Genomic DNA, 72,089 nt, shown 5'->3' on the forward strand with positions numbered 1-72,089 from the left:
AAGCTGCAAAAAGAAGAAAAAAATAAATAATAATTTAGATTATCTTGAACTGTCTGCAGACACACATTGAACAGCAAAATTAAAGCTTTTGTGAGAACGCACCTTGCTCATGGGTGCAATATCCATCTTCCCCTTTAATAATGCATTTAGTTGGAGGAATGGCTTCAAAAAAACCACGAATCACACACTCCCTGTTGTGGAGTGGCTGTTTTTTGTGATGCAGTACATCACAGTCCCCACAGAACCACTCCTCTGGAAGACACTCTCTGCACCTAAGGAGAAAATAAAACAACATTATAATAAAATAAATTATTTCAGGTGAATAACTCATATAAAGTACTGTACACTCAATTTAAGCTATTTCACTTTTTCTAGGTTTGATTTTATTGTATAGGATTGCATAGTGCCTCAGTGTTGAGCACTTCACAGCAAGAAGGTCCTGGATTTACTTTTCTCATTTATGTGTTTTTCATCTGGGTTTCTAAAGGGCGATTTATAGTTGTGCGTAGGTCCTACGGCGTAGCAGCGACGGCATAGGTTCCGCGTCGGTTTTCATTTATACTTGTGCGTCGCTGTCCGCGTCGACGTGCAAACACACGCAAAACCGCTGGTTGGCAGTAATCACGCGTGTAACCACAGTAACAGCAGAAGTCGCCACAGAAGAAAAAGCTAAGCAAGTTAACCCACAAACGAAGAAGAAATAGCAACTTGTTGTGTATAATTTGAGAAGACCAGCAATGATGGAAGTAAATAAACGCTTAGGTTACTCACGTAACCCCGGTTCCCTGAAATAACGGGAACGAAGCATTGCGTCAGTTTGCTGACGCTATGGGGGAAACTCCTGTTTACTCCGTGATTGAAGCCTATTGGTTAACGTCTGTAGAAAATACAGACCAATGACGTTTGAGCCCGCGCGGGGGTGTGGCACACGTCCCTATATAAGCCGGTGAAATACGTCAAGAGCTCATTATTATTCGACTGAAGCGCGCAGCCGAATAACACTCGCTGCGTAGACGTTTGTAGCACGGCCAGCGACGCAATGCTTCGTTCCCGTTATTTCAGGGAACCGGGGTTACGTGAGTAACCTAAGCGTTCCCTTTCAATATGGTTCACTTCGCATTGCGTCAGTTTGCTGACGCTATGGGGGAACGTAATCCCATCCCGCCGTGCATACACAACGGACTGAGGTGCCCTTACCGGAGAGACACTGCATGTGGCCCTAACCCAGCATATACATAGCTCTAGCGAGCGCAAGTGTAAGCACCATATATGAGACAGTAATACGCATACAGTGAAGTTTCAAAAACGCACCATGATGCACATACGATAGAGCACGAGACGGCGGGTTCCCTGAGCGCGCCGTGAGCTGTGCATGATTTATTAATAGGTAGCCATGACGGTGAGCTAGCAACGCACCGTGAAGGCATACAGAAACGCGGTCGCGTGAATCATTAAGCCGATAAGACCTGTGCTTGTAAGGCAGGGACATCCAGGCTATAAAATCTGACAAACGTAGACGGCGAGGACCAGCCGGCCGCATTACAAATGTCAAAGATAGAAATCCCCGTAGACCAAGCCCAAGATGAAGCCATACTCCTTGTGGAGTGAGCTTTTAAACCAACTGGACAATGTTCATTCAGGGAGGCGTAAGCCAAAGCAACGGCTTCGACGATCCATTTAGATAGCCTCTGTTTAGTGAGCGGCATACCTAAAGAATGTTGTGCGAAGCTTACGAACAGCTGATCTGACTTGCGGTATGAGGCAGAACGGTCCGTGTATATTCTTAACGCTCTGACGGGGCAGAGCGTGTTCGGGGTTTGTTCGCCGTCCGCCGGCGGGAGGGCGAGAAGTGAAACCACCTGAACTCTAAATGGCGTGGTCAAAACTTTAGGAATGTATCCCGCTCTCGGTCTAAGGATCACTTTGCTATCGTTAGGACCGAATTCCAGACACGACGGGTCAATTGAAAACGCGTGTAAATCGCCCACTCGTTTAACCGATGCCAACGCCAGGAGGAGAGCGGTTTTAAACGAGAGAGCGCGCAGGTCAGCCTGCTCGAGGGGCTCGAAAGGGGGACCGCGCAGCGCTTTCAGAACCATGGACAGATCCCAAGACGGGACCGTGTTAGGTCGCGGTGGGTGTAGTCTGCGAGCGCCTCTGAGGAATTTAATGATGAGATCATGTTTTCCCACGGTGCGGCCGGCGATAAGGGCGTGATTCGCCGTTATCGCCGCCACATACACTTTAAGCGTCGAGGGCGCACGACCGCTGTCCAGCATTTCCTGTAGAAAGGAGAGAATATGCTCCACTTCACAGGTGTTTGGGTTTAAGTTTTTCGTCGTGCACCAGTCAGAAAAAATAGACCACTTTTGAGCGTAAAGGCGCCTGGTAGATGGGGCCCTAGCTTCAGTTAGAGTATTTAACACTCGTCCTGAAAGGCGTGATGGTTGCCGTTCAGAGACCAAACGTGTAGATTCCATAGCTCCGGCTGTGGATGCCATATCGTCCCTCTCGCCTGAGATAGGAGGTCTTTCCTCAGCGGTACTGGCCATGGTGCTGATGTTTTCAGCTGCCATAGGTCGGGGAGCCACGGTTGATTGTGCCAAAACGGGGCGACCAGAATTATCGCGCATTTCGTCTCTCTTATCCTCTGAAGGACCTGTGGTAACAGAGCCACCGGAGGAAAAGCATACAGAAGACACGCCGGCCATGCTTGCGACAGGGCATCGTGATGTCTCGAGAAGAAGATCGGGCAATGCGCGTTCTCGTCTGATGCAAACAGATCGATCTCCGCCCGGCCGAAGACGGTCCAATTCTCTCGACCGTCTGAGGATGCAGTCTCCATTCTCCCGGCGGCGGACCATTGCGCGAGTTATGTCTGCACCCGTATTGGCTACACCCGGTACGTGAGTCGCTTTTAACGAACGTACGTTCGCGTGAGCCCATAATAAAAGCTGTTTCGCCAGCCTGGATAGGGAGCGAGATCTTAGCCCTCCTTGGTGGTTTATGAACGAAACCACCGTCATACTGTCCGACCGCACTAGAACGTGTTGATGTTGGAGTTTCGGTCGAAAGTGTCGTAGCGCTAAGATAACCGCCCACATCTCGAGGTGGTTGATATGTAGCTGAGACAACTGGTTGTTCCACGCACCGAAGGCGAGCTCGCCGTCGCAGTGAGCGCCCCAACCCGTCGCAGACGCATCCGTAGTCACCACTTTCCTCCTGCTCACGGAGCCGAGCTCCGTGCCCGAGAGGAAAAGGTGAGGGGATGTCCATATCGAAAGCGCTTTCACGCAGCTGTACGTGATTTTGATTAATAAGCGGCCCGACAACCAAGCACGGGGCGGAACTTTCGCTTTCAACCAAAACTGAAGCGGCCTCATGAACAGCATTCCCAACGGTATTAGTGGGGATGCTGCTGCCATCAGACCCAGCATTTTTTGGAATCGTTTGAGAGGGAGATGTGAACCCGCTTTGAACGATGCCGCCTCGCGTCTGACCGTGAGCGCGCGTTCCTGTGTAAGCCATGCCCGCATCTTTAATGAGTCGAGCGTCGTGCCTAAGAACGCGATTCGCTGCGTGGGGGTGAGCAAACTCTTCTGGAGGTTGATTTTGAACCCCAAATTCTCCAAATGCTGGAGTACAACGGTCTTGTGCGCAGTAATTTCCCTCTCTGACTGTGCTAAAATAAGCCAATCGTCGAGGTAATTCAATATGCGGATGCCGCTCTGTCTGAGAGGGGCGAGAGCCGCATCCGCACATTTGGTAAATGTGCGTGGTGCCAGAGATAATCCGAAGGGCAGAGTGCCAGAGATAATCCGAAGGGCAGAACTTTGTACTGGTATGCTGTCCCGTCGAGCGCGAATCTTAGGAACGGCCTGTGACGTGGCGCTATCGGAATGTGAAAGTAAGCGTCTTTCAGATCCACTGATATGAACCAATCGCCCGGTCGAATTAACGTCATGATTCGTCTGGCTGCAAGCATTTTGAACGGCCGTTTGGCAAGAGCGCGATTCAAAACGCGTAGATCCAATATCGGTCTGAGGCCGCCGTCTTTCTTTGGAACGAGAAAATAACGACTGTAAAAGCCTGATTCGCTTTGATCCGCCGGGACCGTCTCTATCACGTCTTTTAGTAATAAAGAACGCACCTCTTCCCTGAGGATCTGCATACGATCGTCTGGGACAGTGGTGTAGAGAACGCCGCGAAACCGGGGTGGTCTCCGAGCGAATTGAAGTGAATAACCGTGTTGGATTACGTTTAAAATCCAGCCCGGCATACCGGGGGTGGATTGCCAAACGTGAAATTTGACGGCGAGCGTCGATATGCTTATGGACGTTAAGCCGTGTGTGTGTGTTTGTGTGTACAGAGGAGGAAATTTGCTCTTTTTGTGAAAAGGTAAAAATTTGTGTTTCGCTGTTACAGCGAGGGTGTGTCCAGCGCCCGAGGGGACTGAAACACGCAGAACTTTCGAGGGCGGGCCGGCCGAGGCGGGACCAGAGCCTCTTTTCCTCCTCAGACTCTCTTCAGGGAGGCGGCGCCGGCGTCGGGTCCAGCGTAATCCGAGGACGGGGACCGCGGCGTCGAGGCGGGCCAGCCGGTCGTGCAGGACGCTGGCGCTTGACCTCCGGTTCAGCTCTCTGCTGGGGCTGAGCTGGTGCTGGCTTAGGGCGTTGAGCTGGCGGCGGTTTTGGGCGGCCGGTCTCAGACGCTGAGGCAGATCGTTTTGGTAGAAAATGCCGCATAGCCTGCGACGATTTCTGTGCCTCAGTGAAGCGCTGGGTGAACCCCTCCACAGCGGAGCCGAAGAGCCCCGACGGTGACACGGGCGAGTCAAGAAGGGCAACCCGATCCGTGTCCTTGATCTCCGTCAAGTTCAGCCAGAGATGTCTCTCCAGAACAACCAGGCTGGCCATGGCTCTTCCTACAGCCTGAGTGGCGACTTTAGTGGCGCGAAGGGCCAGATCAGTCGCGCTGCGCAGGTTTTGAAAGGTCGACGGGTCCGGACCTGTCTCGTCCATGTCACGGAGGAGTTTTGCCTGGTATACCTGTAGCACCGCCATCGTATGGAGAGCGGATGCAGCGTGGACGTCGGCGGCGTAAGATTTCGACGCCAGGGTTGATGTCAGGCGACAGGGCTTTGACGGATGGTTCAACTTCGCCCTCCATCCGCCGGCTGAAGACGGGCAGAGATGGGCGGCGACAGTTTCCTCGAGCGGCGGCATTTTGGAGTAGCCGTGTTCGTCGGCGCCGTCCACTACGGAGAGGACGTGGGAGAGGGCGCTCTGAGCTCGGGTGGAGTGGGGAGCACGCCAAGATTTGGTGAGCTCTTGGTGAACCTCAGGGAAAAACGGCGCCTGCCGTTGGCGGGATGATTGACGGCGCCCGGGCTGCAGAAATCACTCGTCCAACCGGCTGAGTTGAGGCTCTGACGGCGGCGACCACTTGATGTTGAGCTCCGCCGTAGCTTGCGTCAAGATGCGGATGAGCTCAGAGTCGTGAGGACGCGACTCGGTAGGTTCATCAGCGGCGGCTGCGTGGGCGTCGTCATCCGAAGCCGCCCAATCCTCTAACTCCTCAGAGGATGACATCATTTCCAAGTTGTCACCGGACCCAAAGGAAACCATGCCGCTAGCACTCGGCAGGGGGCGTAGGTCCTCATGGGCGAAGGTGACAGGATGACGGCGGGGAGACAGAGCACGCGGGGGATGAGCCGGCGTGGACTCGGTCTCAGGGCGTCTTCCAGCTTCACGGCTCCGCTGCTGTTTAGGCAGGAGAGCACGGGAAGCCTTCCGTTTAAAGATCTCGAGGCGGGAGCGCAGCACCGCGATAGGAAGGAGCTCGCAGTGGGCGCAGCCCGCCTCGGCGAGTACGGCCTCGGCGTGGGCAGGACCCAGACAGATGACGCACTCCTTGTGGAAATCCTCCACAGGCAAAGGGGCTCGGCAGGAGCCGCAATGCCGAAGCGACATTATCTCAACGCGCTTCTGCTCTTTTAGATAACTCTCTTTTAGGCTCACCGGAAAGCGGCAGGGGAACACGCTGGTGTGTTGTAGTCCGCTGCAGTGCTTGGATCGATGGCGAGTAAGGGCTTCTTCTTCGGAGCAGCGAGAAGGTTCGCGCTGAAGGAGAAAAGTAATGAGCTCTTGACGTATTTCACCGGCTTATATAGGGACATGTGCCACGCCCCCGCGCGGGCTCAAACGTCATTGGTCTGTATTTTCTACAGACGTTAACCAATAGGCTTCAATCACGGAGTAAACAGGAGTTTCCCCCATAGCGTCAGCAAACTGACGCAATGCGAAGTGAACCGTATTGAAAGGGAACAGCGACTTATGTTGCAGTTTGAGTTAAATCACTCCTCAACTTGGCTCATCTTTGTTTTCACCGTCTCAACCGGAAATACCTATGACGCGTTTTTTTTACCTGACGGGAGGGGTTCTGGTGGACCAATCACAGAGCTTGCGGTCCGCGTAGAGCCGACGCACTGTTAGAAATTTTGTGAGGTGCGCGTCAGGCTACGCAGAGCTACGCATAGGCTACGGATACGGCGTAGGACCTACGCACGACTATAAATCGCCCTTAAGTCTTCTCTCATCCCAAAATACATGCATGTTAGCCTATAAAGCAGGGCACTCTGAGGTAATTGAAGTTTGGTATTAATGAAAACCAACCTAATAACAGCAGGCTCGTTGCAAAGGCAACACAGAGAATGACCAACAGCCTCTTTTGAAATAAGGCATTTTAGGTGGTGTGGTCTTGCTTCTTTCCAGCGCTCTGAGGCTTTCTGCTGCCGAAAAGACCATGAAGATGCAGAGCTACTTTGAGGCTGAGCAGCAGCGGGACATGATGACAAAATATCAGAGAGCCTCTCCATATTTTTTTCTGTAAAGAAAATACAAAAAGAAAGCGATAAGGGATCATTTAGATAAGGAACAATTAAAAGTCAACTGATCAGTATTAGAATGAAAAAAAATTTTCATACTGTACATGCATAAATTCATCACTGTGAATTACCAAATTCCTCCTGAGGATTTAGTTTTGTTGAGGTTGCAGTAAGTGGAACCTCAACACTGGATGACAGGGAGCACTCAAACATGGGGTATGTGGCTGAAAAACATAGAAGAATAAGAAAAAGTTAGGCTATCACACTCCATTCTTGTACTTCTTTTCAACCTATATACTAAACAATTTATAAAATAAGACATATTTTTGTACTTGGTAGTGTCTTCTACAATAGTGTCACTGATAGGTTTATCTACTTTTTTATGTCTTTTTAGATATTTGAATACTTTAAAATCTCATTATACAAGTAGATTGTTCTAATTTGAGCTGGTCTAACATTGTCATAGTAAATTCCTATGAATGTCAAATAATTCAGATATAACCTGTAGCAGAGGCATTGCGTCGCCCTCCTCGCCTCCCCCTCGGCTTTCCACGTCCTACAGAGTCCCTTTTAGAGGTTTGTGGAGGGTCTCGTACACGTTTCCTTTTATCAGCTGCTCTCTGTGTATTGGAGTAAATATTTATTGTAAGACTGATAATGTTAAAAGTACTGTAACTAGTGAAAGGAAAACACAACATAGTGTCTTAGTAAGGTGTTGAACAGCTTAAATGAGCCTTGGAATAGATTTTCCAAATCTCTGTAACTCAGAGGAATGGAACTGCATATACTATTATTATTATTATATTCCCTCATTAACACATCACAGAGCATAGTAGGATGCATCATGCTATATACCTGTATTAAATCTTCTGCACTCATCATTCTTACACATTCCTCATAACGTTTTACTTTAATTTGTTATATTCAAGTATAAAATGATTGAGGTGTACAAAAACTCTAACCTTGGCTTCAGCTAGAATATGATCATGTTTCAGCTCCAGAGCCATGCGTCTCCCCTCTTGGTAGTGGGGATCCTTTGAATCGAGTTTATGCTTGGTGGCCATTGCAATGCAGCCAGATAAAGACAGACTGACAAAGATGAGTAAGACAGACAAGTAGACAAAGACAGACAGAGAGAAAAGTAAGAGCAATAGATAAAGACTGGGATAGATAAAGATATAGATTGAAGAGTATGGACAGAAATATAGATATTGAGAACAGAGAAGATGTAAGATAAGAAAATAATGAAGAGATAGAGGTTGGCTCTTAAAAGTGCCTTTGGGTTTTAAAAATCAGGTGTAGCTATACAGTAGGTTCGGACAGGTGATGTGTTTGACAGGATCTGCAGGGAGAACGACAGAAATGTTAATTATATAGTGTTATGTTGATATAAGATTTAAAAAGTGTACCCTAATAGTGAGTGATTTGCATTTTATTATAAATACTTAAGATACATAAATACAGATTCACGTGGTTCCTATTTCCTGTGCAACTGTTAAAAGGCGAGTAATTATACATGTGTCTGGGGTTAGTCATCGCAGATTTACAGGCAGCGTTATGTGCTGTATAACCTTAAGTTAGATCAAGTGATAATATTGTTATTACTGACACGTCACCGTGACGTTGTGTGTGAACCACGATAATCGAAATAAAACTACATCATCTAGATAACTGGAGTTGTTAGCTTATGTTAAAGCTGACTAGCCATTTAACAAGCCTAATTTCACAGGTTTCTTTTCTGATGATGAGAAAACCTTGGACGGACTTTAATTTGTTACCCTACGTGTGTGAATCTATAATGGCAAAGAAATACATTATTTTTATAGCATTTAAGCAAAACGTGATCTTATTACTCTACAAGCCTCGTAATTTATCTGGAAAGTGGTTTGAGCGCGTAATGAAAATAATACAGAATTACATCAATACGGAAAAAAACGTGGTTTCTACCGTTACACTTTTATCACAAAAACATGGTTGATTTTCGTAGGGGTATGGCAATGTCAGTTTAATGGCAAATAAAGGCGTCAATTATAACATTTAAATAAAACGTGAACTTTACTTGTAAGCATCGTGCCTTACCTGGACAGTGATTTGCGCGCAATGAGGGAATCCCTGTCAATTACGAGTACCGAAGAAGAAATCACCCAATCGCAAAGAGGACTGGCTCAGACTCCATAGCAACGGAGGCAGAGGATTCTGGGAAATGCAGGCGTCCAAAACTGACTTTATTTCTTTTTTACAATCAAAGTAGAAACAATCATAATCAATGGCCATAACATCGTATTGTTGAATGATCAAACACACGTTAGTGTTGATGTGTTGAGAAAATATTTTGAATCTCCCGCGGGCCCACATGTAGTTTTAGCTGGTGCCTTCACCATAGTAGCGGTCGATGAGGCTCATGGGTACTGTAGTATTTACTGCTGTATTTGACACACGAAACCGATCAAAAAATTGTAATTCTTAGAAAAGAAACGGCAACATTTTGAAGCGATTGCCATCGGTTTACAATGGTGGTCATCCTGCAAAATATTAAGCAAATAAAAAAGGATAACTATCTCCGTATTAAATGTTGAGTAAAGTAGCGCTTAAAGTGTAATAAATGAATGACAAATAAAGTAAAACAATACAGCTCTCGGGTGCCAGAAAAAAAAACGCAATAGGCTATAAGCACGAAATATACTATAGCAATACATTAGATTAAAGTCGTGCTGAATGACACGAAAAAAGGACAAAAAAAAAAACGTGGTGCACGCACGAAAAATACTTCCTATTGAAATACATTAGATTGAAATTCGTTCTGACTAGCACGAAAAAAAGGGGACATTCGTGTCCATGGACACGAATCAATAGATTAAATAACGTGACTATGTCACGAACTGCCGTGAGACTGGGTTGAAAATAAAGGAAAAGGAAAATCTCATCATCTAATCTGTTGCGTTTCTATTTGGCCACATGTTCTCATTCACATCACACCTGATATCTTCTCTGGCAAGGCATCTTGTGAGGAATCTTTGACATCTGTGAATGCACCATCTATTGCATCCAGGTGGGACTGGATGAAAACATTCCCCTTGTCCTGGTGGTCTTCTATTGACTTGTGCAGACATATATCTGATATTTTGTGTTGCTCATATTGTTCCTTTTCCACAAAAGATCGACCTAAAGAGGTCCTCTTTTACTCTATTGTATACCATATGGTCATGCAATTGAAAGAACCTGAGTGTGTTTCCTAGGTGGGAATCAGCTGTGATTTATATATTTGCATTGGTACAATAAGTTGTTTTTCAATCCCAATGGAATAAAATACAGGGGATATATTTATGTTTCAATTCATCACATAAACAGCTGTTTACTTTGACTATAAGTGAGGTTTAGCACATGATGTTATCTGGTTTGACATACTGTGTGAAAGCATTTGTAAATTTGACATTAAAAATCTATTGTTTTTGGTCTTGTTTAAGCTTGTATGTAAAATAAGTTAAAGCATTTTAAATTTGTGTTAATTATATGCATTTTGTGTTAAAACCAACAAGAAATGTGTTAATAGTATAGCTTACATAGGTGGATGTAGTGCTAACTGTGTTAAGAGTTTTGGAAACTTGTTAAAAGCGTTGAAAAATCTGTCATAGCAATCGTAAAAAACTGTAATAAAAATCATCCATGGTGAAGTTGTGTGTTCAAAACAAATGAATACAGACAGACAATAAATTAATGATACGATTTACAATTTTCATCATATAAATAAATAATCAATTAAATGAATTATTATCTATAAAGTTGTCATTTAATAAACTATAGTAGAAAATAAATGAGGTGTAAGTGAAATAAACTATCAGCATCATCATCTGCAGTATCTGTCAGGTGTATGAGTTCAGTCACTGTGAGTCTGACTGACAGAGGTTTTTGTATCACTCTTTATCACTGTGTCAACACTCTTGTGCTACTTGGATAGTGAAAACTCTGACAGTAATAAACTCCTGAATCTTCAGTCCGAACTCCACTGATGGTCAAAGTGAAATCTGTGTTTGATCCGCTGCCACTGAATCTTGATGGAGTTCCTGACTGGAGGGTTGTTGCCCAATATATGGAGGAGTTTAGGAGCTTCTCCACGTTTCTGTAAGTACCAGTGTAAGTAATTACTACTATACACTGCACTGCTGACTTTACAGTTTATTTTAACTTGTTGTCCTGGTTGAACTGCTGTTATTGATGGACTCTGAGTAACAGTGTACTGTCCTCTACACACTGAGAGAAACAACAAGAATGAAATATAAGACAACACTGAAACAAATCAATATTTCACTCTTCAATGAATTAATGATCATGATAAAAATGTTACAACACAAACCTTGAGTAAAGACTGTGAGTGTCCAGATGAAGATGATGATGAAAGTCATTGTTGTTCTTTTGGTTTGTGTGATGATGAAGATTCTGTTCTGTTCTGATCTCAGTCATGAAGTGTTAAACTCACAGCACTATAAACACTCACACATCACTGAAGCATGACAACACAATGCAAAGAAGACGACAGGAAACTTCTGCTCATACAGACTACTACACTATCATTATTCAATGTGGACTTGCATTCTGAAAATATTAATAATAATAAAATCTTATAAATATCAAATAAATATAAAGTTTTAAATTAAAGTAAAAACAAATGTCCAAAATATTCAACATTTATCTGTCTAAAGCTGTGTATGCAGTGTTCACACAACACAAGTAAATAAATGAGAAGTAAATGATACAGAGAGAAAACTGGAGAAAATACATAAAAAAATGTTATATTAGTGTTGTGCTTAGCATTCTTAACCTTAAATCATTCAGAGATTTTCACAATATTTGTATATTGTGAATATTATAGTTATAGTAGTTGTGGTATATTCTGCTTTAGTTTGTGTTCAGTCAAGTGTGTAGAGGTTTTTGTACAGTCGTTCTATTAGTTTGTATCACTGTGGTGGACTTTCGGCAGCGGCACCAGACTGGATGTTGGTAGTAAGTAAATAATTCAATAATACTTTTAAGAAAGTAGATCATTGTTTTTGAGAATATATATCAGGTATCAAACACAAAAAGTGATGCATGTTTTACAATATTTATTTGTATTAGAAAGATATTGCGTACAGCTTAAGATTTTTGGTGTAATATTGTGAGTAATATTTGTTTGTGTTTAATTGTACATATAGATAGTTGAAAAAGTTTTTGGATTTTTTTAAACTCAACTTATTTATGTATTTACATTTATTTGAACTCAACACTTTTTTATGTGATATTTGCTTTAGGCTCACATTATGATTTGTTAACAAAGTGCAGCTGCATTATTTGATGTGTTAAAAATAACTGGGTTACAAAATATTTTGAATTTGGTAAACAGTAAGTTACACTTTTCAAACTGCAGTGGCTTTGTTTAAAACAGATTTTTATTGAGGTGTTTGTTTGTAATGTGATTGATTTCATGTTCACTTGAATTTAATTTAGACTAAAAATCAAGTTAGAAAGCATTATCAGGTGCAAGACCTAATGGCATAAATGATTTTTAAGTGTATACTAAACTTGTAAAAAATTATTTGAATATTAGTATTAATATTATTTATAAATGTTATACAATTCAATACAGTTTGACACAACTATAAAGACTTCAACTGTCTGTCCTTTCCAACATTTCTTAATATTTTCTTTCATAATCATGAATATGGCTCAGTTTCCCAACAGAGTTTAAGTTTTGTCCCACGCTAAAATGTAAAGCTGTCTCAACTGAAAACAGTTTGCACTGAAATATCTTAACATATCAGTGCCATTGTTTTGTCTCAAGGTGCACGCCAGTAATGTTTATTGCAAGATATGTTTGTTAAAAGTAATTTAATAACCATAATACAATTAAGCCCTAGTCTTTAATTTATATAAACCCTATCCAGGAAACTGCCTTTCTAAATTTTTTCATTGATATTTTCATTAAAGTACAAATAGTATTTCTGTGATTCAAAGTCTTGAGATAACCATGACAAAAGTGATATTAGCCATTTAATGCAGCTATATGATTAAAAAACCTAAAACTTCTTCAGGAGACCTAAACTTTCTTAATTTTAAACATGAAAAGAGTTTTTTTCTTTCTTGTGTGAGTTATTATGTTGGCTTGAGAAAGCCAACATACTGTTGTTGCACTTAAACTTATTATTATTATTATTATTATTATTATTAGTGGTGCTTGCATTTATGCAAGGCATCACTATTATTATTGCTCATACTTATTATTTATTTATTTATTCTTATATCTGGACACTTTTTCGGCGCGTAACTCGTCCCGCACGGTTTGTCGTAGACCAATGAAACAGTGCTCAAAACGACCGGCTAATTGAGGACACGTCTGCTATGACTTTTATAAGCGATCGGGTGCAAGGTTTTCGAAAGGGGGGCGAAAAACCACCCAAAAAATCCCATTGACTTAACATTACGCCCAACTTTGATGGGTCATAGCTCCGCTCAAGGATTTTGTAGAAACATGTGGGTTACAACATTTGAAGAGGGTGGTAGACTCTGTAAGAACATGGATCACAATGGGGTGTAAGTTGTACCCCTGGGGTGTAAGCGACACCCGAAAATTCCCATTGACTTATAATGGGGCAGGAAACATGCCCATATAAGGGAATAAAAAAGTTCCAGATGGGATATCTTCGCTTTACAATGTCGTAGAGACACGGGGGTTGGACCGTTTTACTCATGACTCAGAGTGTAATCATTATGGGATGCCAATTTTTTCCCTAGCAACCAAATACAGGACCCTAGCAACAGAGTAAACAAAGCCTTATATCTCCGCACCAGAACATCGTAGAGACACGGGGGTTGGACCGTTTGACTAGTGACTCAGAGTGTAATCATTATGGGATGCCAATTTTTTCCCTAGCAACCAAATACAGTACCCTAGCAACAGAGTAAACAAAGCCTTATATCTCCGCATCAGAACATCGTAGAGACACGGGGGTTGGACCGTTTGACTCGTGACTCAGAGTGTAATCAGTATGGGATGCCAATTTTTTTCCCTAGCAACCAAATACAGTACCCTAGCAACAGAGTAAACAAAGCCTTATATCTCCGCATCAGAACATCGTAGAGACACGGGGGTTGGACCGTTTGACTCGTGACTCAGAGTGTAATCATTATGGGATGCCAATTTTTTCCCTAGCAACCAAATACAGTACCCTAGCAACAGAGTAAACAAAGCCTTATATCTCCGCATCAGAACATCGTAGAGACACGGGGGTTGGACCGTTTGACTCGTGACTCAGAGTGTAATCATTATGGGATGCCATTTTTTTCCCTAGCAACCAAATACAGTACCCTAGCAACAGAGTAAACAAAGCCTTATATCTCCGCATCAGAACATCGTAGAGACATGGGGTTTGGACCGTTTGACTCGTGACTCGGAGGGTAATCACTAGTGGATGCCATTTTTTCCCCTAGCAACCAAATACAGTACCCTAGCAACAGAGTAAACAAAGCCTTATATCTCCGCATCAGAACATCGTAGAGACACGGGGGTTGGACCGTTTGACTCGTGACTCGGAGGGTAATCACTAGTGGATGCAATTTTTTTCCCTAGCAACCAAATACAGTACCCTAGCAACAGAGTAAACAAAGCCTTATATCTCCGCATCAGAACATCGTAGAGACACGGGGGTTGGACCGTTTGACTCGTGACTCGGAGGGTAATCACTAGTGGATGCCATTTTTTTCCCTAGCAACCAAATACAGTACCCTAGCAACAGAGTAAACAAAGCCTTATATCTCCGCATCAGAACATCGTAGAGACACGGGGGTTGGACCGTTTGACTTGTGACTCAGAGTGTAATCATTATGGGATGCCATTTTTTTCCCTAGCAACCAAATACAGTACCCTAGCAACAGAGTAAACAAAGCCTTATATCTCCGCATCAGAACATCGTAGAGACATGGGGTTTGGACCGTTTGACTCGTGACTCGGAGGGTAATCACTAGTGGATGCCATTTTTTCCCCTAGCAACCAAATACAGTACCCTAGCAACAGAGTAAACAAAGCCTTATATCTCCGCATCAGAACATCGTAGAGACACGGGGGTTGGACCGTTTGACTCGTGACTCGGAGGGTAATCACTAGTGGATGCAATTTTTTTCCCTAGCAACCAAATACAGTACCCTAGCAACAGAGTAAACAAAGCCTTATATCTCCGCATCAGAACATCGTAGAGACACGGGGGTTGGACCGTTTGACTCGTGACTCGGAGGGTAATCACTAGTGGATGCCATTTTTTTCCCTAGCAACCAAATACAGTACCCTAGCAACAGAGTAAACAAAGCCTTATATCTCCGCATCAGAACATCGTAGAGACACGGGGGTTGGACCGTTTGACTCGTGACTCGGAGGGTAATCACTAGTGGATGCCATTTTTTCCCCTAGCAACCAAATACAGTACCCTAGCAACAGAGTAAACAAAGCCTTATATCTCCGCATCAGAACATCGTAGAGACACGGGGGTTTGACCGTTTGACTCGTGACTCGGAGTGTAATCACTAGTGGATGCCAATTTTCTCCCTAGCAACCAAATACAGTACCCTAGCAACCGAATAAACAAAGCCTTATATCTTCGCATCAGAATATCGTAGAGACATGTGGGTTGAATTGTTTTACTTTTGGCTTGGAGTATAATCATATATTGTCCCCCGAAATTTGCCACGGCAAGCACCACTTCACATTTTCTTCAGGAAATGTACCTATCTAGTTATTATGTTGGCTTGAGAAAGCCAACATACTGTTGTTGCACTTAAACTTATTATTATTATTATTAGTGGTGCTTGCATTTATGCAAGGCATCACTATTACTATTGCTCATACTTATTATTAGTGGTGCTTGCATTTATGCAAGGCATCACTATTACTATTGCTCATACTTATTATTAGTGGTGCTTGCATTTATGCAAAGCATCACTATTACTATTCCTCAGGGATATTATTATATTTTATTCTTACATCTGCACGTTTTTTCGGCACCTAACTCGTCCCGCACGGTTTGTCGTAGACCCATGAAAGAGGGCTCAAATCGACCGGCTTATTGAGGAGAGGTGTGCTATGACTTTTATAAGCGATCGGGTGCAGGATTTCCGAAAGGGGGGCGAAAAACCACCCGAAAAATCCCATTGACTTAACATTGCGCCCAACTTTGACGAGTCATAGCTCCGCTCGAGGATTTTGTAGAAACATGTGGGTTACAACATTTGAAGAGGGTGGTAGGCTCTGTAAGAACATGGATCGCAATGGGGTGTAAGTTGTACCCCTGGGGTGTAAGAGGTGCCCAAAAGTGCCCCAATGAAAAGTCAATGGGGCAAAATCCCATAGACTTACCATTGCAAAAATTTTGACGGGTCATAGGTCCGAGCCAGGATTTCATAGAAACATGTGGGTTACTAAATTTGAAGAGGGTGCTAGACTCTGTCAGGACGTCCCCCACAATGGGGTGTAAGGTTACCATAGCAACCATTTTGGGCACCCTAGCAACCTATACCATAGACTGCCATTATAAAATTCCCAGATGGATATCTTTGCACCACAGTGTCATAGAGACATGGGGGTGGGCTCATTTTACTCAGGCATCCAATCAGTCTCTCAGGATCCTTACAGACTTACTAAGCCACGCCCCTAGCAACCACTTTTGAGCACCCTAGCAACATAAAATACAAACAGTTATATCTCCGCATCAGAACATCGTAGAGACACGGGGGTTGGACCGTTTTACTTGTGACTAGGGGTGTAACAATTGGGCACATCATTGGCCACTCCCAAGCCACGCCCCTAGCAACCAAATTTGAGCACCCTAGCAACCGAATAAACAAAGCCTTATATCTCCGCATCAGAACATCGTAGAGACACGGGGTTTTGACCGTTTTACTTGTGACTCGGAGTGTAATCACTGGGCACATCATTGGCCACTCCCAAGCCACGCCCCTAGCAACCAAATACAGTACCCTAGCAACAGAGTAAACAAAGCCTTATATCTCCGCATCAGAACATCGTAGAGACACGGGGGTTGGACCGTTTTACTTGTGACTCGGAGTGTAATCACAGAGCACATAATTGGCCACTCCCAAGCCACGCCCCTAGCAACCAAATACAGTACCCTAGCAACAGAGTAAACAAAGCCTTATATCTCCGCATCAGAACATCGTAGAGACACGGGGGTTGGACCGTTTTACTTGTGACTCGGAGTGTAATCACTGGGCACATCATTGGCCACTCCCAAGCCACGCCCCTAGCAACCAAATACAGTACCCTAGCAACAGAGTAAACAAATCCTTATATCTCCGCATCAGAACATCGTAGAGACACGGGGGTTGGACCGTTTGACTCATGACTCAGAGGGTAATCACTAGTGGATGCAATTTTTTTCCCTAGCAACCAAATACAGTACCCTAGCAACAGAGTAAACAAAGCCTTATATCTCCGCATCAGAACATCGTAGAGACACGGGGGTTGGACCGTTTGACTCATGACTCAGAGGGTAATCACTAGTGGATGCAATTTTTTTCCCTAGCAACCAAATACAGTACCCTAGCAACAGAGTAAACAAAGCCTTATATCTCCGCATCAGAACATCGTAGAGACATGGGGTTTGGACCTTTTGACTCGTGACTCGGAGGGTAATCACTAGTGGATGCCATTTTTTTTCCCTAGCAACCAAATACAGTACCCTAGCAACAGAGTAAACAAAGCCTTATATCTCCGCATCAGAACATCATAGAGACACGGGGTTTGGACCGTTTGACTCGTGACTGGGAGGGTAATCACTAGTGGATGCAATTTTTTTCCCTAGCAACCAAATACAGTACCCTAGCAACAGAGTAAACAAAGCCTTATATCTCCGCATCAGAACATCGTAGAGACACGGGGGTTGGACCGTTTGACTCGTGACTCGGAGGGTAATCACTAGTGGATGCCATTTTTTTCCCTAGCAACCAAATACAGTACCCTAGCAACAGAGTAAACAAAGCCTTATATCTCCGCATCAGAACATCGTAGAGACACGGGGTTTGGACCGTTTGACTCGTGACTCGGAGGGTAATCACTAGTGGATGCCATTTTTTTCCCTAGCAACCAAATACAGTACCCTAGCAACAGAGTAAACAAAGCCTTATATCTCCGCATCAGAACATCGTAGAGACACGGGGTTTGGACCGTTTGACTCGTGACTCGGAGGGTAATCACTAGTGGATGCCATTTTTTTCCCTAGCAACCAAATACAGTACCCTAGCAACAGAGTAAACAAAGCCTTATATCTCCGCATCAGAACATCGTAGAGACACGGGGGTTGGATCGTTTGACTCGTGACTCGGAGGGTAATCACTAGTGGATGCCAATTTTCTCCCTAGCAACCAAATACATTACCCTAGCAACAGAGTAAACAAAGCCTTTTATCTCCACATCAGAACATCGCAGAGACACGGGGGTTGGACCGTTTGACTCGTATCTCGGAGTGTAATCACTAGTGGATGCCAATTTTTTCCCTAGCAACCAAATGCAGTACCCTAGCAACAGAGTAAACAAAGCCTTATATCTCCGCATCAGAACATCTTAGAGACAAGGGGGTTTGACCGTTTGACTCGTGACTCGGAGTGTAATCACTAGTGGATGCCAATTTTCTCCCTAGCAACCAAATACAGTACCCTAGCAACCGAATAAACAAAGCCTTATATCTTCGCATCAGAATATCGTAGAGACATGTGGGTTGAATTGTTTTACTTTTGGCTTGGAGTATAATCATATATTGTCCCCCGAAATTTGCCACGGCAAGCACCACTTCACATTTTCTTCAGGAAATGTACCTATCTAGTTTATAATTATTATTCTTCTTTTTCTGGACACTTTTTCGGCGCGTAACTCGTCCCGCACGGTTTAACGTAGTCCCACGAACGAGGGCTCAAATCGACCGGATTATTGAGGAGAGGTGTGCTATGACTTTTATAAGGGATCGGGTGCAGGATTTCTGAAAGGGGGGCAAAAAACCACCCGAAAAATCCCATTGACTTAACATTGCGCCCAACTTTGACAGGTCATAGCTCCGCTAGAGGATTTTGTAGAAACATGTGGGTTACAACATTTGAAGAGGGTGGTAGGCTCTGTAAGAACATGGATCACAATGGGGTGTAAGTTGTACCCCTGGGGTGTAAGAGGCACCCGAAAATTCCCATTGACTTATAATGGGGCAGGAAACATGCCCATATAAGGGAATAAAACAGTTCCAGATGGAATATCTTTGCTTTACAGTGTCATAGAGATAAGTGGGTGGGCTCATTTCACTCGGGCATCCAATCAGTCTCTCAGGATCATCCCAGAGCTATTAAGCCACGCCCCTAGCAACAATTTTGGGCACCCTAGCAACATCTCCCATAGACTGCCATTATAAAATGCCCAGATGGATATCTTTGCATCACACTGTCACAGAGACATGGGGGTGGGCTCATTTTACTCAGGCACCCAATCAGTCTCTCAGGATCCTTACATACTTACTAAGCCACGCCCCTAGCAACCACTTTTGAGCACCCTAGCAACATAAAATACAAACAGTTATATCTCGGCATCAGAACATCGTAGAGACACGGGGGTTGGACCGTTTTACTTGTGACTAGGGGTGTAACAATTGGGCACATCATTGGCCACTCCCAAGCCACGCCCCTAGCAACCAAATTTGAGCACCCTAGCAACCGAATAAACAAAGCCTTATATCTCCGCATCAGAACATCGTAGAGACACGGGGTTTGGACCGTTTTACTTGTGACTCGAAGTGTAATCACTGGGCACATCATTGGCCACTCCCAAGCCACGCCCCTAGCAACCAAATACAGTACCCTAGCAACAGAGTAAACAAAGCCTTATATCTCCGCATCAGAACATCGTAGAGACACGGGGGTTGGACCATTTTACTTGTGACTCGGAGTGTAATCACTGGGCACATAATTGGCCACTCCCAAGCCACGCCCCTAGCAACCAAATACAGTACCCTAGCAACAGAGTAAACAAAGCCTTATATCTCCGCATCAGAACATCGTAGAGACACGGGGGTTGGACCGTTTTACTTGTGACTCAGAGTGTAATCACTGGGCACATCATTGGCCACTCCCAAGCCACGCCCCTAGCAACCAAATACAGTACCCTAGCAACAGAGTAAACAAAGCCTTATATCTCCGCATCAGAACATCGTAGAGACACGGGGGTTGGACCGTTTGACTCATGACTCGGAGGGTAATCACTAGTGGATGCAATTTTTTTCCCTAGCAACCAAATACAGTACCCTAGCAACAGAGTAAACAAAGCCTTATATCTCCGCATCAGAACATCGTAGAGACACGGGGTTTGGACCGTTTGACTCGTGACTCGGAGGGTAATCACTAGTGGATGCCATTTTTTTCCCTAGCAACCAAATACAGTACCCTAGCAACAGAGTAAACAAAGCCTTTTATCTCCGCATCAGAACATCGTAGAGACACGGGGGTTGGACTGTTTGACTCATGACTCGGAGGGTAATCACTAGTGGATGCCATTTTTTCCCTAGCAACCAAATACAGTACCCTAGCAACAGAGTAAACAAACCCTTATATCGCCACATCAGAACATCGTAGAGACACGGGGTTTGGACCGTTTGACTCGTGACTCGGAGTGTAATCACTAGTGGATGCCAATTTTCTCCCTAGCAACCAAATACATTACCCTAGCAACAGAGTAAACAAAGCCTTTTATCTCCACATCAGAACATCGCAGAGACACGGGGGTTGGACCGTTTGACTCGTATCTCGGAGTGTAATCACTAGTGGATGCCAATTTTTTCCCTAGCAACCAAATACAGTACCCTAGCAACAGAGTAAACAAAGCCTTATATCTCCGCATCAGAACATTGTAGAGACACGGGGGTTTGACCGTTTGACTCGTGACTCGGAGTGTAATCACTAGTGGATGCCAATTTTCTCCCTAGCAACCAAATACAGTACCCTAGCAACCGAATAAACAAAGCCTTATATCTTCACATCAGAATATCGTAGAGACATGTGGGTTGAATTGTTTTACTTTTGGCTTGGAGTATAATCATATATTGTCCCCCGAAATTTGCCACGGCAAGCACCACTTCACATTTTCTTCAGGAAATGTACCTATCTTTATTATTATTCTTTTTCTGGACACTTTTTCGGCGCGTAACTCGTCCCGCACGCTTTGTCGTAGACCCATAAATTAGGGCTCAAATCGACCGGTTTATTGAGGAGAGGTGTGCTATGACTTTTATAAGCGATCGGGTGCAGGATTTCCGAAAGGGGGGCGAAAAACCACCCAAAAAATCCCATTGACTTAACATTGCGCCCAACTTTGACGAGTCATAGCTCCGCTCGAGGATTTTGTAGAAACATGTGGGTTACAACATTTGAAGAGGGTGGTAGGCTCTGTAAGAACATGGATCACAATGGGGTGTAAGTTGTACCCCTGGGGTGTAAGAGGTGCCCAAAAGTGCCCCAATGAAAAGTCAATGGGGCAAAATCCCATAGACTTACCATTGCAAAAATTTTGACGGGTCATAGGTCCGAGCCAGGATTTCATAGAAACATGTGGGTTACTAAATTTACAGAGGGTGCTAGACTCTGTCAGGACGTCCCCCACAATGGGGTGTAAGGTTACCATAGCAACCATTTTGGGCACGCTAGCAACCTATACCATAGACTGCCATTATAAAATGCCCGGATGGATATCTTTGCACCACAGTGTCATAGAGACATGGGGGTGGGCTCATTTTACTCAGGCATCCAATCAGTCTCTCAGGATCCTTACAGACTTACTAAGCCACGCCCCTAGCAACCACTTTTGAGCACCCTAGCAACATAAAATACAAACAGTTATATCTCGGCATCAGAACATCGTAGAGACACGGGGGTTGGACCGTTTTACTTGTGACTAGGGGTGTAACAATTGGGCACATCATTGGCCACTCCCAAGCCACGCCCCTAGCAACCAAATTTGAGCACCCTAGCAACCGAATAAACAAAGCCTTATATCTCCGCATCAGAACATCGTAGAGACACGGGGTTTGGACCGTTTTACTTGTGACTCGGAGTGTAATCACTGGGCAAATCATTGGCCACTCCCAAGCCACGCCCCTAGCAACCAAATACAGTACCCTAGCAACAGAGTAAACAAAGCCTTATATCTCCGCATCAGAACATCGTAGAGACACGGGGGTTGGACCGTTTTACTTGTAACTCGGAGTGTAATCACTGGGCACATAATTGGCCACTCCCAAGCCACGCCCCTAGCAACCAAATACAGTACCCTAGCAACAGAGTAAACAAAGCCTTATATCTCCGCATCAGAACATCGTAGAGACACGGGGGTTGGACCGTTTTACTTGTGACTCGGAGTGTAATCACTGGGCACATAATTGGCCACTCCCAAGCCACGCCCCTAGCAACCAAATACAGTACCCTAGCAACAGAGTAAACAAAGCCTTATATCTCCGCTTCAGAACATCGTAGAGACACGGGGGTTGGACCGTTTGACTCGTGACTCGGAGGGTAATCACTAGTGGATGCCATTTTTTTCCCTAGCAACCAAATACAGTACCCTAGCAACAGAGTAAACAAAGCCTTATATCTCCGCATCAGAACATCGTAGAGACACGTGGGTTGGATCGTTTGACTCGTGACTCGGAGGGTAATCACTAGTGGATGCCATTTTTTTCCCTAGCAACCACATACAGTACCCTAGCAACAGAGTAAACAAAGCCTTATATCTCTGCTTCAGAACATCGTAGAGACACGGGGGTTGAACCATTTTACTTGTGACTCGGTATGTAATCACTAGTGGGTGCCAATTTTTTCCCTAGCAACCAAATACAGTACCCTAGCAACAGAGTAAACAAAGCCTTATATATCTGCATCAGAACATCGTAGAGACACGGGGGTTGGACCGTTTGACTCGTGACTCGGAGGGTAATCACTAGTGGATGCCATTTTTTCCCCTAGCAACCAAATACAGTACCCTAGCAACAGAGTAAACAAAGCCTTATATCTCTGCATCAGAACATCGTAGAGACACGGGGGTTGGAACGTTTTACTTTTGGCTTGGAGTATAATCATAAATTGTCCCCTGAAATTTGCCACGGCAAGCACCACTCACATTTTCTTCAGGAAATGTACCTATCTAGTTATGTTGGCTTGAAAAAGCCAACATATTGTTATTGCTATTAAACTTATATCTTATTATTATTATTATTATTCTACCCCAAAATTTCTGACACTAACTCGTCCTAGAGTTTTCAAGCTACATGCACCAAATTTTCCACAGACCTTCAGACTGGTCTGACTTAGTGTGCTATATCTTTTCTAACTGATGGGACCTTCCGAATTCCTAAACGGGGGTCTCGAACACCCCAAAATTTCCATTGACTTAACATTGAGACAAACTTTGACGGGTCATAGCTGTGAGTGAGAAACTTGTAGAAACTTGTGGCTTACCACATTTAAGGTGGCTGGCAGGCTCTGTAAGAACATACATCACAATGGGGTGTAAGCTATACCCCTGGGGTGTAAGAGGCCCCCAAAATTTCCCACTGACTTATAATGGGGCAGGAAACATGCCCATATAAGGGAATAAAAGCATCCCAGATGGAATATCTTTACTTTAGAGTGTCGTAGAGACATGGGGGTTGGACCGTTTTACTTGTGGCTTGAAGGTTGATCATTATGGGATGCCATTTTTCTCCCTAGCAACCAAACTTAGTACCCTAGCAACGGAATAAACAAAGCCTTATATCTCCGCTTCAGAACATCATAGAGACACGGGGGTTGGACCGTTTTACTTGTGGCTTGAAGGTTGATCATTATGGGATGCCAATTTTCTCCCTAGCAACCAAACTTAGTACCCTAGCAACGGAATAAACAAAGCCTTATATCTCCGCTTCAGAACATCATAGAGACACGGGGGTTGGACCGTTTTACTTGTGGCTTGAAGGTTGATCATTATGGGATGCCAATTTTCTCCCTAGCAACCAAACTTAGTACCCTAGCAACGGAATAAACAAAGCCTTATATCTCCGCTTCAGAACATCATAGAGACACGGGGGTTGGACCGTTTTACTTGTGGCTTGAAGGTTGATCATTATGGGATGCCAATTTTCTCCCTAGCAACCAAACTTAGTACCCTAGCAACGGAATAAACAAAGCCTTATATCTCCGCTTCAGAACATCATAGAGACACGGGGGTTTGACCGTTTTACTTGTGGCTTGAAGGTTGATCATTATGGGATGCCAATTTTCTCCCTAGCAACCAAACTTAGTACCCTAGCAACGGAATAAACAAAGCCTTATATCTCCGCTTCAGAACATCATAGAGACACGGGGGTTGGACCGTTTTACTTGTGGCTTGAAGGTTGATCTTTATGGGATGCCAATTTTCTCCCTAGCAACCAAACTTAGTACCCTAGCAACGGAATAAACAAAGCCTTATATCTCCGCTTCAGAACATCATAGAGACACGGGGGTTGGACCGTTTTACTTGTGGCTTGAAGGTTGATCATTATGGGATGCCAATTTTCTCCCTAGCAACCAAACTTAGTACCCTAGCAACGGAATAAACAAAGCCTTATATCTCCGCTTCAGAACATCATAGAGACACGGGGGTTGGACCGTTTTACTTGTGGCTTGAAGGTTGATCATTATGGGATGCCAATTTTCTCCCTAGCAACCAAACTTAGTACCCTAGCAACGGAATAAACAAAGCCTTATATCTCCGCTTCAGAACATCATAGAGACATGGGGTTTGGACCGTTTTACTTGTGGCTTGAAGGTTGATCATTATGGGATGCCAATTTTCTCCCTAGCAACCAAACTTAGTACCCTAGCAACGGAATAAACAAAGCCTTTTATCTCCGCTTCAGAACATCTTAGAGACACAGGGGTTTGACCGTTTTACTTGTGGCTTGAAGGTTGATCATTATGGGATGCCAATTTTCTGCCTAGCAACCAAACTTAGTACCCTAGCAACGGAATAAACAAAGCCTTATATCTCCGCTTCAGAACATCATAGAGACACGGGGGTTGGACCGTTTTACTTGTGGCTTGAAGGTTGATCATTATGGGATGCCATTTTTCTCCCTAGCAACCAAACTTAGTACCCTAGCAACGGAATAAACAAAGCCTTATTTCTCCGCTTCAGAACATCTTAGAGACACGGGGGTTGGACCGTTTTACTTGTGGCTTGAAGGTTGATTATTATGGGATGCCAATTTCCTCCCTAGCAACCAAACTTAGTACCCTAGCAACGGAATAAACAAAGCCTTATATCTCAGCATCAGAACATTGTAGAGACACGGGGGTTGGACCGTTTTACTTGTGGCTTGAAGGTTGATCATTATGGGATGCCAATTTTCTCCATAGCAACCGAACTTAGTACCCTAGCAACGGAATAAACAAAGCCTTATATCTCCGCTTCAGAACATCATAGAGACATGGGGGTTGGACTGTTTTACTTGTGGCTTGAAGGTTGATCATTATGGGATGCCAATTTTCTCCCTAGCAACCAAACTTAGTACCCTAGCAACGGAATAAACAAAGCCTTTTATCTCTGCTTCAGAACATCTTAGAGACACGGGGGTTTGACCGTTTTACTTGTGGCTTGAAGGTTGATCATTATGGGATGCCAATTTTCTCCCTAGCAACCAAACTTAGTACCCTAGCAACGGAATAAACAAAGCCTTATATCTCCGCTTCAGAACATCATAGAGACACGGGGGTTGGACCGTTTTACTTGTGGCTTGAAGGTTGATCATTATGGGATGCCAATTGTCTCCCTAGCAACCAAACTTAGTACCCTAGCAACGGAATAAACAAAGCCTTATATCTCCGCTTCAGAACATCATAGAGACATGGGGGTTGGACCGTTTTACTTGTGGCTTGAAGGTTGATCATTATGGGATGCCAGTTTTCTCCCTAGCAACCAAACTTAGTACCCTAGCAACGGAATAAACAAAGCCTTATATCTCCGCTTCAGAACATCATAGAGACACGGGGGTTGGACCGTTTTACTTGTGGCTTGAAGGTTGATCATTATGGGATGCCAATTTTCTCCCTAGCAACCAAACTTAGTACCCTAGCAACGGAATAAATGTTAGCTTCATTCTAGCTTCATGCTAATCATGTTAGCTTCATGCTAGCTTCATGCTAATCATGCTAGCATCATGCTAGCTTCATGCTAATCATGTTAGCTTCATGTTAGCTTCATGCTAATCATGTTAGCTTCATGCTAGCTTCATACTGATCATGCTAACATCATGCTACCTTCATGCTAATCATGCTAGCTTCATGCTAATCATGCTAACTTCATGCTAATCATGCTAACAGCCAGATAGCCTACTAAAATAAACTTCTGTCAAACCATTTTAAATGTTCAGGCTACGCTTTTTCAAGCCAACATAAAGTTTGTCCTCAAACTTTAATATCTAGTTATTATTATTCTTTTTCTTCTGAGACTAAAATTTCTAACTCTAACTCGTCCTAGAGCTTTCAAGCTACAGCCATCAAACTTTGGACAGACTTTCGGTCTGATCTGACGAGGTGTGCTATATCTTTTCTAACTGATGGGACCTTCCGAATTCCTAAACGGGGCGCTGAAACACCCCAAAATTTCCATTGACTTAACATTGAGACAAACTTTGACGGGTCATAGCTGCGAGTGAGAAACTTGTAGAAACTTGTGGCTTACCACATTTAAGGAGGCTGACAGGCTGTGTAAGAACATACCTCACAATGGGGTGTAAGCTGTACCCCTGGGGTGTAAGAGGCCCCCAAAATTTCCCATTGACTTATAATGGGGCAGGAAACATGCCCATAAAAGGGAATAAAAGCGTCCCAGATGGAATATCTTCACTTTAGAGTGTCTTAGAGACATGGGGGTGGGCTCATTTTACTCAAGCATCCAATCAGTCTCTTAGGATCACCCCAGAGCTATTAAGCCACGCCCCTAGCAACAATTTTGGGTACCCTAGCAACATCTCCCATAGACTACCATTATAAAAAGCCCAGATGGATATCTTTGCACCAGAGTGTCATAGAGACATAGGGGTGGGCTCATTTTACTCAGGCATCCAATCAGTCTCTTAGGATTCTTATTGAGGTATTAAGCCACGCCCCTAGCAACAGAAAATGAAGACCCTAGCAACATAATAAACAAAGCCTTATATCTCTGGATCTGAACATCGTAGAGACACAGGGGTTGGACCGTTTTACTTGTGGCTTGAAGTGTAATCATTATGGGATGCCAATTTTCTCCCTAGCAACCAAACTTAGTACCCTAGCAACGGAATAAACAAAGCCTTATATCTCCGCTTCAGAACATCATAGAGACACGGGGGTTGGACCGTTTTACTTGTGGCTTGAAGTGTGATCATTATGGGATGCCAATTTTCTCCCTAGCAACCAAACTTAGTACCCTAGCAACGGAATAAACAAAGCCTCATATCTCTGCATCAGAAAATTTTAGAGACACTGGGGTTGGACCGTTTTACTTGTGGCTTGAAGTGTGATCATTATGGGATGCCAATTTTCTCCCTAGCAACCAAACTTAGTACCCTAGTAACGGAATAAACAAAGCCTTATATCTCCGCATCAGAACATTGTAGAGACACGGGGGTTGGACCGTTTTACTTGTGGCTTGAAGGGTGATCATTATGGGATGCCAATTTTCTCCCTAGCAACCAAACTTAGTACCCTAGCAACGCAATACATGTTAGCTTCATGCTAGCTTCCTGCTAATCATGCTAGCTTCATGCTAGCTTCATGCTAATCATGCTAGCTTCATGCTAATCATGCTAACTTCATGCTAGCTTCATGCTAATCATGCTAACTTCATGCTAGCTTCATGCTAATCATGCTAACATCATGCTAGCTTCATGCTAATCATGCTAGCATCATGCTAATCATGCTAGCATCATGCTAGCTTCATGCTAACTTCATGCTAATCATGCTAGCTTCATGCTAGCTTCATGCTAATCATGCTAACATCATGCTAGCTTCATGCTAATCATGCTAGCATCATGCTAGCTTCATGCTAATCATGCTAGCATCATGCTAGCTTCATGCTAATCATGCTAGCATCATGTTAGCTTCATGCTAATCATGCTAACATCATGCTAGCTTCATGCTAATCATGCTAGCATCATGTTAGCTTCATGCTAATCATGTTAGCATCATGCTAGCTTCATGCTAATCATGCTAGCATCATGCTAGCTTCATGCTAACTTCATGCTAATCATGCTAGCATCATGCTAGCTTCATGCTAATCATGCTAGCATCATGCTAGCTTCATGCTAATCATGCTAGCATCATGCTAGCTTCATGCTAGCATCATGCTAGCTTCATGCTAATCATGCTAACTTCATGCTAATCATGCTAGCTTCATGCTAATCATGCTAACTTCATGCTAATCATGCTAGCATCATGCTAGCTTCATGCTAATCATGCTAGCATCATGCTAGCTTCATGCTAATCATGCTAACATCATGCTAGCTTCATGGTAAATCATGCTACCTTCATACTTAAACATACTAACAGCCAGATAGCCTACTAAACTAAACTTATGTCAAACCGTTTTAAACGTTCAGGCTACGCTTTCTCAAGCCAACATAAAGTTTGTCTTCAAACTTTACTATCTAGTTATTATTATTCTTTTTCTTCTGAGACTAAAATTTCTAACTCTAACTCGTCCTAGAGCTTTCAAGCTACAGCCATCAAACTTTGGACAGACTTTCGGTCTGATCTGACGAGGTGTGCTATATCTTTTCTAACTGATGGGACCTTCCGAATTCCTAAACGGGGCGCTGAAACACCCCAAAATTTCCATTGACTTAACATTGAGACAAACTTTGACGGGTCAAAGCTGCGAGTGAGAAACTTGTAGAAACTTGTGGCTTACCACATTTAAGGAGGCTGACAGGCTGTGTAAGAACATACCTCACAATGGGGTGTAAGCTGTACCCCTGGGGTGTAAGAGGCCCCCAAAATTTCCCATTGACTTATAATGGGGCAGGAAACATGCCCATAAAAGGGAATAAAAGCGTCCCAGATGGAATATCTTCACTTTAGAGTGTCTTAGAGACATGGGGGTGGGCTCATTTTACTCAAGCATCCAATCAGTCTCTTAGGATCACCCCAGAGCTATTAAGCCACGCCCCTAGCAACAATTTTGGGTACCCTAGCAACATAATAAACAAAGCCTTATATCTCTGGATCTGAACATCGTAGAGACACAGGGGTTGGACCGTTTTTCTTGTGGCTTGACGTGTAATCATTATGGGATGCCAATTTTCTCCCTAGCAACCAAACTTAGTACCCTAGCAACGGAATAAACAAAGCCTTATATCTCCGCATGAGAACATTGTAGAGACACGGGGGTTGGACCGTTTTACTTGTGGCTTGAAGGGTGATCATTATGGGATGCCAATTTTCTCCCTAGCAACCAAACTTAGTACCCTAGCAACGGAATAAACAAAGCCTTATATCTCCGCATCAGAACATCATAGAGACACGGGGGTTGGACCGTTTTACTTGTGGCTTGAAGTGTGATCATTATGGGATGCCAATTTTCTCCCTAGCAACCAAACTTAGTACCCTAGCAACGGAATAATAAACAAAGCCTTATATCTCCGCATCAGAACATTGTAGAGACACGGGGGTTGGACCGTTTTACTTGTGGCTTGAAGGGTGATCATTATGGGATGCCAATTTTCTCCCTAGCAACCAAACTTAGTACCCTAGCAATGGAATAAACAAAGCCTTATATCTCCGCATCAGAACATTGTAGAGACACGGGGGTTGGACCGTTTTACTTGTGGCTTGAAGTGTGATCATTATGGGATGCCAATTTTCTCCCTAGCAACCAAACTTAGTACCCTAGCAACGGAATAAACAAAGCCTTATATCTCCGCATCAGAACATTGTAGAGACACGGGGGTTGGTCCGTTTTACTTGTGGCTTGAAGGGTGATCATTATGGGATGCCAATTTTCTCCCTAGCAAACAAACTTAGTACCCTAGCAACGGAATAAACAAAGCCTTATATCTCCGCATCAGAACATTGTAGAGACACGGGGGTTGGACCGTTTTACTTGTGGCTTGAAGGGTGATCATTATGGGATGCCAATTTTCTCCCTAACAACCAAACTTAGTACACTAACAACGGAATAAACAAAGCCTTATATCTCCGCATCAGAACATTGTAGAGACACGGGGGTTGGACCGTTTTACTTGTGGCTTGAAGGGTGATCATTATGGGATGCCAATTTTCTCCCTAGCAACCAAACTTAGTACCCTAGCAACGGAATAAACAAAGCCTTATATCTCCGCATCAGAACATTGTAGAGACACGGGGGTTGGACCGTTTTACTTGTGGCTTGAAGTGTGATCATTATGGGATGCCAATTTTCTCCCTAGCAACCAAACTTAGTACCCTAGCAACGGAATAAACAAAGCCTTATATCTCCGCATCAGAACATTGTAGAGACACGGGGGTTGGACCGTTTTACTTGTGGCTTGAAGGGTGATCATTATGGGATGCCAATTTTCTCCCTAGCAACCAAACTTAGTACCCTAGCAACGCAATAAATGTTAGCTTCATGCTAGCTTCCTGCTAATCATGCTAGCTTCATGCTAGCTTCATGCTTATCATGCTAACATCATGCTAGCTTCATGCTAATCATGCTAGCTTCATGCTAGCTTCATGCTAATCATGCTAACATCATGCTACCTTCATGCTAATCATGCTAGCTTCATGCTAATCATGCTAGCATCATACTAGCTTCATGCTAATCATGCTAGCTTCATGCTAATCATGCTAGCATCATGATAGCTTCATGCTAATCATGCTAGCATCATGCTAGCTTCATGCTAATCATGCTACCATCATGCTAGCTTCATGCTAATCATGCTAGCTTCATGCTAATCATGCTAGCATCATGCTAGCTTCATGCTAATCATGTTAACATCATGCTAGCTTCATGGTAAATCATGCTACCTTCATACTTAAACATACTAACAGCCAGATAGCCTACTAAACTAAACTTATGTCAAACCGTTTTAAACGTTCAGGCTACGCTTTCTCAAGCCAACATAAAGTTTGTCTTCAAACTTTACTATCTAGTTGATTATTGATGTGATTGTCAGGTAACAGTCGTCCTAAAGTGAGCGTCCTGCCGCCGTCCAGTGAAGAGATTTCCACAAAGCAAACAGCAACACTGATGTGTGTGGCCAACAAGGGCTTCCCCTCAGACTGGAGTCTGAACTGGAAGGTGGACGGGATCAGCAGCAGGTCTCAGTACAGCAGTGTTGCTCTCCTGGAGAAGGACGGTCTGTACAGCTGGAGCAGCAGTCTGACTCTCTCTGAGCAGGAGTGGAGCTCAGTGATCTCAGTCAGCTGTGAGCTCACACAGAAAGACCAGCGTGATAAAGTCACTGGAGAATTGAGGAGAGATCAGTGTTCACAGTAGATCCACTCACTCTCACATCAAGACTAACAGACTAACTGTGTTTCTCTTCATTTCTCTCTCTCATCAAACAACACAAGTCTATGTCTGCTTTATTCATTCACTCATGATTGTGTGACAATTCATCAAATAAAATCATATTCTATCTTTATGTCTTTGACTCATTTTGTCTGTTTTGAATATGAAAGCTCACATTTTATAAATAAACCTGACTCAATGAAGCATGAAAACACCTGCAGATGAAGTAAATGAACATAACTGTCAGTCAAATGAAGAACCTCAGACATGCAGTGATCTTGATCAATGATTATAAAGAGATATTGAAGTATAAACATGTGTGACAGGGTTTGATTGATGTGTCATTGTGTTTAGTTTGATAGTTATTCTCATGTGACTCCTTTAGTATCTGTGATTCACTGTATAAAATTATTTGCTGTCATAATTTTTTGTTTAATCAACTCGGATTTACAAGTTTTTTTCCTACTAATAGACCCCTTCAAGGTTTTTAAACATTGAATGACAATCGGGTGCTCGTGCAGCATGGGGTCAATCTGTTCATACCATTTTCTAGTTTAATCTAACAGGGCTGAAAAATGATGATTTACCTGAAATGAAATGAGCACTACAAACAAAAGCCTCTTTGATCTTTGCATTGTCCCAGTCTGCACGTTTAATTGCTTGCAGCCACAGATGTTGTATTTTTTTGTTTTTGAGATTCTGCAGGAATCCCGAAAAACTTAACGGGAGGCCTGGTGTGATTTTTCAAGCCCACGACGCAAGAAGGCATTTTTTGACGATACCGAATAACACGCAACTCAATCTGCTGTAATGACTTTTCTGACCCCGACATGCGCAGTGAGAACCGCATGTGACGTGAACTATGAAGGGGTCTATACTAATCTTGACAAGAGATGAGTTGTTATAATTCAGAAATTGTAGTTGAAATGAGTTAAAGTTGTAGCAACTCATCTCTTGTCAAGATAAATAATAGTAAGTTGAAATGACTTGTAAATCTGAGTTGATTTAACAAAACAAAACGAAACAAAAATGAAAAATATAAATAAAGCGATAAAGATTTTTTTACAGTGCAGCTGTTGACTGAATGATACTGACTGATGTTTCTCTATATGTGTGATTATTATCACTTTTTAAAATATTATGAATTAAGCTGTAATACAATAATAATAAAAATCATCCATGCAAAGCTGTTTTAACACAACAGAAAATAATAGACAGACAATAAATTAATAATACAATTTACAACTATCAAAAAATAAATAAATAATGAATTAAATGTATAATTGTCTATAAAGTTGGCTTTCAAATAAACTATAGTACAAAATAAATAAATAAGCTGTAAATGAAATAAACTATCAGCATCATCATCTGCAGTATCTGTCAGGTGTATGAGTGCAGTCACTGTGCAGTCTGACTGACAGAGGTTTTTGTATCACTCTTTATCACTGTGTCAACACATGTTTACTGTTGATATAGTGATGACTCTGACAGTAATAATCTCCTGAATCTTCAGTCTGAACTCCACTGATGGTCAAAGTGAAATCTTTCCAGTGCTTGCTGTTCCACTGCCACTGAATCTTGATGAAGTTCCTGACTGAAGAGTATTTATGTAATATATGAGGAGTTTAGGAGTTTCTCCGGGTCTCTGTAAGTACCAGTATAAGTGGGTGCTATATATTCCTTCATCTATATGACACTCTATTGTAGCTGTTTGTCCTTGTTGAACACTTTTTACTTTAGGCTGAGTCAGAGTTACTCCTCTCGATTCTATAAAAAAAAAAAAGAAAAACAATTGGTTTATAAAACATTACTATCATATAATACTAAGAATAAACATAAAACAACTACACCAAAAGTAATAACAACTCGGTTATTCTTTCATTTCTCACCCAGAATAAAAACTGAAAGAGTCAAGATGAAGATGATGATGAAAGTCATTGTTGTTCTTTTGGTTTGTGTGATGATGAAGATTCTGTTCTGTTCTGATCTCAGTCATGAAGTGTTAAACTCACAGCACTATAAACACTCACACATCACTGAAGCATGACAACACAATGCAAACTCACTCTCACTTCATTTACATCATTTATTCGAACAGTCGATTTCCTTTGAACATAGTCAGTGACTTCTTCCTACAACGAGTATTAAACCTGATTGTTAATTCAAACATTAGTGTTTACAAGAAACCTTTGCGGAAAAATATACACACAGTCCACAGATCTGCACACTGACTGATGTACAACTTATTTTATTATTTCACAAACAGTCCTATCTCATGCTGAAGATCAAACAGGTAATCTTAGACGAGTGTTAAATAACTTCAACAACCACTGGGTTTCAATATTAGTCTGATGTTTACATCACAGACACTTGGATACAGAATCATACACTGTTAGATGTCGCTGTAGATTTAGCAGCACTGTACTGTAAAAATCCACAGTACTATACTGTATGTGTACATTACAGAACAGTACTGCAGTTCATAATGCATTCTGGGTAAATTTGTTTGAGCGGGAAAATTTTACAGTATATTTTAGTCTTGATGTAACCTTGCTGTAGCCATTGCTGTAATGTGCCAGGTGTACTTGCAATAATCAGTGAAAGTGCGCCAACGTCAAATCACACAGACAGAGGGAGAGGACAACTCTTGGCTGCAGCTGAAGGTCCTCCTTAGGAGGAAGATTGATTTCTGTCAGTTCGGTAAGTTTAAAATATTTCTGTTTCATGAAAACTTAATTTTTAGTTTAAGAATGTTGTCAATAGTTTGTCACAATATTGTTTTAATCGTGCAATGAGAGAGAAAAACGGTCGCCAACAAAGTTTCAATCTCCCTCAGAAAGTAAGCTAACGTAAACGTTACACACAGATGTCTACCGCTGCTTTAACTCGCTTTACACCTTTTTAAATGAATATAGGGTTGTTTTAACTAAATTATGACGGGTTGGTGAGTTTATATTGTGTTGAAAGTGTGGTGACAATGAAACAATTTTTAACGAAATGGACAAAGACAACCCGCCAGCGCGGTCTTGCTATCCCAGTCGTTGACGGCGTTTCATCCGTTCAGTTAGCGTCAGAGAAAAGTATGAAGTTCGACTGTTTGGTAAGGCTGACTCGTGGTTGTAAACAGATAGGACTTGACACGCCGTACACAGCATACTGTAGTACCGAACTCCTCCACAGAAGTGAAAACAAGAAACCTCATATTTAACTGGATACATGCATCGAACTCATCGCAGCTTTAACTTCGACCAAATATCATTCAGACCTGGGCTCATCTTAATATCAGATGAACGAAAGGGATTGCCGCGCTTATTGTTGTTGTTGTTATTGTTGTAATATATGTTGTATCAGCAAAAGCAGAGAATATCTTCTCTTAAGCGTTTTACACGCCCAGTAAGTTGTCCAATACATTTTTATGGCATATTGTTTCCACCACTTCAGATGCATTACATGCAGTATATATAACGTTAAGTTTCCAAAACACATCAAATCAATGCACGAAAAGAGAATGGGCTCCGCATTTACGTACCTTTGTCTTCTCGTCTCTGTCATCTGATCCTTCATCTCTGGATGTAAAATAGTCCATAATAACATCGTGTAGGAAACTGGCATCACCAGGATTGCTCAGATTTAGGCGATCATGTTTATCTTTAAAGTGAGCAGCTAGCTACTAACTTGTTAAAAAACTTTGCGTGAAATAGTGTTACACCGCAGCCGTCCGGGTAAAACATTAAAGGGACAGTCTTTTTACCTTGTCACTATAAATCGCTATTTTCTGCACTAAACGAGACATTTTCAGAGATTTTCTGTAGACAAGATGTTATAGAATAATAATTTAAAAAAGACTTATTTAGATATTTATATATAATATAACAACTAATATATATATATATATATATATATATATATATATATATATATATATATATATATATATTTGTTTTACAACTGACTTAACACTTACAGTAATGTTTTATTTGTTAGCATAGCATGATATTAGATTTAAACACTTAATACATTTTTAAATCAATCACTTTGTCTCTGCACAATGAACATTATCAAATATTATTAATGTTGTAAAATATATTGTTCATTGTTAGTTCATATTAGCTAAGGCATTACCAAATGTTAAGGAATAAACTCTTATAGTAAAGTGTTACTAAATTTTCTTTTACCATTTCCTTCACAATGTCTACTTATTTCTATGGCTAACAGATTTTGTAACATTTGTCTTTTTTACAGTCTTACCATTGCTTGTAAGCTGGATTGGGTAAGATGGATCATCTTTAAAGGCACCAGGCAAGTACATGATGTACAGTTACAAGTCATGTATTTTTTCGACTGCAATATTAAATGCTTTCACGTCACATGTAAAAGTACACAGGAATGTGCTGATCACTTTTTATTTGTAGTTTACATGAGTGTCATTGCACTTTTCAGGAGTTAAGGCAGATGTGGAGGCACAATGGGTGACACCAGACACACACCAAGCACATTGTTCGGTAAGTTTGCACTTTACCACTACAGTTTCTTTAAATACCCATGTATACACTCATTCACAATTCCCACACACAACACTGTAACACGACCATACACAACATGTACACAATTGTCTTAGTTTGCCATGTAGAAATATACAAACAGAAATATTCAGACTTTGGTTATAAGAAATTTAATTTAATAATTGTATTTATTTAGCAGAGGTGTCCCTGGACTTTATTGACAAAAGATTTTGTTTTCAGAATAAAAAGTTGTGTCCAAATCAGTAACAATTGTACTTTCTGTTCAGGACATTCAATCATGACATGATCCAGGTGGATGCTGTCCATTTAAGGAAAGAGTTTGTTCAGCGGTAAGTGAATCTTCTGTATTTTAATGTAATTAGGTGTGGAACAGTAGAATAAGAGCAAAAGGTTTCAGAATAGGGGTAAATTCAAGGCTGAGTTAAATTTTTTAAGAATCTTTTTCTATCTTATATTTGTTGACTTAATGTTTATGATATTTCTAACAGGTTTCTGGATAGAATTAATTCCAAAGATGGGAAAAAGTGCACATCCAGACAAGGAGCAAGCAAAAAGACAAGGAACTTGGTGCAGAGAAAAGCTGTGGCCATTAACCCCCATGTGAACAGCTTCATGCAGTCCCTGATTGAGTTCGAATGGACGACTTCAAAGTAGGGGTGGGCCGATCCAATACTTTGGATCGGATATCGGGTCGATCCGGAGATTTTTTGCTGGATCGGGTATCGGAAAAACGGGGCCGATCCAAATCCGATACTGTGCGTTACTTGTGGTTGTTACTGTCATGCTACAGAAAAGTCAAACTATTATAAAAGCACCATAAATGTTATTATACACTATATTCAAAATCTTCCTAATATATTCAACAGCCTTATGCGAAAAACAAATGCATATATGAAGATAATTAAGGTCACAAAAACTGAATGGTTTGGTGCTAGCAGAGTTAATACACTGGAGTAGCGTGAATTAAATATGTCATACATACACACACACACACGCACGCACGCACGCACGCACGCACGCACACACACACACAAAAGCCGTATTTTAAACATCTGATTAAAAAGTCTTTCATGTTGTGACAGTTTGCGCAATTAAGTTAAAATGTACTTGAACTATTTATTTGCTCAGTCATATGTCCACTCAAAAACAATTAATAAATATTTAAGAACACTTACATTCTTGTAAAATTCACTTGACATGATATTCTCCTGATTTTGTGCAACATGTTTTGTGTGTATATGTGTGCGTATATATATTTATGTGTTTATACACACACAATTCTAAATGGATCAAGAAAAATACTCGTATTGGATCGGTATCGGTATCGGTCGATACTCAGAATACAGGGATCGAAATCGTATCGGTAATAGAAAAAGTGGATCGGCCCAGCCCTACTTCAAAGTAAAGGCCACTGTGGTCTGTCTGCCACAGTTTAATGCATTTATTTTTAGTGTTAAATGAAATTCAAGTAGAATATTTAAAACTATGGGCCAGTGTTCTTTTTACCACAGTGAAATGTTACCTTTTAGTCGATGATGGACTTTAAACTGAAAACTTCAAACTATGGAACAGTGTTCTATTTGCCAGAGTTAAATATGTTACAGCAGGGGTCTCCAAACTTGTTTATACTTGTTGATTTTATTTTATGTTACTTGATTATATGTTTATTATTGTTTAAAATCTTGTTTTAAATGTTTTGTTTCAATTAAATGTTTTTTTAAATAAAATTTTGATACAAACATTGCTTGGATTGCCTTTTAATTCATTATGTCATGTCAAGGATAGCATTTTTACCATATTAATAACTATAGATTTAAACCTAAATCTCTATCTATTTTATATAATATTATTGTATTAACTGTAATAAGTAATAAATAGTATTTATGGGTCAATATAGACATTACAGTAAATTACTGTAAAAATAGACTACTGTAATAAAATATTGTAAAATTACAGTACAGTACTGCTTTGTAACTATACAGTACTAGTTTGTGTACTGTAAAATGGTATTACAGTACAGTACTGTAAACCCAAAATACAGTAACTTACTGGCAACCGTGCTGCCAGTACCGTACTGTAAAAATACAGGGAAATCGTTAACAGTGTACCTATAAACAGTGCTGAGCATAAATAAGTACAGCCCTTATTTAATTTAAAAATTAATATTTTTCTCCATTTGTTAGTCGATTTGAGACAGATTTGCTGTATTACACACCAGTTTTATTAAACATTTATGTTTCTTAACATAAGCGTAAAAGTCACTTAACATCTTATGGATACGAAAAATACAACCCAGTCTCACCCCATTTCGTCAATATTTGACGACACTTGACCATTCGTCAATATGTGACGCAGAGGGTATACCTTTCGCGTCATTTTTTGACGAACTGGGGACTTCAATACTATTACGTCCGTTGCATTCTCTTCTCCTATTTTCTTACCAATTTCGCGTTGGCACAGAGCCAACAGAAGAGCACTGCCACAACCCAGATTGACTTTCTAATGATTTAGCCAACTGTGCTGAACTTGCATGATGATTTTTTTCAACATCCCTCATCACAGAACACTCTTGACGAGGTGTTAACTTCAGTGAACGACCTGGAGATCGCAGAGAGCTTCTCACAAGTCCATCCTTTTTTAATGTTTGGATCCCTTTCGTGAGAGTATTTAAACTTATAAGCAATGCTTAACTAATAATCTTGAAACATTGGTCATTTTGTGACATTTCTTTACCATGTGGTGCTATTCTATCACCATTACATGGGAGTGGATTTTCTCTCTTAAACAGCACTCTCACTTGCCAGTTATCCTGTGGCCACCTGTGTGATGATTAATTATATTCATCATTTCCTAGTGAATTCCTGTTAAATTCACGTTATTTAATTTTTTGCTAACATATTCGTTGGGGTGTTCTCATTTTTGCATCACCTCATTTGATTTAAATTAGTTATTTTTTGTATCCTAAAGATGGTCAGTGACTTTCACTATTTTGTTAATAAAAATAAATGTTTAATAAAACTGTTTTGTAAAAAAGAAAGCAAATTGGTCTCATATTTACTAACAAATGGAGAAAAATCTAAACTTTCAAAGGGGGTGTACTCATTTATGCTGAGCACAAATAGAATGAATTATTGTTGTTTGTCCATGAGCTCCACCTTGTGGTTCCAAAACAATAAGACACAAAACTTTTTTCATTGCTCTTCTTAACCTCCTGTACCGGGGTCAAAATTACTTAATATAAAATCTGTTATGGACCCAGTACCCCATATGAGTACTGTTTGTAATGCAGATATGCATCACTTTGACCAGGCCTGGATTAAGAGGACTTTGGGCCCTGGGACTGTAGCAACACCAAGGGCCCCATTTTATATGATTGCCAAGCAAGTCTTCTACTGCAATACATATTTGCAAGAGAGGGGCGTAACTATTGCTTCAGCAAGCGACTTATAGGCCTATAATGTTCTACATGAACGCATAATGAAAAGAGGTGTTTCTCAACGTCACGGCGCAAATTGTAGAGTTAATTTGATTGGGCGGTGAATTATATCATTCAGTCACATTTTCCAATAACTTCTTGTTATTTTATTATACACAAATCAACCACCTATGACTTGACAATCTCATTTCCTCCAGCCAATCACAGGCCCCCTAATCCCGCGGGCTCTGCCCTTATGTTAATCCGGCCCTGACTTTGACATATGTTTTACTGTAAGAAAGTTATTTACACTTAATTAACACTATTACCCCCCCTCAAAAAAAAGGGTTTTAAATGATTTAATATTCACATATTTCGTATTTTTCAAATATGACAAACATGGGCAAGTCTTATATAAAACGAAATTCTCATTCCCAGTAATAAGGCTGCATTGTTATTTTTGTTCTATTATCAGCCCCGCCGCTCCCATAACGCACATCACGCGCTGTGCGTAGGGCACCAGGTCCTGAGAGGGCACCAAAATAATAGCCTAATGAAAAAAAATTATAATGCTGATAATTTCATTAGCCTGTAGAAATATTATTTGGCACTTTTTATCCATGTATATGTTACAAAAAAGGGGGAAGAGATAATTTAATTGCTCTAGTCTAGAAAGTATGCCCCCCAGCCTTTGATGGTCCGTGCAGGTTGATCGCGCGGGCGCCTGACGAAGTTTGACAGAGACCGTTTCTCAATCTGAAGGCTGCAGCCTTCAGAGGTCGCATTTCCAGGCTGCATACGTCATCAAAACATTTTTATTTCGTAATATTAACAATGATAAAATTGACTATTATTCTTAGTTCATCGTAAATTGTTGTAATATGCTTATGACTTGCTAGTGTAATGTTCAGTTAACTGAAATAAACCAGGCTTGATGACGTATGCAGCCTGCATATGCGACCTCGCGTAGGCTGCAGCCTTCGGATTGAGAAACGGCCAGACAGTAAACTATTGGAAAATACTTTCTCAGTATAAGTTAACGTTAGCAGTCAGTGCACATGGTAGGCTAACAATTCCTGACTGTTAAATATATAAAAATATAAAATGTCACCATGTATGATATGAAGCAAACATTACTGTGACACTTAGTTCTCTAAATCTTTGTTTTATTTAAGAATATTGAGCATTCTTGTTTACTTATTGGTGTTTATTTAATGTAATTTATTTAAAGTGACATTGTACTTGGGAAAAACATGTCTGGATTATTAATTTTTTTATTTTGCTATTCTATTTAAGTTTGGTAATTTTTTTCTATTTTGCTATTCTATAAAAGTTTGCACTTTCAAATGTGTAGTGTTTGTTGACTAAAGCTGTGAAGATTTTACTTTCTGCTATTAATTTATATGTTTGGTAATAAAAAGTTAAACTGGCAAAAAAAAAAAATTCTCAAGGTCGGGGGGCATTTTAAAGGAATTATGCTTAGGGCACCAAAATGGCTAGCAGCGGCACTGTCTATTATCATCACATATCCAACAATCGTTGAATGAATAATTAGATAAGAAATGTTTTTTTTAAACTTACGTGAAACTTGAACGTCAGCGTCCATGATAGCGCATATTAGCCACAAAATGCTACATGGTCTGTTAGCGTAGGTTGTCCTCTACAAAATGAGTCAATTTACAGCGTTTTCTTGATATTTATTGTTTGTGCAAAACACAACAAAGTACATTTATATGAAAAATTTATTTTACTCCTCTGAAATGAACGGGACTTCCTGGCTTGCTCTTCAACGTAAACAAATGGTTATTTTTTCTGGCGCTTACTGCCACCTGCTGGTAACAACCAAATCTGTCTCCAGCCTGATAGACCACAAAAAAGCTTGAAAAATCCACTGTCAAAGAAAATTTGGTGGTTCATCGGCTAGACCAACAAATCTGATCTATGAAGGTAAATTGCTTGACATAAAGCTGCTAATGTCTTGGTGCCAGATACCACAGAGGTCTTGTGAAGTTAATGTCTTGATGCATCAGAGCTGTTTTGCAGCACGAGGGGGACATACACAATATTAAACAGATGGATTTAATATTGTGGTTGATCAGTGTACACTGACCACTGTGAGGAGCTGTGAGTGTTTGGTTTTATTCAGTGACATCAGGGGCCTGCATAGAAACCTCCTAAATTCGATCATTTCTTAAAGCAGACATATCATGCTTTTAAATCTGTCATTTTTACATATAAATCATCTATTTGTAGTCTATATAAAGCGAAACTGCAATGCTTGCGTCTGAATTCCTCATTATTATAGCCCCACATGCCCCCTTTCTACCCCTTTTCTGATGTGCATCTGAGAGCAACTCGTTTTGGTACTGTCTTTTAAATGCACGTCATACCCTGCCCCCTCGCCAGGTTGCAGAGGTGACACTCGGTTAAACTACACCCCGTTCGGCCATTTTTGTAGTTTTATAGCAGAGATACAATTATCTAGCTGCACAGAAACTTTTTATTCACTCGTTATTCACAAAATGTCAACAACGGAAGACTTGTCCATCCAGCCTTATATGTTCGCGCTAGAGTCGGAAATGGAGCGAGATGAAAATGAAGACGACGAACCTGCAGAACAACGTCTTCATTTGGAGGTATCGCAATGGTGTGTTAATGCCGGCTGTCTTATTTCAGAATATTAACAATTATAAAGTTGACTATTCTTAGATAATTGTAAGTTGTTGTAATATGCTATAACTTAATCCCGGGTTGATGACCACATGCGACATCCGCAGGCTGCAGCCTTCGGATTGAGAAACAGCACTGCTAAACTATGACCACCGTGTACTTTACTGTTTTTAAAGTTATTTACAGCTTACCAAAGTGCTCTGCTCGTCGTCTCCAAAGATAGAAGTAATTGACCCCTCAATCAGTCGAAGTCTATCGGCAAATCCTACTTTATACTGGTGGAGGTTGGTAAAATAGTTATCCTTGAAGTGCTTCGCGCACTAAAAAAATGACATTTCTGTGAAAAATAAAACTCAACCAGGCACAGGTTCAACAACCGAACATTTTGATTTACTCTCTCGTAACTTCTGCATCCTTGAGCTTGGACTACAATATCGCAGCGAGAAATTGAAAATGGCGGATTGCTCGTAGTGTTGGACTGGGAGTCGATGTCCTTATTTGGCAGTTCCGCTGCAAATACTGTGACGTAATTGTGCAAAAGACTCAGACGGAAGAGGACTTTTATTCTGATAGTGATAATCGCTCATATGGCGCACCGGCGGAAGAGCGCTAGTTCTAAACGGTGCTGCATATCAATGCATGTTTGCCTCGCTGTGTTAAGCATTATGGACACATGAATCGGTTGCTGTGGAGACAAGCACCAGATTGTGTTATTAATAGTGCTCACGTGCTATCAGCTAAACAGTCATACTAAGCTGTATCTAACTCACTTTATATTAATGTTCATCAATGTGTTCATACTAAATAATGTCAGTTATATTACATTTAATGTATAAATACTGATAATGATGTAAATGTGTCATCTGAGACACGTCTGTTTATATGCTATTGTTATAATGTATGAGGGGAGAAGCTATAGCTATTTCTTAATGTAATGAATGTTTAAGTGCAGTAGTGTTACTCTGGGAATCCTGTGATTATGTGTTGCAGGGAAACCACATCTCACATCTCCACCTGCATTAATCTGGCAAAACTCTCAAATACAGACACTCATTCATCTTCATTACTACATGCCATGCAACAAAGCCCATGAATACAGCTCTGACTTACCTCTATTAAAGGAGCATCCCTCAGCCTGTGCACCGCCCTATTAAAGGACCACTGCAACCATTACCATTACCCACATCAACGCCTGCTCTGCTCTTCCCTAAGTTGTGCTCTCATTCAGAGTTTTGCTGTGTGCTACCTCTTACATATTGAATGTTGGCTCTCCCCTCTGATATATGTTCTCTGGTGTGCCGAATAAAAGGCTCAAGTTGATTTATCTCTCTGTTGTGTTCTGACCGACACCCTGGTACACTGTTATATTCATACGCAACTAGCCCCCTACACTTCAGGTCAGCCTTCGCTACATAATTGTTCAAAAAGCGTAATAGATAATAGAAAAATCAGAACAGGTTGGAAAATATGACCAAAACAGAATATAAAGATATCAAGAAAGCACCTGAAGAGACTAATTTCAACTTTTATGTACTTCTAAACACTACAAATATACAACTAAATGCATTTAAGAGATAAGAAAGTGGATTTAGCATGATATGTCTCCTTTAAAAGCATGTGATTCACAGAGCAAATGTACACAGAAAATGCACGTACGCCTCACTTGAAGATGGAAAATCTTTAATTCACAAATGATCTTGAAATTGTGCGCAGCTCATGTCAATGTTCAAATCCTTTTTTGAGCAGCAAGAATGACTTTTATTTCCAAAAATCTGCAGCACTCAGACCCTGACATGGCGGTAAGCGCTTTTCCATGTCAAAGACCATGTTTTCCATGTTTTTTATAAATATGAACGTTGCTGTGTATTTTTGCATGACAATAAATATGATTTTCACTTCACTCTCAGTGTCACTGATTGATTGGTTGAATCATCTGAACTGAAACAAACCAGTTTTACTTCTCTAAATGAAGGCATTATTCAGTTATGAAGTTGTTTTTGTACCATTTTATAATTCTTAAAACATTTAAAATTGTCCCAATGCTAGCCAATTCATAACAAAGTATTAAGTTTTATTCTCACCACTATGAACACTGAACTCACTGAAGAAATGTTGGTGCATTTGATCATAATTATTCAAAGATCATCAGATTTGCTGTTTTCCACTGAATTACAAGAACAGACAAATGCAGAAAAAAATCCTCTCTTATATTTTCATTTGAAGTTGAAGAGTTTGTGTATGTTGTGCTCTTAACAGCTTCATTATTCAATAGGGGGTTTGAAGAAAATAAAGCAGAAATGAGTTTGATATTAAACCTAAAGTATGATCGTATTAGTCAAATAATCAAATAATTTTAAGCTACTGTACTCCCTGTTAATATGCATAAGCATTTTGGATAAATGATTGTTAAAATTTTTGTCTTTATAAATACTGATAAAAATATTTGTGTGTGTTCTCTGATAGTGTTGTGTGTTATTGTGTAGTATGATCATCTGCAGTATCTGTCAGGTGTTTGAGTTCAGTCACTGTGCAGTCTGACTGACAGAGGTTTTTGTATCACTCTTTATCACTGTGTCAACACATAAGTGCCACTTGGATAGTGAAAACTCTGACAGTAATAAACTCCTGAATCTTCAGTCTGAACTCCACTGATGGTCAAAGTGAAATCTGTGTTTGATCCGCTGCCACTGAATCTTGATGGAGTTCCTGACTGGAGGGTTGTTGCATAATATATGAGGAGTTTAGGAGCTTCTCCAGGTTTCTGTAAGTACCAGGCTAAATGATTACCACCATGCACTGCACTGCTGACTTTACAGTTTATTTGAACTTGTTGTCCTGGTTGAACTGCTGTTATTGATGGACTCTGAGTAAGAGTGTACTGTCCTCTACACACTGAAAGAAACAACAAGAATGAAATATAAGACAACACTGAAACAAATCAATATTTCACTCTTCAATGAATTAATGATCATGATAAAAATGTTACAACACAAACCTTGAGTAAAGACTGTGAGTGTCCAGATGAAGATGATGATGAAAGTCATTGTTGTTCTTTTGGTTTGTGTGATGATGAAGATTCTGTTCTGTTCTGATCTCAGTCATGAAGTGTTAAACTCACAGCACTATAAACACTCACACATCACTGAAGCATGACAACACAATGCAAAGAAGACGACAGGAAACTTCTGCTCGTACAGACTACTACACTATCACTATTCAATGGTTTCCATACCAAAATATTCGGAATAATACAATTGTATAATAATAAATAATAAATAAAGTTTTAAATAAAAGTGAAAACAAATGTCCAAAATGTTCAGAATTAATTTGTCTAAAGCTTCAGGTTTGTGTGTGCAGGTTAAAGAGTTACAAAGTTTCCACACAACACAATTAATGAGAATAAATAATAAAGAGTGAAAACTGGAGAAATTTTGTAATCGTTTTGTGGTTAACATTTTTGACTTAAATCATTCAGAGATTTTCATAATAGTTGTTTGTGTTGTGTGATGTTAGTGTTGTATATTCTGCTGTAGTTTGTGTTCAGTCAAGTGTGCAGAGGTTTTTGTACAGTCGCTCTATTAGTTTGTATCACTGTGGTACACATTCGGCAGCGGCACCAGACTGGATGTTGGCAGTAAGTAAATAATTAAATAATAATTTTAATAAAATATATAACTGTTTATAAATATATACATCATGAATGAAACTCTAGATTGAAATGGATTTATGAAATGAAATTAGGAGTAAAAATCATTTAATGCATGGAGGGGTGTTGATAATTCTTTACATATTAATAATATATTGTGTCGATCAACTTAGTTTGTTATATATGGAGCAACAAATGTAAAATTGAGTTACAAAAACATTATTTTTTATTAATAGTTTATGGTGAACTGTAAGGTAAACTCTTTAAACTGCACTAGCACATAAATGTGTTTGTGTGTATTAAAATAAATTATTTTGATTGTTTTGTCTGTATTAACCTACAACTAAAATTTAAGTTAAGTGTTAAGCGTGACCGAAGTGCATGTCAATCATGTACATGTGCAACATATTTTTACATTATTTAAATGTTATATATTTATATTATTTACATAAAATACATACATATTATAATTAAACTGTAAAGATTTTTTAACTGTTGTCTTTTGTAGAATTATATTTACATTTATGTTCTTATTACATTTCTGTTTTTTACTTTATTTTACAGTGTAATTATACATTTAAATACTGAGTAATAATGATTAATAACATGAACTTACTATAGAATTGGGGTTTGGTTTAGGGTTAGCTGCATGTAATTATGCATAATTTACTGTTATTACTATAATAATTACTGTAAAATAAAGTTTTACCATTATTGTTTTAAGAACGATCATTTTCAAACCTGACAAACATTAAAATCGAATACTGTGAATATAAGCTTTCACTTCAAAAGAGAAAAATTATATTAGCAATATGATTAAATAACCTTAAAATTATTTAAGAGACCGACATATTTATTATTTATTATTATGATCTTTATTGTTTAACACAGAGAGTAAGGTTATTTTATCTTGTTTGTGTTATTGACTATTGATGTGATTGTCAGGCAACAGTCCTCCTAAAGTGAGCGTCCTGCCGCCGTCCAGTGAAGAGATTTCCACAAAGCAAACAGCAACACTGATGTGTGTGGCCAACAAGGGCTTCCCCTCAGACTGGAGTCTGAACTGGAAGGTGGACGGGATCAGCAGCAGGTCTCAGTACAGCAGTGTTGCTCTCCTGGAGAAGGACGGTCTGTACAGCTGGAGCAGCAGTCTGACTCTCTCTGAGCAGGAGTGGAGCTCAGTGATCTCAGTCAGCTGTGAGCTCACACAGAAAGACCAGCGTGATAAAGTCACTGGAGAATTGAGGAGAGATCAGTGTTCACAGTAGATCCACTCACTCTCACATCAAGACTAACAGACTAACTGTGTTTCTCTTCATTTCTCTCTCTCATCAAACAACACAAGTCTATGTCTGCTTTATTCATTCACTCATGACTGTGTGACAATTCATCAAATAAAATCATATTCTATCTTTATGGCTTTGACTCATTTTGTCTGTTTTGAATATGAAAGCTCACATTTTATAAATAAACCTGACTCAATGAAGCATGAAAACACCTGCAGATGAAGTAATTTTACATAACTGTCAGTCAAATGAAGAACCTCAGACATGCTGTGATCTTGATCAATGATTATAAAGAGATATTGAAGTGTAAACATGTGTGACAGTCAGATATATTTGATGCGTCAGTGGGTTTAGTTTGATAGTTATTCTGTGTGTTTCCAGTATTACTGTGACATTAAACTCCTGTGAGGATGCTGAACATCTGCTGATGGATCTGAGAGAAACACAAACACTCACACTGATGATGTAAATATGAATTGAAGTCACTCAGTTTCACTGTTTAACACTTTATTGTGTGAAATGAGACTCAGTTGAGTTTGACTCATGGAGAGATTTGGAGTTTTGTTTCTATTTATCAGTTTACATTGAGTCTCCTCTCAGCAGTCAGACTGAACTTTAATCAATGTTTTATTCTAATGTGACTCCTTCTTTAGTATCTGTGATACCGCTGTTGACTGAATGATACTGACTGATGTTTCTCTATATGAGTGATTATCATCAGATTAAAAAATATCATGAATTAAACTGTAGTAAAAATAATAAAAATGATCCATGGTGAAGTTGTGTGTTTAAAACAAATGAATACAGACAGACAATAAATTAATGATACGATTTACAATGATCAAAAAATTAAATAAATAATCAATAAAATGTATAATTATCTATAAAGTTGTCATTTAAATAAACTATAGTAGAAAATAAATGAGCTGCATCATCATCTGCAGTATCTGTCAGGTGTATGAGTGCAGTCACTGTGCTCTGAGGTTTTTGTATCACTCTTTATCACTGTGTCAACACATCTTTACTGTTGATATAGTGATAACTCTGACAGTAATAATCTCCTGAATCTTCAGTCTGAACTCCACTGATGGTCAAAGTGAAATCTGTGTTTGATCCGCTGCCACTGAATCTTGATGGAGTTCCTGACTGGAGGGTTTTTGCAAGATATATGAGGCGTTTGGGAGCTTCTCCGGGTTTTTGTAAATACCAACTGAGTCGAGGCCCATGGCTATCTGAGTAGACATTACTGCTGACTTGACAGTTTATTTTAACTTGTTGTCCTGGTTGAACTGCTGTTTTTGATGGACTCTGAGTAAGAGTGTACTGTCCTCTACACACTGAAAGAAACAACAAGAATGAAATATAAGACAACACTGAAACAAATCAATATTTCACTCTTCAAAAATGTTACAACACAAACCTTGAGTAAAGACTGTGAGTGTCCAGATGAAGATGATGATGAAAGTCATTGTTGTTCTTTTGGTTTGTGTGATGATGAAGATTCTGTTCTGTTCTGATCTCAGTCATGAAGTGTTAAACTCACAGCACTATAAACACTCACACATCACTGAAGCATGACAACACAATGCAAACTCACTCTCACTCCATTTACATCATTTATCTGAACAGACTTTTTCATTTGAACATAGTCAGTGACTTCTTCCTACAATAAGTATTAAACCTGATTTTTAATTCAAACATTAGTGTTTACAAGAAACCTTAGTTAGTGGAAAAATGTGCGCACACACATACTGTGCACTGACTTTTGTACAACATATTTAATTGCACAAATAAAATAATGAGACTCATTTTAATCGGTCAGCTAAAAGGCAATAAATGTTATCATTTTAATTTTGCATTACTTAATTGAAGAGACATTACGAATTAAACTTATAAAATAAAAATATTAGCAAATATGATGTCCATGCCCTGCTGATTTCAGAAGATCTGTCCTGTGAGTGTTTGAGATGTTTGTTTTCAGAGTCCCAAGCCTTCACTTAAACCTTTTCAAGACTCACTGTCATAATCTCAATAGTGTCAGAATAATCTCAGTACACAAGCATCATAACACACATCATCATCAGATCATAACAGTTTCCACATCACATTCATGCAGACCTGTGTAACACCACACTTTCAGATCTCATACAGGTTAGATGAGTATTTGGGTAACATCAACAACCACTGGGTTTCAGTATTACAATCTGATGTTAATGTCACAGATACTTGGATGCAGAATCACACCTGGACCTCCACTCTCTGATCTACATTCACTTATGTAATGTTTTCTTCTGACGTCTGTTGTTTGTCCAAGAGCTCCACCTGGTGGTTCAATACAATATGACATGAAAAAATAATTGTATCTTCAGTTAAGTAGATCTTTCAAATAAACAGTATCAGAAATAACTAAAGAACAACTGTTTATTTTCACATCTACTGACATCTAATCTTCACTTGTTAAAAAATACTTTGATAAATAAAAAAAGTGTTTGTATTGTGCAAAGTGCACACTCATAGTGTACATATGCATGGTGCATACTGCAAATAAATAAATAAATATAAAAACAGGTGTGTACAGGAAATATGTAACAACTACACATTTGTGCCCTTTGCACATAGGCGAGGTGCATTCACTGAAAGCAAGCCTACGATTGGCCATTATTGGCCCACTTAGGGCTTGCCTTAGGGCCCCCAGCAGGCAGCCCTCACTTAGCCCCCAGAAAGCCCCTATAAGGCCCACACAAGTTCGGCGCAGGCAGCACTCACTTAGCCCCAGCAAACCCATAGGCCAGGGTTCCCGAAATCTTGCCCGGAGGACCGGAGCACTGCAGAAGTTTAGCTATAAACCTGATCAAACAAACCTGAGCAAGCTAATCAAGGTCTTCATGATCACTAGAAAATCATTGGTGGGTAAGTTTGATTAGGGTTGAGTTAAACTCTGTAGTCCTCGGCCCTCCAGAGTATGATTTTGGGAACTCTGCCATAGGCCCACACAGGGCCTGCATTATTAACTCTTTCACCGCCAGCGTTTTTAAAAAAAGTTGCCAGCCAGCGCCAGCGTTTTTCATGATTTTCACCAAAGTTTAATGCCTTCCAGAAAAATTTCTTCTTTAAATATATAAACATACAATATACCAAATGAAAGAACAGACCCTCTGCTTTCAAAAAAAAAAAAAAAAACGTTTCATCCTACCTTCAGTGGTTATTTTGTAAACAGCTTTTGAATACGGGTAGGTTTCTGCAAAAACACCACATTTTGAGCTAATTAAAGCTCAGATAATTAAATTTTTGTGTGACGGACTTTTCATAGAGATCCCATTCAGAGCGATCTTTAAAACAGACACGGACATGCAGCAGCTTGCCATAGGGCAATACTTCCGGGTTTAAAAAGTTGCGGAAGTCTAAACACGTATGTTTGAATGTTTTAATTTACTAAAAACATTAAACGAATAATAAAGGTGCAACACTTAACAATACGATTGTAATTTAACGGTAGAAATATGCAAAGTTAGTGATAAGGAAGGACTTACCAGCCGTGATTTAGATTTTAATGCCCACTTACTGTGTTGTATACGGTAATTTAGTCAAGTTGCGTTTGAACGGTCCAACACTCAACAAAGCTTTTTTTTATCATATAACTGTGGTATGTAACGTTGCGTGTATGTAAGAGCAACCTCACAAGCACAATAGAAATATACAAAGTTATTGATAAGGATTCATCAGCCGCAGTTTAGATTCTGATGCGCGCTTACTGTGTTGTTATACAGTAATTTAGTCAAGTCGAGTTTAAAGTTTTGTTTCTACTTTACTATACGTATTGTCATTTATGTGTATCATCTTTAGCACCCAGAATCTTTTGTGGCTCAATCATATTTGTGTTCGGCTGCTATTTTTACACATTAATGTTTTTAAAACATTTCCCCGACATGTAATGACGGGAAATGAAGCCGTCCAATCATAGCAGTGGGCAATAACGTCCAGGGGCCGGATTCACGAAAACATTCTTAAGACAAAAAATAAGAAAGTTCTTAAGATAAATTATAAGAAGTGCGTAAGAATGTTCCTAAGTGCAATTCTCAAACATTTCTTAAGAAGTTCTCAATTTTTTTCTTAAGAATATCTTAAATTTGTGTCTTAAGAATAAAATGACAAGCTTTTAAATTAAGATACCCTGCTGAGGTAACAATACATTTATCCATTAATCTTTTGACTACCTTGCGATCATTAACGCGATACAAACGAGTGATGCATTAAGACTACTACAGGATGTTATTCGCTGTTGTAACAAAGGCCAGCTACAGTATTAAGGCGGTGCGGTGCATAAATATAATTCCATAATGTCCCAATCGGTCCGTCATGCGGGCCGAGCGCTCTGAGTGTGCGTGCTTCACTCTCCGTGCCCACGGCTTTCGTCTGCCGCGACCCGCGGAGGGTGAAGCGTCCCCGCCGTTTCGGAGCCCTCGACTCACAAGACGGAGCGATTACCGGTTCGCCTCCCGCTTAGAGCGACTTTCAGCTTTTAAGTAATTTCACAATGAATGTAGGCTATTACGGAGGAAGTTAAATGTTTGTTAATATTAATAACACTAATACTTATTTGTGTTTCATGACATATTACTGAGTAAGCCATATAAACTTCATTATATGAGTGTGGAATTCCTCTTTAAACTAATCTATGTGAAGTAAACTGATTCAATTGCCATTTCAGACTACAAAATACAACATGTCACATTTAAAACAATCACATTAACTTATAAAACATCTTACATTTTGAGATTTAAGACTACTGTAAGGTTATCCTAACTTTAAGATGTTATTTAAGACAGTTTATTTTTCGAGAATTGGAATTCTTCTTAAGTTTTTTCTTAAGAACATACTTAAGAAAAAAATAAGAACTTTCTTAAGAAGCTTTTTTGAGAATACAAAATATTCTTAACTTTTTTCTTAAGCTTGAATTTAAGATAAAAATGGCAGTTAAGAAGATTTTTCTTCTTAAGAATGTTTTGTGAATCCGGCCCCTGGTCTTCAATGCGGCCCGCCCCTTCAAACAAAGCTTTTCTCTGGACAGCATCAGAACCATGTTACAAAATAACTATGGAAGTAAATCTGTGCCGTTGGGTTTTGAATTCTAATTCTTAGCACTGAATTTTTTTACATCAAATTTTTAACACTGAATTTTATTTTGCATCTAAATCAGACTTTGAATTTTAAAAGCCATCGAATATCTAGCACTGTTTTTTTTGCCTATGACATTTTTTTCAATGTTTTAAAAAAATTCAGTGTAAAAAAATTCAATGTCTAAAAAATTAAATGAAAAAAAATTCAATGTGTTTTAAAAGATTCATTGTAAAAACATTCAATGTTTCAAAAGATTTGGTGTAAAAAATTCAATGTCTCAAAAAATTCAGTGCAAAATAATTCAACGTCTCAAAAAATTCAGTGTAAAAATATTCAGAGTCAACATCCGGGGAAGCAAGGAGAAGCAATCGATCCCTCTATCAAATCATTCAACATCCAGCCAATCATTTACGCTCCATTGGTCACGTGACACCGAAACGGGAAGTGGGTGAAGTTCAGGCAAAGGGTTTATTTGCATTAACATACGAACACATTTTTCACATCTGGCAGATCGTATCATCAGTATATCAGGACACAGTCCGTTTACATTTATCAACATCAAAGTGACTACTGTATCTGGATGTGTGATCGATCCCGTGCGGGGAGACGCGCTGGATGAATAGCTGTCAATCACAAATGGTTACAACTGGCTTTAACCATATGATTTAGGGTTGTCGCGGTAACTGCACTCCCGTATTGTACAGTTCTACTGAGAAGCAAACAGCAGAGAATAACTAGCAACCCTAATAACCGCGATTCACCTTTTTAGCTTTATATTTTAAGCTTTAAAGGTTTTATCTTTGCTTATTAATATTTGCAGCGTCCGCACCGCGTACTTTACCTGAACTCGACTTTCACCCACATGCTTTTTACCAACAAAATTAATGTGAAACATGAGGATGACAATCCCGACTTCACTGTTTTAGTCTGCCTTAATAACGTGCTTTAGGCTCTGTCTGAACTTATACGTTTTTGTTCTGTAGCCTACTTTGTTCACTCACATATTTCTATATCAACAATAAACTGCTGTTACCTTTGTTTCCTGATAAGTTTAATATGATTTAAATAAAAGAGCTAACAATTTCCTAAATTTCCTGTTCATGTCTCCCTCTAGTCTAGTGTGTAAGAAGTGAAGTAATGTAATTTACAAACACATTTAGGTATAATTAAACTTACTTTGCATAAAACCAACACTGAGCAAATGTATTTGGTCAATGTTATTATGGTTTGTACGTGTTTAACCTAAAACGTGTTAAATGAGATAGAAACTGCTGACTGACCAGCGCAACATTCACATAATGACCCTTGATATGTCGCCATGGAAACTCAAACATTAAAACGATCCATTAAATTCTGCTACTAAATATTAAATCTCTACATTAATAGTTGAAACATATTAAACATATGCCTGAATAACTTAAAAATACAAGCAGTGTTAAAATGCTTTTGTATATCGATTTATTTCAAGATACTTTCAAGCTTATATTGCTCCACAAATATGAATAGAATAGACAGGATTTAAATTGAATTTCTTTATCTAACTTTTGCGAGTTTGTCCATGGGTTATATTGTTGTAGTTTTATATTGATTAAACAAATGATTGGTTTGCTTATTTTAAATAAATCTAAGGATCTTTAGATGTATTTATGTATTAAGGCAGGTAAAATATTTTCCATTTATTCTTTTTTCTTAAACCTTCTCCTTTATATAAGTGAGTCATTTTAGTAATTTATTGTTGTTCTGTTATAATAAAATAATAATAAACAAACACTAAGCAGTCGTAGTAATGGAAAATTATGTCTTTCATTTATTTTTGTTAGAACGCATACCATCCATCGAATTTGTTTTATTAATAAACAAGCTGTTTTAGCGAGTTTGTCGTTGTACTATTTTATTGGTTTTAAGTTTTTCGTTCATAATAATAATAAAGAAACATTTTAAAAAACTATTTTAATTCAAGAAATGGAAATATTTAATAATCTGATTTTAAAAGCAAAAGTGATCTACAGACGAACGTCTTTGCCAAATATAGGCTATTTCCTATAAAAATATGCGGTTTGTTTAGTTCAGAAGGTGAAAAAATCCTTACCTGTATTTCCCTAATAATAAAAATACAACACATCTATGTAAGAACGTAAGTCTCCGTGTTATTTTTACATTATGACTTAAAAGAACAATTTGGAAAATTAGATTAGAAGCGCGTGAATCCGCAATTACACTTGAACGATCTTCCAGAGAAAGATATGGTAACATTTCTTCAGAAGAATTGCTGAAACCTATTAATTTACTTATGTTTTTATTAGTACTCCAGCTGTTTTATCGGCCTTTAAGATGGGACGCGGCAGTCAAGTTCATGCTGAAAGCGGGGTGAATTTCAAATGGCGTTTTAGCGCCCTTGAAGGGCACTTCAGGAAGGGGATGTCACACAGTCGATCCAAATAAAGAGAAACTGATGTGCGTTTTTCATTGCTCTATTCGCCAAGTCTATTTGAATTGACCACACCATGAGACAATTGTGCAACTTTCTCTAGAGTTTATACATCAAGTGTTCTGATCTTCGAAGGGAATATGGCATAGGGATAATATGCTATTGGAATACGCCCTTTATCTTTTCGTGAGCGGCAGTCGCGTAGGCTTTAACCAATCAGATTTTTAACAACAAATCATAAAACATTTTACTGACCCTAAAGTGTTAAAAAGATTGCGGGAAAATGTTTTGGAATTTCTTTTAATTCAAACATTAAAAATCTCATACATATAATTAAGAAACTAAGAACACAGGGCTTTAAATGTGATGGCACTTTAGGCAAATCATTAAACAAAATACACAGAAGAATTTTCGTTGTGTTTTATTTATCCATCTTGATGTGTGGCACAAGAACGGATAACATTCCGATCACAAACGCAGCCGAGGACAGATCTCACTCAATCCAGCCATGGAATCTGCATTTACAGGTCAACCTCACACAAAACACCACTAACTATCATTAATCTTCTCCCTGACAGCTGTCAAAAATAAAGGAGGTTAGGTAATGGAGCGCATTTTAAGACTCCTGCTCGTATTTTTAAGTTATTCAGGCATATGTTTAATACGTTCCAACTATTCATGTAGAGATTTAATATTTAGTAGCAGAATTTAATGGATCGTTTTAATGTTTGAGTTTCCATGGCGACATTAAGGGTCATTACGTGAATGTTGCGCTGGTCAGTCAGCAGTTTCTATCTCATTTAACACGTTTTAGGTTAAACACGTACAAACCATAATAACATTGACCAAATTCATTTGCTCAGTGTTGGTTTTATGCAAAGTAAGTTTCTTATACCTAAATGTGTTTGTAAATTACATTACTTCACTTATTACACATTAGAGAGAGACATGAACAGGAAATTTAGGAAATTGTTAGCTCTTTTATATAAATCATATTAAACTTATCAGGAAACATAGGTAACAACAGTTTATGGTTGATATAGAAATATGTGAGTGAACAAAGTAGGCTACAGAACAAAAACGTATAAGTTCAGACAGAGCCTAAAGCACGTATTAAGGCAGACTAAAACAGTGGAGTCGGGTGCATCCTCATGTTTCACATTAATTTTGTTGGTAAAAAGCATGTGGGTGAAAGTCAAGTTCAGGTAAAGTCCGCGGTGCGGACGCTGCAAAGATAAAACCTTTAAAGCTTAAAATATAAAGCTTAAAAGGTGAATCACGGTTATTAGGGTTGCTATTTATTCTCTGCTGTTTGCTTCTCAGTAGAACTGTACCATACGGGAGTGCAGATATTGCGACAACCCTAAATCATATAAAGCCAGTTGTAGCCATTGTGATTGACAGCTATTCATCCAGCGCGTCTCCCCGCACGGGATCGATCACACATCCAGATACAGTAGTCACTTTGATGTTGATAAATGTAAACGGACTGTGTCCTGATATACTGATGATACGATCTGCCAGATATGAAAAATGTGTTCGCATGTAATGCAAATAAACCCTTTCCGTTTCGGTGTCACATGACCAATGGAGCATAAATGATTGGCTGGATGTTGAATGATTTGATACAGGGATCGATTGCTTCTCCTTGCTTCCCCGGATGTTGACTCTGAATATTTTTACACTGAATTTTTTGAGACGTTGAATTATTTTGCACTGAATTTTTTGAGACATTGAATTTTTTACACAAAATCTTTTGAAACATTGAATGTTTTTACACTGAATCTTTTAAAACACATTGAATTTTTTTTCACTGAATTTTTTTCGACATTGAATTATTTTTTACACTGAATTTTTTAGAACATTGAAAAAATGTCATAAGCACAAAAACTGTGCTAGAAATTTGATGGCTTTTAAAATTCAAAGTCTGATTTAGATGCAAAATAAAATTCAGTGTTAAAAATTTGATGTAAAAAAATTCAGTGCTAAGAATTAGAATTCAAAACCCAACGGCACAGATTTACTTCCATAAATAGCCTATTACTTATTGCTTTTGAATTTTTTGAATGTAAAAACTACGCAAACATCATAAGTAGACCTCAGACAACAGTATAAAACAATAAAATCGACAGGTCCATTGCCCCTTCAATATAAACATACTTCGCTAGACAGGAAGGGACCACAATCTACTTAAAATTTAAATGTAATATTCCTCCAAATTTATTCAAGGATATGAATAATGAAAGTGTTTTTCATAATATACTTTAACAAGTATTTAAAAAGGCAGAGAGATGCTGGTTTTGCCTGTTGTTGATGAATAACAGCTGTGAACGATCACAACACATTTAAGCAGCCATGTCAGTGGAAAATAAATGAACAGTGTCTCAATTTGAAGTGAGTCCTTCCAGTGCCTGATCCTGCATACACAATACACTGATTCACCACCTCGAAAGCTAGGGGACAGATTGAGACAGGGTGAGTTAAATGTGTCAGGAAATAGAGAGAAACTAAATGTACAAAGCAAAGGATCCCCAGGTATCGCTCATAAGCGTCAGATTTTTTTCTCATCTTTCTCATCCTGTTCATCATGCAGCCTCTCTGCAACCAATTCATGTACATCAAACAGTTTAAATATATACTTATGCATCATCACTGTTGGACAGAAAACTCGTATTTCCAAAAATGTTACTTTTCAGGAACGCTAACAGATGTAAAGGATGACCAATAGCCATGATTTATGACAAAAAAATGCTCCCCTTTCTAACTAGTGTGGGATTTGATTTTGTTTTACTAATTGTGCTGTTTATAATCTTAATTAATGTGTATTATTACAACAATGATTTCTGTGCTGAGTACAAGAAAGTTGTCTGTGTGGTTTCGGTTGGGGGAGAAACAGCATATGCTGAGGAATGTACGCCTGGCATTGATCAAGATAAGAGCGAGGCCTGAGGGGGAAAAGTAAACAGGCAACCATGTTATTAACCAATGCTTTAATATTCACAGGATAAAATATGCCATGTATTTCTTACTTAATCAGTATTAATCATTGAATAATTGATGTAATAAATATAAGATGTTGTCTTTGATAAATTTGTATTAACCAATGAAATGAAGGTTGCATACAGAATAACTTAATGGGGGCATGGCAGCTCAACCTTGAAGAACAGAATCTCCTGTGCTTGTTCTTTGTGTGTGTGTGTTTTCTTCCCTAACAGATGGTTTTTAATAATGATTAAAGTGTTTGCTTAGAAGTAGTATTGCAGTAAAAGATTTAATATGTGTTTATCTATCTAAAGAAGTTAATGTGTGCCTTATTCATATAACCAATTTTACGAATAATGAAATGATGTCATGATATTGAAATATGTTTTACATAATAATCACTTTCATCTTACAGCTTATGTTTTTTATAAATGAATGTTTTATTAATGATTTGTTTTTAAGAAAGCATTATAACATGCTATGTGAAGTCAACCATATGTGAAGTGGAGGAGTACTAGGGAGGAACTGCAGGGCTCCCAGGGATGAGCGGAGAACAGTTTGTTTTTTCTTTGTCTGTGTGTGTGTCTGTCTTCACCGGCAGGCTGAAATTGGGTGTGGTGAGGGAGTCAGATTCACGAGGAAGAGCGGCCTTTGTGGGTGGAGATTCTAAGAAGATCGACGTCACATATTTTATAAATATGCATGTTACTTCCTGAGCTGGTTGTTCGCCGCTTGAGACGACCCAGCGCGCTGTAAAACTTTTCCATATCTGATCAATAAATATTTGAACTTAGATATTTGTATTTTGTGCCTTTCCTCTAAATTATGAACATGCAATGGACGCCTTAAAGTCCAACAATTGGTGACCGCCGACGTTTTGTGGAGGGAAAGGAGAGAGTGAGAGGAAGGAGGGTTTCACATTGAAGAAACCAGAGTAAGGGAGGGCTCCATTTCAACACAAAAAGAGCGCTCTACTAAAACAAGGTAAGCAGAAACCTGTTTTATCGAATTCTGCTGTTTGAATATATCAAATTACTTGTGTTGATAAGGAGCTCCAAACTGAAATTAATTATTTAAATAATAAGAATTGATCAGAGTGAAAAACTTTTTGAAATCTTTGAATTTTGTTATTAAATAAAAGGTTGAGGATTCCTTTAACGCATTAGGCGTTATAAAATACCAACTCGGTTGTAGCCGTAGGGGGTGGAAGGCCCGTGGATGAAAGGTCCATGAATACTGTTAATGGCGGTGTATGTTAACAGAATTAATTAAAAAAGGTTCAGGATTCCTTTAATACATTAGGTATTATAGAATACCGACTCGGTTGTAGCCGTAGGGGGTGTACAGCAGCCCGTGGATGCAAGGTCCACGAATACTGGAAAAGAGAAGTGACGTCTTAATGTGAATTGAATTGTTGATATATTGCTGTTATTTTTGTGACATTTCTGTGAAAGTTCTATTGTGTTTGTATTGCGGGTTGGAATTGAGATAGATCATGGCTGAATTTCAGAAAGAGTGTGATGAATATGTGTGTTCACCGGTGTATGTGCAGTGGCAAAAAATAATTTAATTAATGAAGGCCCAAACTGATCCTAAAGATGTTAAGAAAAGACAAAAAGAGGTTGCATTAGTTAGGGGAAGTTGACAGTGGTGCAGCTGCAAAGCAAAAGGAAGTTAAACAAGGAAACAGTCAGCCAGACTCAAGTGTGACACCTACGGCTCCTCCTCTAGCTCCACCCCCAGTGAAATCGATCTACCCCTCCTTGCACACACCTCCTCCTTATGAGAAAGCCAAAGCCCCAATGCAACAGCCTGTTTTTCAAATCAATAGCGGTGAATTAAATGTAGATGTAGATTTTATTTGTGTGAAAATGTAGTGTGTCTGTGATATAATGAGTCTGTTAAAACCATAAATGGGATTAAGCAAAATCTAGCAGAAAGACAGAAGCGAAGCTTTGAAAGAAAAAACAACAAATTAGAGAAAAAGAGTAGAAACCAAGTTGTTAAAGGTGGAAATACAGATGAAAAATAAAAAAGGACAGAAAAATTGTTAAAAGGTGTATGACATAGATATATTGTACAAAGATAAATTATTACAAAATGAAGAGGAGTCTTCATCTGATGATGGAAGGTGGTCACAAAATAAATTTTATTTTAAATCAAAAGGCAATATTTTGCATGGGTCAAGCTGAAACCTTGTGGGCTGATCATTCCCATCCTTTGACATTCAAGAAAGTGAATAAAAGCTGGCAATGAAAAGACAATGGCAAAAACTGTGTGTGACATCAAAGTGTTGGAGTTGCAAAGAGAGAAGTAACTCATAAACTGGACTGTGGACACATCCTATATGAATGGGACTATATGAAGCAGTGAAGGGGGCACTGCACAATGTTCAGAAAAAAAGACTGAGTGGAGTCCAGAAAGACTCACAAAGACAATAATGTTCTTGGAGGCAAGAGAAACTGGACAATACTTCACTGGACACTGAACTTTTTCATCTTCATACGAGCCTTTGAGTGAAAAAGGGGAAAGAGTAAACAGCCGTTCAATGTTTAGTAAAGACCTTGTTACTATAGGGACACAGACAATCTTTATGAGAAAAATCAGCTAGACACATTTAAAGGCTGATCAAGAACTTTGTTGTTAGGTGTGACTACCTGTTCTAAAATCAAATCAGACTCCTATTAATCTGACAGGAAGAAATGCATGGTTGAATTTGGTATCTACAGAGGAAGTCAGAACTACACTGATGGTACTAAGCTAAAAAGCAAATATAAATGGCATAGAACAGCTATGGAAGAAAGGAAATTAAAATAGATAAAAGAAATACATTGAAAAAAAATAACACCATAGAACACTATAAAAGGTAAACAAGAAAAGCTGTGAGAATAGAAAAATAACTGACTATTGTAACAAACTTTGTATTTAAGGAAATTGCCAGCCCAGACATCATATATGTGCATGGAGGTGTTCACATGGCAGATCTAATCACTGAGGGTGAGCCACATGATTGCATACCATTGACTGATATAAAAATTATTATTATTATAGTTAATTATAATTGTTATACCATTGACTGAAAAAGCAAACAAATTGAGAGATGGTTTGTTCGCGGTACCACTGACAACTCCCCAACCGGTAATCATACTGTTTATAGATGGTTGTTGTTTTAGAGCATCAGATGGTTCGCTAAAGGCAGGCTTTGCTGTGGTTGAGCAAGTTGAGGGTGATTTTGTGACTAGAGTAAGTGGTAAATTGGAGGGTAAGCAGTCAGCACAGAGAGCTGAAATGATAGCTGTGATTAAAGCCTTGCACTACGCTGGTGAAGAGAGGGTGATTGTTTATAGTGACTCTGCATATGTGATTGGTGCAGTATATATGGAACTGCCATATGGCAGATAGGTGGGTTTGAAACCAGGAAAGGCCGGCCTATAGCAAATGCTAGCGAAGCCTGAGACATGCTACAGGCTGTGAAGGTACCTAATGAAGTGGCTGTTGTCAACTGCCTAATAAACCACTTATATCCCCAACCATGGTTTCCCAAGCCAAAGTTAGATCTGACAAAATTGACAAACACGCACTGGAATTGAAATATAGTTTCGGGGCTGCTTATCACCCCAATGTTAGAGCAAAGCTGAAATATTGAACCTGACTTTGACATTAAAACTTGACCTGACAAAATCTGTGCACAGACAAAAATAACATGGCTTGACGCATTACCAATTGCATTAATGCCTATTCACTTTTCTGTTAACAGGATCACTGGTTTGACACCATTTGAATTGCTTACAGGCCGTCAGTTTCCGGGTCCGAGGAATGCCCTGGTGAAGGACCCTATCCTGCCACTAACTAATGATGTTTATTTCTACAAACTAACTGCTCTGATTAAACATTTTTCTTGCCAGGCTACCACACAACGAAATTGTGAGAACGACCCAGCTGTTATAAATGATGTTTGGGTTTCTAACAGACACAGGTGTGGACCTGAGGACTCAGGTCCAAGAGAGGGAGAGTGTTGAAAGTGAAAGTGAATCAGCTGGAATACAGAGAGAACAAACAGGAAGTGAAACAGTGGTAACACTCACACAACACCAACAACAAAGTCAACAAACACACTGTAAAATTGTGCATAAAAAAGGTGACATTTTTTCCAGCCCAGTAACAGAACCCCTAGCACACTGTGTGAGTACAGATTGTGCCTACGGAGCAGGTATAGCCGTACAGTTCAAAGCGAAGTACGGTACACAAAAGGTTGTAAGACAGAACAAACACACAGGTGAATGTGCAGTTACCCATGAGGACGACGGCAGATTGATTTTTCATTTAATAATAAAACAAAATTGTACTGATTTACCAACATATGAGAATTTTACCTACAGCCTCAGATGTATGAGAGAGTGGTGTGAGAAAGAAAACATAACAAGTGTATCCACTCCCCGGCTGGGGTGTGGCCTGGATAAATTGGATTTCCACAAAGTGCTGGAAATCCTGACAGAAGTGTTTAGAGACCTGAATATCACAATTACCATATATTCATTATAACCTGGGTAACTACATACCATATTGACCTTTGAATTTTGACCTTTGAATTTCTTAAGTTTCTTATACAATTCTACAGTATTAATTTCATTTCATTTTTCTTTTCCTTTTTGAATTTACGATTGTTATTTGAGTATTAGCCAATAGGCATAAGTGTATTTTTTCCACAGAGATGAAGCTATATGGAAATTGGAAGGTTCTGTGGGCCCTAGGAGTTATAACTGCAATTATAATCACCATAATATTTGGCATAAACAATGGAGATCCCTGTGTAACAGACTGATAGTGTCTGCAATAGAGAAAAAAGGAAATCCACCCCCATACAGCATGCCGCTATTAGGCCTACAGAACCTGGAGGATGATGAGGAGGAACAAGTGTGACCTCTTTCAGAGGTCAAGAGAGGGAATTGTGGGATTTGATTTTGTTTTACTAATCGTGCTGTTTATAATCTTAATTAATGTGTATTATTACAACAATGATTTCTGTGCTGAGTACAAGAAAGTTGTCTGTGTGGTTTCGGTAGGGGGAGAAACAGCATATGCTGAGTAATGTACGTCTGGAAATTGTTAAGATAAGAGCGAGACCTGAGGGGGAAAAGTAAACAGGCAACCATGTTATTAACCAATGCTTTAATATTCACAGGATAAAATATGCAATGTATTTCTTACTTAATCAGTATTAATCATTGAATAATTGATGTAATAAATATAAGATGTTGTCTTTGATAAATTTGTATTAACCAATGAAATGAAGGTTGCATACAGAATAACTTAATGGGGGCATGGCAGCTCAACCTTGAAGAACAGAATCTCCTGTGCTTGTTCTTTGTGTGTGTGTGTGTGTGTTTTCTTCCCTAACAGATGGTTTTTAATAATGATTAAAGTGTTTGCTTAGAAGTAGTATTGCAGTAAAAGATTTAATATGTGTTTATCTATCTAAAGAAGTTAATGCGTGCCTTATTCATATAACCAATTTTACGAATAATGAAATGATGTCATGATATTGAAATGTGTTTTACATAATAATCACTTTTATCTTACAGCTTATGTTTTTTATGAATAAATGAATGTTTTATTAATGATTTGTTTTTAAGAATGCATTATAACATGATATGTGAAGTGGAGGAGTACTAGGGAGGAACTGCATGGCTCCCAGGGATGAGCGGAGAACAGTTTGTTTTTTCTTTGTCTGTGTGTGTGTCTGTCTTCACCGGCAGGCTGAAATTGGGTGTGGTGAGGGAGTCAGATTCACGAGGAAGAGCGGCCTTTGTGGGTGGAGATTCTCAGAAGAAGATCGATGTCACATATTTTATAAATATGCATGTTACTTCCTGAGCTGGTTGTTTGCCACTTGAGACGACCCAGCGCACTGTTAAACTTTTTCATATCTGATCAATAAATATTTGAACTTAGATATTTGTATCTTGTGCCTTTCCTCTAAATTATGAACATGCAATGGACGCCTTAAAGTCCAACACCTGTTAGAAGTCTAGCGGCCGCATTTTGCACTAATTGTAATCTCTCTAGGTTTTTGTGTCTCATCCCATAATAAAGGGAATTACTATAATCTAACCTTGATGAAATAAACACATGTACCATCTTTTCCATATCCTTCCGTGATATAAAACATTGCAAATAATTTTTGTTGTTTTCACAGTTCCCTTTCAATACGGTTCACTTCGCATTGCGTCAGTTAGCTGACGCTATGGGGGAAACTCCTGTTTACTCCGTGACTGAAGCCTATTGGTTAACGTCTGTACAAAGTACAGACCAATGACGTTTGAACCCGCGCGCGGGAGGAACACGTCCTTATATAAGCACGGTTCAATCGTCAGGAGCTCATTATTTTCTCCTTCAGCGCGAACCTCTCGCTGCTCCGCAGAAAAAGAAGAAGCCTTACCTCGCCGTTGACAAAACCCCTGCAGCGGAGTTCAGGCCTAGCGTCTTCCCCTGCCGTTTTCCGGCTGAGAACCGAAGATAGCAGAGTCCAGGTCTAGCGTCTTCCCCTGCCGCTTTCCGGCCGAGAACCGAAGATAGCCTTCGCTTGCCGTGGTACGAGCCCTGTGCAGCGGACACATGCCTGACGAGGTCTCCCCTGAGGCCGCCCGGTAAGATCAATATTTTTAATATAAAGCTATAAGCTAAAAGAGCAGGCGCTGTTGTAATAGCGTCCAGCACAGCGGCTCGGTGAGCCTCTCTGCTATGAATTTCCTCCGAGCGCATTACCGGTCTGGCACCTCCCACGCCGGGACCGCGTTTATGCTTTGGTTGTCTTATCCATGTTTCGTGCTCCCCCTGCTGTTCCTCTCTCGCCGGGATGAACACACGGCGAGCCATGAGACTAGATGGATGCATAGACAAGCACACACGGACTAACCCCCCCTGTGTTCTGTCACACCGCAACCGTTCATGCTTACAGAGTCCCTTCGCTCCTCTCACATTCAGTTGCGAGATCTCTGGCACATATATTAATCCCCCGAGTGCATCGGGTGATACCGTCACGACGCATGGCTGTTCTGTCTGTGTTGCTGCTCCCCTCTGCCGTTCCTCTCTTGTTGAGATGAACAAGCGGGGAACCGTAGACCTGGATAGATGCATACGACAAGCAAACACGGGCGGTCTGCCCCTGTTCTCTGTCATAGCACAGCCACTCGTGCTCCACGCTCGCGGAGTCCCTCGCTCCTTTCCCCACAGTGGTGAGGTCTCTTAACGGCTTAGCTAGCACGCGGTATTACGGCTCGCTGCCTCTAAATGCAGCTGTCTAGTGTTCAACGATTACAGAGCTTCATGCCCCTCCCCTCTTGGAGCAGCGCAATCTCATTCGTCTGCTCGATAGGGCGGATTCGCCGCTATTGGAGCACCAAGAACACTCATTATAAGAGAGCTTCATGCCCCTCCCCTCCTGGAGCGGCACGATCTCATTCGTCTGCTCGATAGGCGGACACGCCTCTATTGGAGCGCTAAAACACTTATTATAGAGCTTTACTGGCCTGAGCCTGTCTCACTTCGGATAGCTGACTGTTCGTCTGCCCGGTCATTTCTCTCTGGTTTAGACGGAATCAGAGGCAGAACGAATTTGTTTATAATATACTGAGGCCCGAATACCTCCCTTTATTCAGTCCCGTCCTATATCAGTGCGCTGAATATTGGTACATTCTTATATACCCTGTTTTTCTGCCCTTTTAATAAACGGCAAAACCGCGGGCCTCACGGCAGACTTCCTCTCTGCAAAGGGTTCAGTCTGACATTAAACCACCTAGACATACTGCTCTGCTCCGTGAGCCGTTCGGTCACCGTCACTACTGAGGCTTGTGCACCTGAACGGCTGAGCTCTGGTCTCCGCAGCACAGCTGCATCAACAGAGAACAAAACTGTCTGGGAGAAAAGGGGTTATGTTGCGCTTAGGCTGGACTGCCCTGAAATGTTTTCTGTGTGCTGTTTATCCAAACATACTGTGTAATACTGTCGGTTATGCGACCTCACTATAGTGGCGAACGGTATTTAATTCCTCTAAAAGAGTAATTTCCGTGCTTACTATACTGTGTATTGACACCCACGGTTGTACGGTGTCTCTAAACACTTTATCGCCTTACTGACAAGCAATCAGTAATACGCACACACGGCCCGCTGTCCATAATTCTATCGATGCTTGCCGAAAAAACCCCGGTTTGGCCATATACTGTGTATTGACACCCCACGACTGTACGGTGTCTCTAACACCTTTCTGCCAAATTCGCTCGCAGCCCACCTCAGTTTCTCCGCTACGATGCTGATAGCGCAAACGAGCACGGTCTTACGGCTGTTATTCTCACTTCCTAGAGAGACGACAGCCTCAGACTTTTGCATGGCTCCAAGCGTTTGAATCGCACCCTCTCCGGACGGCAACTCAAAGGCTTACAGCCAAGCGCTTTATGACGTTTTTCGGCCATATAGCTGATTTATATTAGCGGATCCGAAGACGCTCACACCTCCGCTCCAATACTCGGAGATATTAAGGGTAATATCAACCTCAAGTGAGCTTGCTACCCGCCACAATAAGTTTCAAAGCTTAAAGCGCGCGCACAGTCAGACGCGCGCGACATCTCGTTTAAGACGGGCACACGTACCCCTCTAACGAGCCTCAGAAAGCTGAATATCGTGGCATTCTGTTCATAAGTCCACTTCAGTTTGACTAAGCAAAGGTCCCGCCCCGAGCTGACGGCCGGGAAGCTTGCTTAAGTTACACACGGCTGCATGAAGTGCTGTCATTACGAGCTAGCCCAGCATCTGCTGTGGGTTGAACACGCTTTACGACGGCAATCAGCCTTCGGCGCGTGGAACGCCGTTTGTCTCATATAAATCACCTTGTACTGTGAATACGGTACATTTAAGAGGATGATTTAGCACTGCAGCACTCTCGACCGTGTTATTGTGATAATGCGGTCGGGCAAACTACGGTGGTTTCATTATTTACCGAACCAGACTGAGATCTCGCCCCCTGAACAAGCTGACGAGTCATCTCCTTTATAAACTCATTGCATCGCTTTATAAGCTATGTTCAATCAGAGTGATACGCATCTCATGCTTAAACTACCAATATTAACCCATTACGATGGGCGTGCGGAGATGGCATCCGTGGGACACGACCTACATTACGTGCCTTATGACACATTGACACAAGCTGCTAGGACCCCTTTCACGAGGCGTCCTTATGCAAAGTCTGATCCATTCTGTCTAGTGACATTTGAAAGTCTAAACCCCCCGCGAATCGTGGGTGGAACACTTTTCTCCTCACTACAGAGGCACGGCGGCTCTCTCCTCTACCTATATCTATGTGGCCGTGATAACAGCGAACCACGCTTTTACGACCGACCATTCATTTAATTCACAAGCCTGTCATCTCTCAGATGCGGACGGTGGCAGTAACGGCGAACCATGCTTTTACGGCTGGCCATTCACTTTATTCATAAGCCTGTCATTTCTCAGATGCGGACGGTGCCCGAGGCACAGCACTCTGGAACTGTCCAAGGTCCTGTATGACACATACGTCTGACGTACATCAGACGATCAGCTGTTCATCTGCGTCACAGATCACTCACTAGAGCACCTGTCAATACAGGCTATTTATGGATCGTTGACGTTATCACCTCCCGTGACAATTATGCTCACTTGTCTTAGAGCATGGGCATGGTCTTAGAGGTTTCTCATTTGACAATTGTGACACGGCCGGCTGGTCCCCGCCGTCCACGTTGTCAGTTTACAGCTTCGACATCCCTGCTTCGCGCACTACTGAGGTTTGTTGCATTAAAGGTGCGCCCATTAGCTCACCTGTATGCACGATATGGTTTTTAATTATATGCGTCCACCGTGCGCTTAGAGAAGCTCACATGTACACGCTATAACATTTTGGTATACAATAAGATGCGCTTGGAAAAGCTCACCTGTATACACAGCTGTGTTATGCTTTGTGACACATACATTGTTGTTCATCTGTGTACGTTCACGGTGCGTTGGGTGCCCACCGTTACGTTCATCAATCATATCTGTACACATTCACGACGCGTTCTGTGCACTGATTTATCTATACGCATTCACGGTGCACTGAAGAGTTCACCCGTGTGCGCACAATTTATTATCAGAACACATGATGGCGCGCTCGAGAATCTTGCCGGCCTGTGCATTATAACACTCTGATTCATCTATATGCATTCACGATGTATTCAAGTGTTCACCTGTGCCCGTGCAATTTATAGTCAATACACATTTACGGCGCGCTGGGAAAGCTCACCGATCTGTGCACTATAATACTACCTATATGCATCCCGATGCGCTCGAGGGTGCACCTGGGTTCACACTATTGTGGTATCTGTATAATCCCACGCTACGAACCGTTCTGCCGCATATTATAGTCAGATCGGCCGTTCGTGAGCTTCGCAGATCACTCACTACGTATGTCTGTTGCTAACAGTGGTTATTTAGATGGATCGTTGAAACCATCGCACTGGCTCACGCCCCTCTATGAGCTATGTCCTATATAGAGCCCACTCTGTGCGAGTTTGGCTTCTTCATGAACTTGGTCTACAGGGGTATCTATATCTATATTTGATATCTGCTACGCGGCCGGCTGGTCTTCGCCGTCTACGTTGTCAGATTGTACAGCTTAGACGTCCCTGCCCTACGAGCGCAGGTTCTCTCGGCTCAATCATGCACGCTCATGCGTTTTATGTGTACACCACTGTGCGCTCAGCGAGCTCACCAACGTGACTCTGAATTTACTTATCTCGCACAGCCGCGGCGCGCTCGGTACCTCGCCGTCTTGTGCAATGTAATGTGCCCCCGGTGCGTTTAAAACCCCACCGTGTGCGCGTCAACAATTTATATGGTGCTTACACATTTGCTTTTAAAGCTGTGAATATGCCGGGTATAGGGCCACACGCAGTGTCTCTCCGGTAAGGCACTTCAGTACGTTGTGTATGCACGGCGTGATGGGATTACGTTCCCCCATAGCGTCAGCTAACTGACGCAATGCGAAGTGAACCGTATTGAAAGGGAACGCTTAGGTTACTCACGTAACCCCGGTTCCCTGAAATAACGGGAACGAAGCATTGCGTCTCTTGCCGTGCTACAAACGTCTATGCAGCGAGTGTTATTCGGCTGCGCGCTTCAGTCGAATAATAATGAGCTCCTGACGATTGAACCGCGCTTATATAAGGACGTGTTCCTTCCGCGCGCGGGTTCAAACGTCATTGGTCTGTACTTTGTACAGACGTTAACCAATAGGCTTCAGTCACGGAGTAAACAGGAGTTTCCCCCATAGCGTCAGCAAACTGACGCAATGCTTCGTTCCCGTTATTTCAGGGAACCGGGGTTACGTGAGTAACCTAAGCATTTTTTACTGTTTTTCTCGACAGTTTCTTACTGTATAAGTTGTTTACAGTTTGTTACTGTAGATTTGTTGTTTCCACAGTATTTTAATGTATTTTCAACAGTTTTTTACTGCATAAGCTTTGTACAGTAGGCTACTGTAGTTTTCCAATGCATTATGGGAAATATTACTCTGAATACAGTATTACCAACCAACTGCAAAACACAATAACAAACGTCTATTTATATCTTAAATGCTTAATTTTTTGTGAGATATTTGGTTTAATGTCTGTTTTCACATCAGATGCTTGGTGTGTTCCTTTAACATATCACGTGCCTTTTCTGAGGCTTTAATGAAATCACCAGCCAATTCAATAAACATACCATCAGTTCTTAATATTGTTGCCTCTGGGTCACAAAATGTATTTTTAAGGTTAGTTTAGGCGATAATATATATATATATGTATAATCTTCAAATAGCAGTCGATAGAATTTGATTAAACAAAAGCGGAGGGTTCAGGCGCAAGTCGGTCACGTGACGTGCTCCTCAGTTCTGTCAGTAGGGGGAGTGGGAGAACGCGTGTGTGTCGTCGTATCTGTTCTGCTCATCTAGCGCATATTTCTTTATTAATATCTGCTGGGTGAATATTAATACGTATATGCTAACATTAATTTTGTGACCACAAAATGACAGCGAGCTATTATACGAGATATTGTGTCGTCGTGTTTGTCTTCACTCACTTCATCATTATCTGGTAAGTGCTATATGCAATATCTGGTATGAGACTTTATTGGCACTAAAGGTTTCTTTCGGCTAAATTTTACTTAATTTCTGTCATAACAGCAAACAACTTCTGCAACTACACAATGATTGTCTGCGTGTGTGCAAAAGAAAGCACGTTCACTGTGTAAAACCCCGCGCGGGCATTTTCAAATTAACGGTCAGGGCGAGTCTGAGCTTTTCGTGTTGTGTTGACAGAGACTTTGCTGAGGTAAGTAAGAGAAAGAAATTAATGTGTTAAATAAATAACGTTATAAACTTGAATTATGTTGTGCCAGAATACGTTGTGTAATGAATATCTGTGGAATAGGTTTAAAATAATACATTATGACTGAACATGAACTTGACTGAACATTATGGCAGCTAGAAGTATTGAAAAGACGTATAATAGATTTAACAATGTTTTATCTTCTTTATTAGTGTATGTAAATCTGGGCTACAGTCCACGACAAATTTTCTACGGTAGTTTTACATCTGCATGCTCTATCGCGGGGATGTCATCACTACAGCGGGAATCGCATTGAAGAGATCCTGTGCTTGTTGCGTGGCGGTGTGTTTGTGTGCTCACTTGGATTGAGACCAGCAGTGCTTTTTTAAACAGTGGGTGCGTATTAACTTATTATTGTGTAGTTTCATAAAAGCCTACTATTTTCAGTCACATAACTTTTGTTCATCTGCTAATAATAGGACTATGATCCATACACAAAGATGTATTGTGAATTTAAATAATATCCGCGAATATTTATGTGAAAATGTATTAGTGTTCTGCTGACATGAGATCTGAAAATGTGTTCTAGGACCTGATATGGATTAATCCAATGATCAACGTTTTCCCCCAGATAGCAATGAGTCGGCGGACCACCGGCGGTGCTCTGGCGGCCGTAAGCGTCATAAGGGTGTAATCGCAAACAGGTCTGACGGCGGACCGCCGCGGCAGCCGCTTTTGCATAAATTAAGCAGTCGGTCCGCCGGCTGCATGCTGGCGGCATCTCGCAACAAATGAGAGTGACGTATTCGGCGGCAAAAGTTTCATCCCCGCCAGCGGGACGCACCTATAGCCGACAGCTTGGGGCTGGCGGCATAAAGAAGCCATGCGGATATTTTTTGCTATCTGGGCCTTTGTATCCCTGTTTTGTATATACATGATGGTCATATGTCCCGGATGATCGGGAGAAGTCACGTGGTTCAATTATTAATATTTTTTTTACGTGGTTCAATTATCTGTTAATAAAATAGTTTACCATGCATTTAGCATCAGGCAAAGCCTGCAATCAATCTATTAAGACAGAAACAATATCTTACTTATTATTATGTTGTTATGACAATATCATGTGATCATCTGAGTTAGAACAAAATCTATTCATTTTCAGGTATTACTGTGCAAGTGCCCTAAATCATTCTGTTGAAATGTTATGTGTTTAAGATTCTTTAAGACATCAAGATGTGGTTTGGGAAGGACCTTCATCTAAATCTGAAGACAGGACATACTGGCTCAAAAAGGTACAATATTTTTTATACCCAATTTGAAATGTTGAACAATTACTTTACTTTACTTTACTGGACTGGTCAAGCGTTTGGTCAGGAACTGCCTATACACTTGAAAAATGCACAGAACTGGAACAGCACATCAGTTGGGAGCACATTAACAAGGATTACATTTATCTAAAATTATTTTAATATTTATAAGTAAGCAACTACTTGCTGAGTGTATTTAATGAGTGTGTATTAATCTCTTACAGCTCCCATACTTAGTACAGTATATTTTAATCAGTGTGGCAATAACTTGTGTTTTATTTTTATGTTTACACAGGTGTTTCTGATATGGAGAAAAACCCTGCACTGCTCATTTTATTTCTTCATCTTGAGAATACAGCAAGTTTACCTTTTGTCTGGAAAATGTAAGTTTGGCTAACAATAGAGTTTAGATTTTGATGCAATTTATTACTCAACTCTTTAACTTGTATAGTTACTCAGTACATGTTATTTTCACAGGATTCAGCAAAGCTAACACCAACAACAATTTTTCATGGCACTTTAAACCCCCTTGATGTGAGGAGCCAGCATCAGAATGGATGGTGTCAATATCCTGAATGAAGAAGTGGAGGTAACAGAGGTACTGTATCTCTTTTTATCTCCTTCAGTGTAGCATGTCCAAACCCATCATTGCACACTAAACGTTAAAGGACAAGTTCGGTATTTTAGACTTAAAGCCGTGTTTTCAGATTGTTTATGGTGAAATAGAATGGTTTTGACTGAAATTTCGACATTTTCGGCTGCCCTGAGAATTTTCGCGTGTTTGTGTTTCAGCTCAGACCTCTACCATGGGTTTAATGGTGCACTGGAACAATCCTTCCTAAAATGCATTAAACTTTCGTTTACAAAGATGTGAAACTCACCGAGTGGTCAGGGGTGTTCACTG

The 72,089-nt window shown here is 40.3% G+C and overlaps 1 long non-coding RNA gene and 4 gene segments (V, D, J or C); 3 read left to right on the forward strand and 2 right to left on the reverse strand.

Moving 5' to 3' along the window:
* The first annotated feature begins 10,938 nt into the window (after positions 1–10,938).
* Positions 10,939–31,424, forward strand: LOC135781723 (Ig kappa-b4 chain C region-like). The segment is given in 2 exon segments: positions 10,939–11,017; positions 31,102–31,424. Coding segments are annotated over 2 exon segments (402 nt in total).
* Positions 31,425–44,613: 13,189 nt separating this feature from the next.
* Positions 44,614–45,091, reverse strand: LOC135780955 (Ig kappa chain V region S211-like). The segment is given in 2 exon segments: positions 44,614–44,939; positions 45,043–45,091. Coding segments are annotated over 2 exon segments (375 nt in total).
* Positions 45,092–45,196: 105 nt separating this feature from the next.
* On the forward strand, positions 45,197–47,053 carry LOC135781669 (Ig kappa-b4 chain C region-like). The segment is given in 3 exon segments: positions 45,197–45,238; positions 45,630–45,681; positions 46,639–47,053. Coding segments are annotated over 3 exon segments (417 nt in total).
* Positions 47,054–47,981: 928 nt separating this feature from the next.
* Positions 47,982–48,448, reverse strand: LOC135780954 (Ig kappa chain V region K29-213-like). The segment is given in 2 exon segments: positions 47,982–48,316; positions 48,400–48,448. Coding segments are annotated over 2 exon segments (384 nt in total).
* A 21,730-nt stretch (positions 48,449–70,178) lies between these two features.
* The window catches only part of LOC135781721 (uncharacterized), a 2,716-nt gene continuing 805 nt past the window's right edge, over positions 70,179–72,089 (forward strand). For both annotated transcript variants that reach the window (XR_010545211.2, XR_012335902.1), the window contains exons 1-4: positions 70,179–70,274; positions 71,094–71,170; positions 71,481–71,568; positions 71,663–71,783. This is a non-coding gene — a long non-coding RNA (uncharacterized lncRNA). The remainder of the gene's footprint in view (positions 70,275–71,093; positions 71,171–71,480; positions 71,569–71,662; positions 71,784–72,089) is intronic.

Source organism: Paramisgurnus dabryanus, chromosome 23, assembly GCF_030506205.2.
Source record: "Paramisgurnus dabryanus chromosome 23, PD_genome_1.1, whole genome shotgun sequence".
In the NCBI taxonomy this organism is placed as follows: domain Eukaryota; kingdom Metazoa; phylum Chordata; class Actinopteri; order Cypriniformes; family Cobitidae; genus Paramisgurnus; species Paramisgurnus dabryanus.